We start from the raw sequence: 72,089 nt of genomic DNA on the forward strand, positions 1-72,089 counted from the left end.
GGAAGAACTTGCCCCCATCCTGCTACTGCCCTCACCCCACGGAAAATCGGTCCTCCTCTGCTTTTTGTCTGGACCAGCCTCAAATAGCTGCACCCTGTTGCTAGGCTACCCGGCTGCCTTCTGCTCATCCCCATAGTTGCTGGAAATCTCGCATCAAATTGCAGCTCACATGTTGGGCTATTTTTATCTTTTTGGGGGAGATGGTGGATGAATGAACGGTGGGGCGGAAGGAAGGAAGATATTCTTATTCAAGTGCTAGGATCCTCTGGTCATTTGGTTATTTGGTACGTGTCTGAAAAAGCTTGTGAATATGAACATGTGGGTTTCTGCTTCCTTAAATAGGTAGAAGATATGTGGGATCATAATGAAATATCTGGCTGACTAATGAAGATCAAGTCACACCTTTTGTGCTATTTTGAATCCTTGATAATTTGTCTTATGTTCTGCAACAGCCAGAAAAGAGCTGCAAACAGCTTCACAAAATGCACTCATGCACCAGAAAACCTGTGAAGGGCTGGCAAGTGTGGAATAAAAAGCTCTTGGCATTTACACAGCCACAAGATCCTTACACAATGCTTGGTATTGGATGTTCTCATCATCATGAAGAACACAAGAAGATGGGGTAGAAAGGTGAAAAATGGTTGCAGAGAAATGATCCCCATCCTCTCCAAGAACATAAGGACTGTATTCCCTCATCCTAAGCTGCCTGTGTTACCCAGACCTGAGCAATGCCGGGTGGTTCCTGGGCTGCTGCACTCCACAGACTCTGGGGGCTACGCTCTGTGGTGGAGGACCCAGCAGATGCCATAGGAAATGTGTGAGCATGCAGGATCTTACGCACCACCTTACATGTTAAAAGCACCTTACCTGTACTGCTGTTAATGCACAGCATTGTGTATTCTTCTCTGTTTTTTTTTCACAGATGGGGAAACTGGGGCTTGCAGAACCTGACTGACATCTGGCCATTAAGGTTAAGGAACCACGGCTGGATCCCGTAACTCACATCATGGTCCATTTCCCATTGAACTAAAAAAAGACCTATATAACCTATCACCTCATTTCTTCTCTGTTGCTTCTAGGATTGAGGGCTTTCTGTACAGACCAAGGATAGACTGCAAAAAAATTGAAGTTGATTTAGGGTCTTCTCTACCCTTTTTCTGCCCATAAAATGTGCTGCAGTCATATGAAGTAAAGACTCCACTGCAGCCCTGATCACCCTTGCTGCTGTGTGCTGAGTTACAGGAAAGGCTTTTTGAATCTGCTTTTAGGTCTTTGGAAAGCAGAGAAAGAAAAAGGCTTAAAAGGTGGCATTTTTAATCCTCTCTTTTCTCCTTATTTGCATTAACTGCGGTGCTCAGTTTGAAGGTGGATGCAAAACACCTCACCCTGACTGCAGATGAGCTGCCTACCTGGGACCAAAGCCTCCCAGGGCAAGAGGGACATAGAGGGACTGGGAAATAGCCATCTCCCAGGTAGCAAAATGATACCCACAGTTATTGAAGCTGTGAAGATGCTGCTGAAATGGGAAAAATGAGGGGAAAGCCCCCACAGTCTAGGATCCATTTAAACCTCCCCCTCTAAGAAACCGTTCCCAGTACTATTAGGAGAGACTGTTCTTTGCTTTCAGTCAGAGACGGATTCCCCCTTAAATCACAGCTACCAATTATATATGAAATAAATGCAAGCCGTAAAACTCAGCCCAAATCAGTTTTCCTGCCCTCATTCCCTCTGTTCTCCTGAACATCAAACAGCCACCCGGGGCTGAGACCTGGCACCTCCCCACGGCGCCGGCAGGAGACGTATTGTTGGCAGTCGCAATCACGGGCTCAATCAGTGACAAGGAGATTATTTCTATTTTCTCAGCAGCTGTTTGAAGGGAAATAATCCTGGAAGAGCCTAATGAATTAGCGTTACGAGAGTTATCTGAACTAATGAGAAGGAGTGGAAATGGGCTGAGGAAAAGGGGCTGCTTTTCAAAGAAATGCAGTGCCTTTATTGGCTCTCTTCTGCTTTGGATGTTCAAAGACCCTTTATGGTTTTTTTTCTACAGCAATTTATTTCCTGAGTGATTGAAGAACAAAAACAATTACAAACTGTACCAATATCTTTTTTCCTCTTAGCTTTCTCATTTTCACTTAGCGAGATTCTCAAACTTACGACATTCCCATCCTCCCTCTCCCTTCCCCCTTCTGCAAGACCAGAATAATTAGAGACTAGCTCGAAACAAAAACAATCCAGAGTAGCTCAGAGTAGTCTTCTGAGCTACGCGGGGTTAGGCATTGTGCCACAGCATGCTAGTGAAATTAAAATAAAAAAGGAAAAGGAAAGAAAAAAGAAAAACATCTTTCTAGTGCTTCCGAGATCAAAGGAGCAACCCTTGAAATTTGATGGTTGGGAACTTCTGAGAAAGGAGGCTGTTAAACCAGTCCTGACTTCTGTGTCTGTTTTATCAGCAGTGAGACAGTGACATTGTTTGAACTAGATACTGACTTTTCTGCACAGAGGGGGTGTGATGATTTCTGAGTGTGTTCCCCAAGGCTAAGGGTTTGCTATGGGAGTTCAGAAGCAGGGGCTATGCTTGCAGATAAAACACGTGCCTTCACAAGCGCAGCTGAGGACCTGGGTGCTTCCTGCATTGCCCATGTCCAGTGGCCTTTGCACAAGCAGCCAGATACAGCTGTGGACCTCACGCGTTAGTTTGTGGTTGGCTCTGCACAGTTATCACACCTTTTTCTTTGGACCTTTGGAAGAGGCTGGTGCTCACAGCTGAACGCAGCAGCTGCTTTCACATCACCCAGCCATGCTGTTGTGCACAGTTGGTTGCAGCACCAGGATCAAGGTCCAAAGAGGTGTGTGCCCATCCAGAGCTGCAGCTTCATTAACTCCAGGCTGACGGTTGCTGGCGCCCTGCCTGGCACACCCAATTTGGCTCTATGGCTCCTTCACCTTCTCTAGGGCTCACAATACAGCCTTTTCCTCCCTGAAAAATATAGCCCCCCCCCCTTCTCAGGGTTTTCCACTCTTCATCACACAAATTATTTCAGAGCAAGATGTTTGCTGTTTGTTTCTCTGCATAGTAACACTGAGAAAGCAGAGAAGGGTTGACCCATCAAGATATTAAGGGAAGGGTTTGAGTAAACGCAGCCCTGGATCTGAACCCCCTCTGAGTGGTTGGGACTGATGCTGTGGACACAGGTCTTCTTCTGCTGCCAACTGTGAAGGCTGGAAAAGAAAGCATCCCCACCATCTGCCAGCTGGTCCTCGCTGCCCTTCGGCTGTGGCTGAGCTTCTGGTGTGGTCACTCCTTAATGACCTTCAATCAAAACAAATTAAGCTAGCAGTGATCTACTATTTAAAGTAGCTCGGCTCCCTTTCCTGAAATAAGCTGAAGAGCAACCAGATGAACACTTGGCAGGCAGAGGTGAGAGGCTGGTTGGGATCTGCTGGTGTGGTAGCGTTTCTATGGCATAGTTGCAGCCAGATGGTTATGGACCTGAGCCTTATGCATCCGTCGTCCCTGGATATCTTACTGTTTGCACTACGTAATGATTACTTGTTCTTTTCCCATTGTTACTTTAGACACAAACCTTCTGCCCCACATACTCTTTATGTCACTCATGGGTATCTCTCTGTATGTTCAGGCTGAATTTTCCCTGTTTCAGCTGTTTTGGTGCATGGCCATGCTCCAGCCCAGGAGTCACACACGCACTGCGCCGAGGGCAGCAGGAACACAGGAGCGAACGTGCCCATGGGACTGAGACACCCTTGGTTTTGTTCCATATACAGAAGGAAGCAAATGGTCTGTGTGACATGGAAGCACCCCCGCCTCCCCGCACCTCTGCAATTTGGGGAGGGAGCTGCAAGTGGAAAAAGGGGTCAGTGGAACAGTGCGAAAGCTTTCTCACTGCTCATAAAGCGGCGTGCCCTGGTTTGTCCGTGTGTTGTGTCCTGGGATGGCACCGTCTCCCTGGTGTCCTACCCTTTTGCCCACAAGACCTGGAAAGCATCCAGAGCCGGTTCAGTGATAATTTTTCTGGCATGGCAGAGACTGGCAGGTGGTGCAGAACTAATATGTTCACCACTATCCACTTAACTCTGGAGCAGAGAGGTGTGTTGGGATGGGGAGAGACATGACCTGAACGCAGCGTGCTCTAAGTGCACGGAGCCCGTGGATGATCCAATAGGGGTCATGGCCAAACAGGGTAAATAAGAGCATCCCCAGGTAGCTGTAAAGCATGCAAGAGCTTTGTGGGATCCAGCTCCTCTATGAGGCACAGAAATCCCTAAAGATCATCCCATCTGCCTCCTTCACCTGACCTAATGATTAATAAAGTATTTCTCACTTGTCTGGGTAAATGTAAATTCTAGGAAGTAAAAAATGGCAGCAACTATACATATGGAAAAGGATTTGGCAAGGCCTCCTTTGAATACTTGTTCACTGCTTCTGCTTTGCTTTACTGATGAAAGAAAGTCTCATACTCCAGAAATGTAAAAATAATACACGAAAAAAAGAAAGTAGCTCAAATAGTTAGAAATAGGAGTGAAGCTGACTGATGGAAGTTCATCTCTCGAAATGTGTAAAGAAAACGTGAAGCAAAAGAAATGAAGAAAAGTTGAAATGTAAATTCAAGGTTTAAAATTCTTCCCTCATTTACAAATCTATGGTGGAGAATTTGTTTAGAAATAGATTAATTTTATGTTCTCTGTCTCTCTAAAATTACAGTTTTAAAATTACATGAAATATTCATGGAGGATGGGGAGGGAACTAACATCACCTTTGCTTTGCTGTTCAAATGAAATAAACTAAAGTGAAAAAGACAGTAAGTGACTGAAGAGCTTTTCATTCCGGGAGAGTATGAAAAAATAAAATTTTGCTTTCCTGTATTCAACGATTACAGTGATAATAGCTACATAAGAACCTAGACAGAGAAATTTCCAGCCTCTCTAAAATTCTCTGCAGCTTGCAATTACACATAGTCAAATTTATCACGGTTGCCAGATGGCACAGCCAGCATATTGGCAGGGATTTTTGAAATAAAAGAAAAATAGCTGGCCTGTTCTGTGCCTAGCTTGCCTTCCTTTCTCCCTCCCACCCCCAATAACCTTCTCCTACTTTCTTTCTAGATATAAATTTCCCCCCTTCTCTATAAACCAGCAATTTGGGGAAAGAAACAATCCAACACATTTGGGGTTAGGCCTTCATCTAAGATATCCGTAGGCTCCCTGAATTGAAAGGGGTGAAATCACTTAGTTCAAAGGCTTTTCCTGCAATTAGCCCTATTGTTTTCACTGGGATGAAGATGAGAAATGAGAGTAGGGGGTGATCTTGCAAGAAAAGACCCTTACACTGTAATTGGAAAGTAGAATGGTGACTGGACAGACAGACAGAGAGGTAGACATGGAGGCACTGATGTCAAAAACTTAGTGCAGCGAAGGTATTTCTCTGCATTAACAACTAGGTTTGCAAAAAAATCCAAATCAAAAGATGATGTAGATTGCATGCACTTCCAAATGCCTGATCCAGGTTTTTGCAAGGTCTTAGAATCACATTTCTAAGTGCTCGACAACCAGCTGCTTCTCTTGTGTCACTTGTGGCCAGATTTTCAAACCATCTCAATACCCTCCAGGAGCACTGTGACATGCAATCTGCTCCCTGTCTCACAGGAGACAAAATTCCTTTGAAAATCTGGCCCAGATGGCCAATGCCAATCAATTTTGGAAAAGCCTATAATGCCCAGCAAGTACGGAAATACACATCTCAGAACGATGAACGAAACGATGGCTCTGGGAGGGACCTGGACCTTATTATTTTTAACAGGACAAGGAATTAATGTCAAATCTCACTATAGTTCTTTATGTTGGTATAAATCTAGATCATCCAAGGTATTAATTTAAATTACTCCTTTTGGTTTCTTTGAGAGTTAATTGCCTAACTGCATCTGGAGATACAGACCCTTGTTTATCTATTTATCTGTGTCTGTACCTCCATCCATCTGCTTTATTTTACTTGATTATTCATATCCCATCATTTCAGGGTTGTTTTCACAGCTCATGACTGTGTTGTCAGGTGTAGCATTTCCGTATCATTTTTTCTGAGCAGTGTAGATAATTCTCACTATCAGGATATTATAGGTTAAAAGCTTTTGTCTTCCTGTGTGCGCACTTTCTCTGTATATGTTTAAATGAACATCTAGAGGTAAAAAGCAGACAGGAAGTGAATGATGCAATTAGTCTAACTGTCTTTAATCTCAGCCCTTGTTTGTAGCGCTGTTCAAAGAGAAAACACTAACCCTGCAGCTACAGACCTGTCGCACTGCTTCAGATTTTTTGATTTACATTCCCTGCCCTGCGTGGGTGGGTGTGCATGTATCAGGAGTAGGAAAGAGACTGCACAGGCAAGAAATGGCTGCTGCCTGCTTTCAGCAGCCTGTCTGAAACGTCTACAGGAGCACTCATTCTGCAGCATGTCCTGAGGTAGGTGTTCACTTTCCCTTTTGGCCAAGTCTGGCTGATGCATAGCACTCATGGGTGTCTGGAAGGTGGGTTCACATCGGTCCTGCCCTTCTTGCCCCCCCCAAGCCTTTTGCCCCTCAGAGGTTCACGTGCAGGTTTCAGCTCTTAATAATACAACAAAACCATTGACACAGCTAAGAGAGGTTATCCCTCTATGGAGTTAGGGTCACGTTGCTAGCATTCCCCCAAAAAACTAATTTCTCCTGGACACTTTTGTTAGAGACCATATCAGAGACTGCTACACTCAGGCTGATCTCCCCTCATGTGCTAATTTGCAGATCAGTGTTTGCTGGTTGCTGTGAGTGTGTCTCTGTAGGTATGCACCACCCCTCCACACAGTGAGAAATCACTAGTGGTTATGAAATAGTCTCCAGAGCACCATTTGATGGCAAATAAAGAAAAACTAAAGGAACAATTACCAAAATCAGAAAAAAGAAATAGCTAGAGGTAGAATGAGTCAGTTGTGGCTGTAGCGTGATTACGTATGCACGGTTCTTAGGGCATAAGTATAATCCAATTGAGATGATGTGTTCATCCCACATTTAAAACAAGAGAAAAATAATACCTCCTATCAAAAGTCTGTCTGCCCATTTCTCAATTACTCATGCAATCATGCTTCATTTCGATCTCAAAATTTACTCTGCAAAGCCAGGTGTGATTACCTAGATTGTTTCTTCTAGGGCCAGGTCCTGATGGCTCTATTCAGCTCCAACAATTGCCTCTTAAGCACCTACCAGGTGCTTCAGCTTCTTCGGAGCTGAAGAATGGGAATTAAGAAAACCAGTGTTTGTTCCTGGACAAAGCTCTTATTCTGTCCAATTATACAGTGGCCAGTGGACCTCAGGTTAGTGCCAACAGCATAATTTAGGACTGGGTGGTACAGATTTGCTTTTAACTGTATCAGTACCAATAAAGGGAGCTTTAGTGAAGACTTTTTCTCCTCCTAGATGGAAAAAACAGAATCTGGCCTTTACTTGATAATTGTGAATAGTCTGAGAGCTGCAAGAAATGCCATTTATGTGGCATCCTCTTAATGCCTTCTCCGACATCCGGGCTCCTTGTCATGAAGGTCTTGGTGACTGCCAGTAGCCTATTCCCTACTATGGGACCAAAGACACCTTTACTGTGGTCTAGAAAACTCTGCTCCATAGAAAAAATAATGAGAAGACTGAAGAACAAAGGATGGCATCTCCATACAGACCCTCCCACAACAGTTCTTGGAGGGAAGTTTCCACCAATACCCAAAAAGGACACTGCCAGAGCTGACCATAACAGATCTCTCCTGAGCTTTGAAGAGGCTGGTGTGTCCCAGCTCATGCAGATTTCTAGATCATTTCCCTAGGAATGATGGACCTTAAAAGCAACCCCCTTAGGAGGAACAGAGCTGCTGTGGAAACTAGCAGAGACAGAAAGTGTGTGAAACCTAGAGGTATGAGAGTCCTTCTGTCCACCTCCTGAGCCGGTGTGCTAAAGCCTTGGTACAGCCAAGACCCAGGTGATCAGCACTGGCACAGTGACGACAGATAACAAGACACATCTCTTAACCTTCTTTGAAATGTAGCAGGACATGGCTATGGCTGCCTCTGCCTGCAATAGCTTTTTGGGACTAAGAGGGAGTATCTGGTCCTTTTTTTGGCATTTGAAGTTCTGGATTTGCAAATTTTCACAAAGAGCTTGACTAGAGGAATTTCCTAATTGGTGTGAAGATCCTCCAGGAGCAACAAATGGAAGCTGAATTAGAAGTTGAATTAACAGATCTGAGTGTGCAAGGTCTCCCCGGGAGGCACTGACTGTTGACACAGCTCCAGCTCAGGTGTTTGCCAGTGGGGCAAGCAAGTCTGCTACTTCTCAGAAGTATTTAAAGCCAGCCTCAGAGCAATCCCTTCAGAAAAGGTCCATTTTGCTCTTTGTTGCTCACCTATTGGTACTAAACATGTCACCTCTAGTGCTTTTTTCTCAGCACCCTGCACTGAGTGCAGGGCCTGGAAAACTCATGGATGCACAATGCACTTTGCCATAACGCGGGGAGAGATAACAACAGATGGGCCTGCTTTGAAATTTCAAATTTCTCTGCCTGTTCTTCTTTTGCTTTGGTTTGAATCAAAGCATTACTGAGCAGTGGGGAGGCCCTCTTCTCCTCCCCGTTTTTGAGGTTGTTGTTATTTAATCGTGCAACTCTATTTATTAACTCCTGCCACTGTAAATGCGTTGGAAATGAGGAGTTTCCATGTGTGTGGGTGAACCCTTTGAGAAAAGGAAAGAAAGCGAGGGAAGAAAAAGTAATAATGCCACAAATAATTGTCTTGGCATTCTAGAGAAGAAAGGCAGAGGTTTATGCCTGGAAAACAGCTTGTCATTTGTCTTTAATAAGGAACGATTGCGAACAGATTTCCTACAGACACTGGCCACATATTGAACTGATTAAAAATCGTGCGCTTATTGATCGTTGCATTCTTTTCCCTGGCTGCCACACTTCATCCCCTCTCAGGAGGTTCAGACACAGCATCCCCACGCTCCCAGTGCATTACTGAGGGCGATGCTTTGTGCCAGCACTCAGCCTCAGACAGCAACCGGGGAATACCTCCCAGGCTGCACGGCTGTCTCAGGAGGAAAATGAGGGGACCCAGGTTCCCAGCTTTCTACTGGCCTGGCTTGGAGGGGTGCAAATGAGGCACTCGATTCCTCCATCCTCAGTTGCCTTCTCTGTTCAAACGGTCTTGGTAGATTTTTCCCTTCTATCAAAGGCTGTGAGATCTTTTAGGCTGAAAGAAATAGGTGCTTCTGATCCTGCATGTTTGTTTTTGCTTGTAAAGAAATACTGATACAGTTAACTCTGGATTAACAGGGCTGAAATATACCTCACCCAGCACAGGGCAACAGGGTGGCTGGGAGCCCCAGCCTTGAAGGGGATGAGTTAGAGCTGAAGGCTGCACTGACAAGTCCCAAAAGAGGGGTTACAGCCCCCCCTACCATCCAGCTAAATCTGTGCCTGTCTTAAAACATGAACAGATGTACAAACAAAACTGTAAATTAAACCACAGTGTCCTAGACCATATTTTAACATTCATGCTCTGCTCTCTTTTGCAGCCCTCGCAAATGACTGTTGGGTACCAGCGGTGAGTGGTCTCCTGCATCTGGCTTTTTCTTTCCACCCTCTTCTGTTTTCACCGTCCTACAGCTGGATCAATATCCCAGGACAGCATGAAGCACCTGCCCAGGCTCCATCCATTGGGGGTCATTCACCTTTCAGGGCTGAGGGACAACCAGAAAATCATAGTGGACATTGCAGGTCAGGATGGGACTCGGGCTCACTGGGTACAGAGAAGGTGGCTGAGGTCCCTGCCTGGTGGTGGAGCAATCCTGAATCTCTGGCCCTACAGAAAGCCCCAAGTGACCATTCTCCTGATGGTACTGTCACAGCTCTTATTTAATGTGAGACTGGCTGAACCCAAGATATGGCATGGAAGATACTTGAAACATGCTTCTGTGTCAAAGTTTCAATAAATCATTTCACTTTGAAGCCAAGGGTCTCACCAGAAATTGGAGCACACTTCTGAAGTACTTGAAAAAGGCCTGATTGCTAAAAAAAAACACTTGAGCAACCTCCTTCTGAAACCTGGACTCTGCCAAGCTAACCTGCAGGAGCCAAGGGACTCCAAATCACTAGTCATAGCTGAAAACCGCACTCTCAATTCAATACAGGGTATTTTAATGGGAGAAAAAACAATCAAAATCAGCAGCTCCTTAAACAGAATTCTGAACTGCAACAACGACTGACTGTGCCACTTTAGAGAGACAATATCTGAAGAAAGGGTTAATTCTGTTTTCATGCTTTTTAAAAATAATTATTTGTTGTCACCATGAAGAGTGACTGATAATAATAATTACAGCTCAAGTATACTGTTCAGTTGCTTTCCGTCAAAGGGGCTAAGTGCAAATCAGCTAGTCCAGGTTTTTTTGAGAGTGCTCATAATTAGGTTCCTACCATCATATTCCCTCTTTTCTTACAGAAAGCGGGCAAACTGCCTTCTGAAGTATCAGAGAGAGTTTTGTCTAATAATAGAAGCTTGCTCTTGAGTGGTGTTTAAAATCCATGGGGGAGGGGAGAGAATGAAGCAAACAAGGGCAAGATTTATCCAGCAGCATCTATGCATTGTCATCTCTTTCTCTATTTTTTTTTTCCTAGTTGCCTTATAATGTTTTAAGGAGAGCTATAAAATGGTTCTTAGCGTAATAGTGTTCAGCTGTTCAGAGCTCAGCTAAATCTCTTCTCTGATCATGTCACCTTTTCATTCAGTGTCTCCATTTCTCATCTGTGAAGTGGGGATGATATAACCTTTCCCTCAATCTCCATCTGTCTGGTCTACAGAGTCCTTGAGACATATAGTATTTCTCACCATTGTACCATGCTTAGTGTATGGAGACTGTTCTTAACTTGGTCTCAAATATATAATTACAACAAAAAGCAGGCTACAGAGATGTTGATAAGTGATGCTGATCCCTTCAAACGCACACAGCCAAGTGAAGTGAACATAAGAAATAGAAAAAGGTCACAAGCAGATGTCCGTGGACAAGGAAGAAGAGAAGATGTTTTGGTTAGAGAGCTACATGGTGAAATAGTAGCAGTGTGGGAGAAATTACCATGTCATAACTCAGTTTTCATGGTGTGGACAAGGAAGAAAAGATGTTTTGGTTAGAGAGCTACATGGTGACGTGGACAAGGAAGAAGAGAAGATGTTTTGGTTAGAGAGCTACATGGTGAAATAGTAGCAGTGTGGGAGAAATTACCATGTCATAACTCAGTTTTCATGGAAAAAGCCTATGAAATAATCTCTCTACTGATATTTTTAAAACTGTTTTGTAAAAGAAAATGCCAAAGCATGTGAAATGACCTGCTTTGGGTTTGGTTTTTTTTGTCCACTTGAAGTCTCTGCCTGCTTCCAATCAAAGGTTTTCAAACAGGGTTGGCAATGTGAGCATCAGACCCTTTAAGAATGCACGGAAATCCTACAGCATGAGCTTCCCCCCAGGAAGCTGGTGCAAGAGCGGGTGGTTTTATGGTAATCACATGAATGCAAGACTGGTCTTGAGAAGAGAATTTTGCAAAATGCCTGGTGGACATGCAGACAATAGGGAAGTGTCTGCAATGACAATGGCAGGCACTTTCCCTAATAGGAAACATCCTCATTATTCATACCATGTCCTTGTACTCTGTGGTTCTTTGAGTGGTGACATGTAGGGTGTATCCAAGACCCTGAGTATAGCTGATCTAAGTTATCTAATTGCTAATGTTTTTCTCCTTGGTGGGCACAGGAAACTTGTGTAATGAAAAGCAACATTAAAATAGCACTAGGATTCTGTCTTACGGCACCAAGAGAAAAGAGGCACTAGTCTTCCTGCATTAAGGATGCCAGCCACTCCAGCTCCCCAGCCAGCTCCCTTTGAACATTTTGTACAGTATCTGCAACAATACTAATGAATGCAATTAGGATGAATCACGTAACAAGGATGAATCAAGGGCACAAAGGGGATCTGCCTGCTCAATAAGGATCTGAAACTTAAACCACCCGCTGCATCCCTTTCAGAGCTGGAATGGTTTGACCAGAATACATTGCAATATAGTATTTTTCTGTTATATGCCCCAACGCTGTAGCTACGGCCATGGAAGCCTTTCTTATTTTTAATAAGGGCCATGCATAAGTTGTCTTAGAAAGGTTAATCACTCTGAGCATCTGAATGGTGCCAGCGATTTTTCACCAGCAACTTCTGTTTGAGGTAAATGGCAATGAGTATCCTTGTCACTAAACAAGAGGACATTCTCAGTTTAGTATGTTAGAATTTGCCTGGACAAGTAAGGTGCTTATTCCCTTGTGGGAGATTTGTCTGAGAACCTAAAGCCCACCTTTGGGCTTGCATCCAAAGCCTGTTTGCAGCTATTAGGGTCCATTTTGCAGACCAGACTCTAGTGATGATGATAGACCACCATGTCTATGCTAAGAGGCCCACATAGCTCGAGGAGTTTTGGAGCTCTACAGACTGGAACGTGCACTAGTGCCCAATGAAATCATACTTCAGCATGACATCCAGCACTCGTTCATTTGGCAGACGATCAGGACAGATCACTAGTCTGAGCACATACGCTGAAACTACCTTTGCACCATATTCATGCAACACAGGCAACGCTAAGGCCAGGCTGTCAGTCAGAAATATGGACAGACAATGTGCACAACCCCACTGCTTTATCCCCTCTTTCCCTGGTAGCAAACACACCTACCAGGTGCCTTCCTGCAGACTCTCAGAAGAGGAGAAAAGGAACATGGGAATTTATGACAAAAACTGGAAGCCAGACAAAGCTACCTGGATTTTGTTGTGGACATGAGAAAACATAAATCATCCAGAAGGACAGCTAAGAGACAAATGAAAAAGAAAATGCTAATGCATTCCCCCAGAACTCATCTCTGTACTGGTGGGCAAATTCTGAGCAAAGAATTGGTTTACCTCCGTCACTTTGCATTCTTCACTGATACAGTTGAATAAATACTGTTGTTCCCTTTTTGGAATATGCATTAGTTGATTTTTAAGTATCAGGCCAGTAGCCCCAAGGGTGTGCTGGAAAGAACCAACCAACCAATTTCACAGCAAATAATTTATTCCACAAATATTGCTTCCCTTTCCAGCTCCTGAATTGGTTCTGGATGCTTCACAAAAATCTCAGATTTATTTGTTATTCAGAATTGCTTATAAATTTCTTCCATGAATAATGAAATTGGGCTGGAGATTGTTCACTAACAGCCTTTTGTGAATAGTTGTAATTCACTATACAAAATTCATGTTGTGATTTGATATGTTAGCTATGTTTTGTGATACTGTCTCCGACTGGATGAATTATATAGCTCACCAGGGAGCGTGGAATGAATTGTGATTGTAAAAGTCTTGATTGGCCATTTCTAGGCAAAGTGGGGAAGATAATCTAAGCGTGGATGTTTGTTAGTGGCAGGTATGTTTCTCCATCCACTTACACTGACATAATTGGGAGATTGCTTCACTGATGTCAGCAGAAATGCTGACTGTAAAACTGAGGTGAAAAAGGCATTACAGTCAGTATTTCTGCAATAATACAGTCTCTGGGGGCTTCCTAGCTGGCATCTGGTCGCGGATAAAAATGACATGAGAAGCAGAACACTCTTTTAACCATTGTTTCATATAATTTATATGGGATTTTTCCCAGTGAATCTGGTCTACTTGTGTATTCGTGAGTCAACAGAGAGGATTCATAAAAGGCTTCTCTGGCTGCTGTTTGCTTTACAGACTATAGGATGTAACAGAGTATTTTGTTCCAATTGCAGTGTTAACTCCAGGTGAACAGGATGAACAAACATTGGATTAAAACACATCCTCCCTGCCCCAAAATCCTTCCTCAAGTTCACAGCCTGGCCTCCTTTGCCTGTGCCCCCTCCCCTCTGCCATGAGCTGATGCTTCCCCCAGCCTGTCAATTCCCATCCCCGTCCCCTCCAGCACGGCTGGGCTGCTGCCTCTGCAGACATGGGACCAGCAACCAGAAATAACAGAAATAACATCTTTTCTACACTGCACACAGGGCTGCAGGCTCTCTGCCTCTCCCTGCACTGTGGCACCAGAGCATCCAGGGTAAAAGCTGAGACTCTGATGCTCGCTGTATTAAAGGTAACAATTTTTAACCTCTGAAGTGGGGCCAAAGCCAAATTCCCCAAATTGAGGAGTGCAACAGCTCTGCAGTCCCTCCTTCTATTGCTTATAGGTGGTAATAAAGCCACTCAGAGTTGAGGGTTGTGGGACAATGTAAGCACCAACCTATTGTACACAGCAGAGGCTGTGCATGGCTTTATCCGTCTTTGTGTGTGCACATGGCTTTTTTTGTTTTTTCTAAAACAATTTGATTCAATTGACTTGTTAAATTGCATTTATTTTATTTGTCACAAGGGTATAGGGCAGCCCAAGGTGAGAGGTGGAGAAAGCACAGCCACGCTTTCTAAATCCAAACTCAATTCCTGTGTCAGGAATATCGAACGCTGAGGCTCTGTAAGCAGAAGTCACACGTACACAAATGGATAAAGCTCCATTATAACTTCCCAAATGTCGCCTAGTCCTTCCATAGTGCTTATATATGACCTGGCACCTCCACTATAATCACACCAATAGGTCTCTCATTCCCAGCTTTCTCTCCCATTTCCAAATGTCAGGAAAAGAGCCAGAGCTGAGCCCTGTGTGATTATATGCAAAGGGGCTCATCTGAATGCTGAATGCGCTGCAACAGCCACGGTGGCTCCTCCAGTGCATCTCCAGTTTGCATGTTTATGATCCCTCCCTCTCCGATTTGGATGTACATTCGCTGTTTTGTTAGGGATGGATTTTTTGTCTAAGACAATGATATGAATTAAAAAAAATACCTTTACAAATTAGAAAAAATCCAGCAGACTTTTCCTAAAAAATAAGGTGGGGGAGGGAGATGCTGCTCTTAATTTGACAAATCTTTTTTGATTTAGGGTGTGATATTTTTTTTTTGTTTCATTTCCCTCTCCTGCTAATGAAATTCCTAAAGATGAGATGGGTTGTTGTTGCCATAGAAACTTAGCACTGGCAGAAACTAAGACTGCAGATTTATTCATGCGGCTTGTTAGTCAAACTTGATGCAATAACAAAGAATTAATATTTCGGTCTCATCGAGATCTTGCAGCTTTTGCCTTTCTGCAGAACATGTGAGCAGAAGGAAATGCTAAACTCTGCACTGCTGGGCTAAATTCCTCAGTCCTCTCTGGGCACTGCACCAAGGGCAGCCCTGCTTTGTGCAGAGGGAGAGCCAAATCCCCTTGCTGCTGGCTGCAACAGGGGTGCTATCGCTGCTAGACACGGCAGGAGCAGGCCTGAACAGTGACTGCAGGAAATCTGTCCTGGTTTTCTTTTCAAAGCTTCTAGGAAGAGTCTGGCAGAGAACGGATTCTTTCACTCAAAGGCATCTTAATGAACAAAAAGGTCTTAGCGCGCTGGTAACATGTACAATATATTTTGTGTTCTCAGTAACATGTATTTTGCAACTACTGATGGATGCATCCCTGCCCTGTTGGATAAATAAGCATTTATCCTCCTGGTGACAAACAGAGAAGCTGAGGTAGGGAGGACAGATGAATGTGCTATGTGTATGGCAACTCCAAATCCATCCAGGAGAGCAGAATTGGGGTGGAACTTAAGACCACTCCTCTGAGTCCTTGTGCATGTTACTCCTGTCTGCATTTGTCTTCCTTGAGCTTGATGGGAACTGGCTCCGATCACAAGACGTGTACATTGTGGTTCTATTAATTTTCCCACAAATATCAGGCTTACTGTTATGTAGCTCTTCCAAACTAACACGTGACACTACAAATAGGGTTGTAACTGCAGAAAGGGCAATAGGCAGCAGTGGCAAAGTCCTAAGGGGTTAGAAAGAGGAAATATTTTGGTCATGAAGTCTGCTGTTACAGCTTAGGCTGCTTATGGTTCTTGGGCAGAAAGTCCAAGAGACACTATGGGTCTCAAACAACATTTTTTCTGCCTCCCAGACATGAATGAACCAGTCAGCATAAATCTGTGACCAGAACGGCTCAACTGTCGGAAATTCTGCACCACTATGAGCCAACACAGAGACTTGCTTGGCCAAATCGTGAAGCAGTTGAGCCTTCGGAGGATGAAGGCTTTTCTACTGATAGCATCCCATAGACTGCATGAAAGGAATCACAATATTTTGAAATGTTCTCCCTGTTTCAAGCCTGATAATCTCAAATTCGTTTTTTATTTGATGAAATAGGAACATTTTTTTAGATTGACCCCCCACTCCTGCCCCTTTGTGCACATTCCAGAAACACACCAGGCAGCTAGACAACACATGGACACACAAAACAAGGGCAAGGGAGGGAGCAGAGCAAAGCAATGCCGTCTATCCAGTACACTGATTCAGCTTATGGTTTTCATTCAGAATAAAAACTAGCCAAAGTCACTACTCCTGTATCAAGTCCATCCAGACACACCTTTACTGCAGATATCTCAACTATTCAGTAAGTTCTGGAAGAAACTAGAAATGGTAAGGGTCATAACAAGGACATGGAGAAAAGGCACCCTCTAATGTTGCCAGCAGCACCCAAATATGACTATATATGCATTTATTTGCTTACACAGGCACCTATTTGTTGTACCTAGATAGATTATTTTGCCCTTTCACAAAAGGCAAACTGTAGCTACAGTGTCTGGTGTATCCCTAGAACAAAGAGGGAAAAGAGCACGCTGAAGGGACTAGGCTGAACTGGCTTTGAATCATAAAAGGTGGAGAATATTAATGCTCAGCTGAGATTTTAATTGTGGAAGATTACGCTGATATAACTGGACCTGTATTTTAATAAAAAATATACTTATTTCTGGCACAGGATTAACAGTTTAAGCCCCTCACCAGCCTCTCCTCATTATCATTCTTCTCAAGGAAGCTAAGTTTTTCCTCTCTGAGATGAGTGGGTGCCCTGATTTAAAGGTGCAGAACGAACTGGGGGGTTATTTTTTTTATGGAGAACTGAAAGCAAGTAGGTGCAAGCCGTCCCCACCTTCAAGGGCCATCAGCGCCATTCTGAGAGGGGCTCCACACCAACCATCCCTCTCCCAGAAACATTTCAGTACCAAGCAGATATACCTACTTCACAGCAATTGATAGAGGTTAGTGAATTAAAATCTGAAATCAATAAACCTCTGAAAGGAAAGTCTTATTTATTACTGTTTGGCCCTCAAATTACTCAGGATACTTCAGGATTAGGCATACTGGGCAAGATTTTCTGCTTCTCTATTTCACTGGAGTTCCTAGAGGTGCAAATCTGTGCAGCATCTGCCCTATAATCATTAGTAAAATAAATTAGAATGCTTGAAGGAGCAGCCTGATTAGGAAGTGAAGTGATCACTAGCAACTATTGTCAATGTTGTGTGCTTTGTTCCACTTACAAGGCTAATTACTGTAACAAAGTGGATCATTTTAAATGGAAATTCTGGATGACTCTCAATGCAAATGTTCGTGATTTTTTCCTGGATGCATCACAACTGCATACAGGAAACAAAGGACAATGGAAATAATCAAAACACAACTAAATTGAACAAACTATTCAATAGAGTTTTCTTAGAGCTCATTAAAAATGTGCATTTGTCCTCATTCTGTATGGGTTCTTTGTTTGAGGTCTCCTATCAAACCCTACCATCTCTACATCTCTTTGCAAAACAGCATTGTCCACCCAATGAGCCTATTATACTTTTCAAGGAACCCAGTCCACCTCCAGGGGAATCATCAGCTGAATTCCTGTTAATCTCAGTGTCATGGGATTGAGTACAAATTCCTCCGTCAGTCACATTCTGAACTTGTAACACATGTCTACTCTTACTCAGCAGTGCTCTTTGGTGCTGAAGGTGGCTTTAAGCTGTGAGTTAATCGCACGTTTGACTGTTTGGCACACTGAGGCTAAAGCTTATACTGCCTGATGGCTGGGCAATGTCCTTCTCCCATTTGTGTCACCTGAACTAGTTGCTCAGTGATGTGACATCTGGGTATGTGAGAGTCTGTGGGACTGAGCGAAATGTTGCCTAGTTTTCTGGAACCATAGATTATTTTTGAGGCAGAAAAGAATTCTAATAGGAAGGATTAGGGAGAAATACATTTTCAAGAGGAGAAGACATTCTGAACATACGTTAATCTCCTTGAATGGTCTTCAGTATACTGTAGTCCTCACCCATTCGCTACAAAACCCCAGGCTGCTTATAACAATGTGTATGCTTTGAGAAAACTCTTTTTCATTTGCACATATAGTTCCTAGCCTACTCATTCATTTCTAGAGGGGAAATGGGAGAGAAAACTTGTCTGTACATTTAGACAATGTATGAGAAAGCTGCGAAATCATTCCCTGCCAAGGCAAAATCAGATTTTGACATTCCCCTTTTCCTCCACTGTGTTTACTCCTGATTTGAGATGTAATGTTTACTCATGGGAAAAGTACCTTGGAATAACTGCAGAAGTATTACCCCGCATAGGAAATTTTGGCAAGCTTGGACTGACAGCTGTTTATTCTTTCAGTGAATACCACATGTCTGGAGGGAGTACTGAGTTGTAACAGCCACAGCAAAGCAACCACCTAGAACCAGTCCTCTTCTAAGTGGGGTTCAAAGCACGCAGACCAGACATGCGTCCATATTCCCACAGTTAATTTCTCTGGATTTTAAAATAACACTGTAGGTTTCCTTTCATAACCTTTCTGAATTGATAGATTATTTTTTTTGTGAGAACCAAGGGCAGCCAAGAGGCTCACAATTAGTCTCACCACTCTGCCCCTGACAAAAGTCTTCCTTTGTGCAACACTCACATCCATTGCCATTGCTGGGAAAGTGGCAACCAACAGGCCTGACTGGAAACCAAATAGCAGCAAAAATATGTACATATTTCTTCTAGAGGGTGCCTGCAGACATCCCAACTCTATTGCTTTAGATGGTCCACTACTGCTTTTAGAAATAATCTGCACATACACACAGGGTTCAATCCATCCTCAGTACATCATATGTGCTGCAAATGCTTAGATCGATTGTGCCTCACAGCAAATCTGCCTGAAACCTATTGGTCCTACCCCTTTTTAGAACATGCCAACTTGGTTTGTCCACATATAATTGGATAGAACTGAAAAAAATAGCTGACTTAAAGGGAAAAAAATGGAGGGGAAAATATTAAACTTTATGTACAATGTCAAACACTTTTCAGGCCACCAGTGTAGTGGTTTCAATGGTATTTTACTCGTCTGAGTATTATGTCAAGCAAGTAAATGAGGAACAGTTATTGTGATCGCTGTCATTATGTACTGTAAAACTAGTGTAAGTGGGATGAGAGTCAGTCTGACTGTGCTAGCAGGAAAGAAAACAAATGTTTGTAATAAAGTGCAGCCTCAACTGATGTGGCTTTCAGTGATGTAACTTATACACCACGGGCAGAAGTGTGTAGCAAACAAAGCAAGGGCGTGAAGGGCAATCACTACAATGTGTGATTTCATAGTTTTTCATAGTTTTTTGACATGTGTGCAAATCCACTGACTTGAATAGAGTTACCTAAGGCAACTGAGGATGGAAAGAGAAAATATTTTTATGACTTGAGAACCAGGAAATAAAAATTATTAGAATAAAGAACTAAACAGATTAATCCAAGAGAAGTCAAACTCCTAGTCTTTCATAGAGGAGCTCAGTATGACACTGGTTTCAATTGTGTCTCCCCTATACACCACAAGACTCATTAGTAGCATATGGTCTCACTGGGATGAATTAATTTCTGATTTTTCCAAATGAGTTGCTTCTAAAGAGACTGAGGGCAAAAAAAGGTAGGGAGTGTTGAACCCAGAAAAAAAAGATAAATATGCTTTTGTCCTAAGCCTAAAATTTGTTATTCTCAATAAAATATTAGTCTGCCACCTGCGAGAAGAAGATAAACTACTTGTCCTGGTTAAAATTGTAGTAGTCACTGGGACACCAGCTGACAGCAAAATGCTTTTTTTTTCCCCATTTGTAGGAACATGTTGAACTGAGTGCCTGCTCTGCCGGCCTCTGCCTATTGCACCAAGGGAGACAAGCTCTAGCCCAAATCAATCAATAAAAATATGGATTTGGAACCTATTGACATTTGGTCTAATTTTGGCCCACAAGGTTTTACAAATAATCTGAGCTCTTGACTCCCAGTGAAATCAGTTGGGGTATCCCTGAAAGTTTCACCAGCATAGCAGAGACATCTCTTTCCATTTTGAATTGAGTGCCACTCTATTAAGTTGACAGAACTGCATGGCTGCAAGCCTGTGGCAGTTTTGGACCCAGAAGTACATTCTTGATGAGCCTAGTTGGGAAATCTAGCAGCCCAGACAAGCAAATACAGACCAAGGACTATCTTTGCAAATGTATGGGGAAAGAGTGATAATTAAGCCCATGTACTGTAATTGGACACCCCTGCAATGTTCAGCAGCTGCTGTCAAGGCATTTTCCAGTTGACAAACCACTTGTCTACAGTCCTATCACAACAAATATGTCCCTCTTGAGAAAGCTTCAGCCCTGTGAAGGTTAGAGCCAGCTTTGGAGCACACTCAAGTTCGTGTCTGCCTGGACCTGATTTTTGGTTGTCTATATTTACAGTGAGTTTAGTGGCTGGGGTTTTGCCACACCTTTTGTCAGATTCATCCACTTGCATTTCTTCAAGTAGAACATCACAGAAAACAATGCAATACCTGAGTCATCTTTAATCTGTTTTTGGACGGTCCCTTTTCCCTATTCATCATTTCAGCCATCATTTACAGCTCGGTACAATGATCCTACCAATATGGCACAGAGACTTCCCTCATATCTTCTGGTCCTCTAGAATTGCTAGCTATAAGACACCTAAGGCTACACACTACATAGAGAGCTAGTACATATATCTTGATGCTGTTTTTTAAAGAGAGAAAGAGTTCGTGTAATTTGCTGCTGCTCTTTGGCCACATCGTTCATAGCCCTCTAGACTTCACAGCAGGAAACTCAGGAGACTAAAATTATACAGAGCTCAGGTTAGCCTCCTCCCAGACTATCCGCAAGCAAACACGCTCCTGGGTTCCACCAGTGAGCAGAAGAAATCTCTGCCAGACACAAATAAAACATTTTGGTAGCGTGACCGATGCAGTGGATAACTCAAAGTCACCATCACCTCAGATAGATCCCTCTGGGATCCGTGCCCATATTGTTGCTGTGGGTAATTAGCTCACATATTTTAGCAGCGGTCCAAATAACATTTCCTGCTCATGGTGCTGACTTAGTAGCTCAGGGAAGCTTGTTTTGTCACAAACTGTTCTGCCATGACCTGCAAGGATGCTTGTTACACGGAAATGAAAAGGTCACAAATTTTCCCCTTACATCACCAAGGAGACATGAAAAGCAAGTCCTATTATTTAACAGAGCAAAGTGGGGTGGGCAGCTCTGCACACATGAGAACATTATCAGCAGGGCTGAGGAAGGAAATGGGTGGACAGGTGAGCCCTGGGGTGGGAACCTGCCATCTTCTCACTTAATCTTTAGACTTCATGTCCCTTTTAGTCAACATGCAGCAGACGGGGGCTCAGCCATTTCAGAAAGCTAATTATTCTGGAAGGCACCTCTCTAATCATTTGACAAAAAGCCTGTGATGTATGTTGAGGATAATTATCACTTGCTCTGTGTCCTTAAATGTCTCTCACAAATGTCAGCTCCATCAGATGAAGAAGAGGCGTTGAGAATCCCAGTTTCAAAATGCATGGGGAAAGCAGCAGCCATTTCCACGTCTGTTAGAATAGCGCATATTAATGCATTTCGTTTGTGCAGGGGTATTTTTAGGTTCCTGAATTATGTAAATTGTTCTCCAAATTACACACAGCCCTGAGATAGCAGCTAGTAGCAGTTGCAGCTGTCAGTGTCATATGGTATTCAGCACCCAGCAAGTTGCAAGAGCGAGCATGGAAATGGTTCTGGACATCACTGCAGCCCTAGATACCTGCTAATGGATAGGCAAATCACATACGGTGCTGATGGGCCTGATATAAGAAGGGAGACAGCACTGAAAATGGGCTTCTCCACTAATGTCTTTCCATGGAACTTCTCACTGGTGGCATTATTAGACTTGCCACTTCCCTGTGACTCAGGGGGTATTGGATGCCATTACCAATACAGAATAGAGTGGACAGTTTTATTATCAAGGTCAACAGTGCCATTAAAATACTTCCAGGCATCAATCTTCCACTCCTAATGGAAAGCAACACAAAATAAATTAGCTGACCACTTAGCCAGCTGGTAGAGAGGCAGGAGGAGGGCTGGACGGGATGGCAGGTTTATTTCCTCTGTTTGTTTTTTAGGAGGCAAATCTTTGGAGGGTATAAATCTCTCTGTCCTACAGGCAGTGCACCGGGAACCCTACGTGCTAAAGGAACTCTTGCAGAATTTTTTTGAGAGATTGTCTGAAATGGCTTTTTCATGGGCCTGATGGGGACTGCACTCTTGAAGGAATTGCCTGGTGATGGCCTTCAAAGCTGATATCCTTGTACGTAGCTGTAGCACAACCATTAATGGGACTCTGCCTTGCTCCATTACCTGGAGCTGGAAACTGAGGCATGTGGTGATGGTTCCTCACAATCGACTTGCTCAGGAAGTTTGTGGCTGAACTCAGCCAAAAACTCAGGCTTCCCAAGTACCAGTCTAGTGTTTAAGAGCTGATGATAAAGGGGGAAGTTGCTTCCAATTAACCACACTTCCCCAGCTTTCACTGTATTTTCTATCTATAAAATCTTCTATACAGCCGATCCCTATTGCAGAAGACCACAATGAAAGAAAAAACAGATGCAAGTCCCTGATAGAAGATTAGCATTAGAGGTGGTTCTTGGTGGAGGTTTAATTCCACTGAGCTCACATTTATGATTCCTTGTATGCTGCTTTTTTATCCGCTTTTTTTTTTTTTTAAAGAAAAATGAGTTCTCTCCTCTTATTAAAACAGCTTGATTGTGCAGTAGGTTCATGTAAAACCTTTAAAATCTTTCACTTTGAGAGACCTGAGGTCAGCCTGACTTTTGTAAGAATGCTCTTCAGACTTACCCTTGCTCTTCTCCTTGAATAGCAGCCTAATAATCACTAGACTTCACAGGACTCCTGGGCTCAGAATCCCGTTAAGCAGGCAGTGAGCTCTGGCCAGGGCTGAGCCATGCTCACTGTGCAGGGAAGCAGGAGCTGGAGCACTGAAGGTCAGGAGAAGCAGTAGGAGAGCACAGGAATGACACCCCATGAGCTCAGCAGGGCTGTTGGCTGAGGAAGGCATCCCTTATTCATGGTTTTATCTGATCATGGCCATTTGTACAGGGCCACACATTTTTATCTAGTTCTTAGTCATGAGCAATGAAAATCAATTACCATCTTTTTCTTTTTTCTTTCTCTTTACAAAAAGAAAAACAGAAAATCCGGCAGCCAAAACCAGACAATGAAAGAGAAATGGATGTAAATCAACAGGAAATATTTTAAGGCTGCAGAGAGAGTACTATAACTGGATAAATATGGGCTGGAGGGTCAGCAGCAGCAGATGTTAGGAATGAATGGGATAGAAATACAATGGTTCAGGAGGGATAGGCAGGTTGTCATGATAAGTCTTGTGGATCGTTTACTAAATTCTGTTTAGAGTGCAAACATTTTGTTCAAGGGCTGCTAAAAAGATTTAAGAGAACCATGTAAAAATGTTCTCTGCTCTATAAAATGCTACTGCTTTGCCTTTCTTGTCTGGATAGGAGAATAAATGAGAGCTACAAAAATACTGTTGCAACTAACACCGCACATCATTTTTCAATTGCTGAAACAACTGATCTGTATATTTATCTTCTTTGTGACGGAGAGAAATTAAAGGGGGGGAATACATAACACTACGGAGGGTCCTGAAGCGCCCTGACAAAGGGTGGCACTTGGGATCTGCTTGCCTAGTTCTGTGGTTTAATTGTATGAAGATTTCTAAGTGCATCATGTGGTTGCAAAGCTCATTAGCAAAATTAATTCACTGTGCTCTATTCATTTTTTACAATCCTGACATACAGCCATGGAGCATTTCGCATCTGGAGCTATTTGAAAACAAAGTCACTCTTGAAACATCTTTTCTGGTTGATTTTAGTAGAATATAAATCGGATGTTTATGGAAACCACAGATTTTTTCAATATGGGATCTCCCACAAAACACCCTTCATACTGAACAGACAAATAGTACTATACCAAAAGAATGAGGATGACAGAGGCAAAATGGAAGCTTTATTAACTTACACTTTAGTTCAAATAAATAAATGACTTTGCTATGATAACTGATGTGCACAGGGACATTAGATCATCCACTGGCTAGGAGGTGAACAGAAGTGTGAAGCCCTCACTTCCCATAATCGTTTGTTTTGTAACCATACAAAAAGCACACTTGCTTGTTCTCTGCTGAACCAGAAGACATGGTGCCTAGCTGGAAGGAAGTTGCCTGAAAAATCACAGATGGATCCAGACTTTCTTCTCTCAACACAAAAACATGTACCTCTGAGGTGGCAAAACCACAGGGCTATCATATCTTGTGGGACTCAAAAGAAAGATTTACCTAATCAACATGTGCAAACAATAAGAAACTCCTCCACAAAGAGTTGGGCATAACTACAGTTTTGCTATTGGTGTGAGAGATAACAAGAATAAGGGTGGAGATTAATAAAACATCCCCTGCCATGCAAAGCAGAAATACAGTCACAGCAATTCAGAAGCCTTCTAACCTCAAAGTGGCTCTTTTTTTGTTTGCAACCTAAGATTTGAGTCAAACGTTTCACTGCCAGGGATTAGATTTTAGATTGGAACCTCAAATTCATCCAATCAAGCCTGCCATAAAAGCAGGCACTGAGCACTCATGTATGGTGCTTCATAGACATATTGCTTCAGGATGGACTATTCTAAACTGTTAATTGGTTGAGATCTCACCCTGTGAAATTCAACAGGGCATTTACTCCAAAAGCATTAATGTGCTCTTACACAAGACACTCCTCCTGCACTTAATTAGCTATTTGTGTGGGCATTTATTTATCTAGAGACACGAAGCCATGGCCAGACCCTCAGATGACGTAAATGAATCCAACTCACTTTTTAGCAGTGAATGACCAAGCCCAGAAGTCGAACATGCAGACATCAAACTCCCAACTCGTGGGTGGTTCCCAGCCCTTTGCTGTCATTTTCCTGCTTGATACAGTTTTGTGATCTAATTGCTTTTTCAGGCACTTGTGTTTTAGGGATATTTCTTTTTTTCCTTCTAACAACCCAAATTGCTCCGGGAAGAGTCAGTTGTCATGACTCCCTGCTTTTAAGGCTGCTGCTGGCACCGTTGCCTGACAATAAGAGGAACGGGGGACTAAAGGAGACAGGGGAAAAAAAACCCTAATTATAGCCCAGACTGCCTTTCTCTCTCTAAGGTGGAAGGGAATGTAAATTATCATTCCTGGATACAAAATCAAATAGAATTACTTATCTCTTGAAATCCCTGCTGATCTGGCCACCGCACAGTTAAGCAACATGCTGCCTCATTATTCCAATGACATACTGCTGCAGGAGAAGAAACCCCCAGGCAGCGCAATAAACCAGCAAAAATATAGGAGAGGGCTCACAATTTTCCTCCACTCTTTTTTCCAGGTAGATTTCCATATTTCTCTTTCAAATTAGAACGTATCTATTGTACCTTTCCCTTGGATCCTGAACAAGTCTGTACAGGGGAGAAATATGAGCAAATGACCCTCAGAGCAGCAAACAACTGAGAAAGGAGGGCATGGTCAGACTGCAGGTGGGAAAGCCTGCAACAGGATCACCAGTTCCTCAGTTGGGTTATTTTCTACAGAGATCTGGAGCCTTCCAGTTCTCTTGCTGCCTTTCAGACAAAGAAATCTCTCTAATCTTGATGGAGTCTGTTTTGCAGTGTGGAGAAGGAGGGTCATTATTGTATGTTCACATGACAGAATAAATTCATTGCTAATTCAAGTCTTTCACTGCATTATCAATTTATACATTTATAAAGGTTATTTATAAAGGTATTTGCATAGCCAAAGGAACAGGCAAGTACCTATGGGGATGTGGAAAACTACGATGTTCTCCTTATTTCTCTTTAAGCCAGTAGGGATTAGGAACGACTGAAAGGACTAGGACATTCCAGCATGGAAAAGGCAACTGAGGGGTGATGCAACATGCTCATGAGGGGTCTGGAGAGACTGAACAGGGAATGCACATTAACCAAAACCCATGCCTTTGCCCTTGCTGATGTGTGCTGCTGGGAGCACAAGCTTTGGTGGGACCCAACGCAAAAGCTGACGTTAGGGCAGCTTGGTGTGAGGGAGACAAACCTACAGCCACGTATGACAGAGAGACAGCACTCCCCAGGGAGCTGCTGCTGCACTCCCCAGCTGCTATTGAAAGCATTAGCAACTGGTGGGAAAAATCAGAAGGCGGCACACACTGCAATGGATTTCGTGACATTTCTATTGCAGGGTTGAGAACAAGGCACCAAAGGATTCAGTGTATCATAAACTGTAAACATGAAATACAGCAGGGGAGCTGCAGCCTCAAAACACAAAACAACCCTCCCTATGAGTATTCAGTCACACTTTCAAACCCACAGAAAATAAATCTCCTCTTCAGCCAGGGCTTACAAATTCAAGGAGAGATCAGGGAGCTCGCACCCGGGTTATTCTCAGCCTCTCTGGTGGAAGCAGGTTACCGCACACTTGCAGGCTGACATTTCCAGGCTGCAGCCCTGCCTGCCTCCTCCCGCAACAGCCCATGCAGAATGCTTAACAAAACACCCTCTGCAGCACAGCCCACGCCGAGACCCAGGCTCTGAGGATACCTCCCCCTGGTACTGCAATGCACCCCCTCTAGACCCTCTGTACTCGTTAATAGTGACGGAAGTGATCTGCGTGAATTGAGCCAGTGTATTCACCTTACTGATCTCCGTGCACCTAGCACTACAGCTCTTTCTACGGAAGCAGGTGCAGGGATTTAGGAGTAAACAAGCTTTCTCCTTTCACCCTTTACAGGATGTACTTTGGAGCCTCTGTTCAAGGCAATGAAAAGATGAGACCTTGAGAAAAAAAGTTCATCAGAGCAGATGGCAATGGCGGGTATCCCTCCCCCAGACTGCAAAGAATTGTTTTGCATTCTGCTCCTGAGGCACCTCTGGTCATCTATAAAAAAAGAAATAAAAGGTTTTGCTGCCCTTACTTGTGCTGGGAAGATGCTCTGAATATTGTGATTGTTTCTGGCCCGTGGGACACACGGTCACATCTGTGAGGGAGTGAAACAAACACACACCTGCCCTTGGCAACCAGTCTGCACCTCTACCAGCCGTAAGCTTTTAAATACGGAACGATTAAACATACAGCACACACGGATAGAGACACGTATGCATGGTCACACAAATACATGTGCACTTAAGCAAAACAGACTTACTGGAAAAATAATAGTAGTAAATATCTAGCCATGGAGCACCTGTGTTTCTCCCTGACTTCTTACCTCCTCCTTTATTGCATAATACAGTCTTTCACAGTAGCATTAACTGTTCCTCAGACGTCACCTCTGCATTTTAAACGTGACGTGGTTCTAATATATTCTGCAAAGAGGCTGTTCTCCTTCAGAGCAGACTCACAGAGGAAGATCTGATAGAACCTATTTTTTTCCCTTCTATCAGTCTCAGTCCTTTTATTTCCAGTTGACACCTCAAAGAAAACTCAAGAATGAAATTAATTAGCTTCTGGTAATGGGGATTATCACTTTATCTGTGAAACAGAATTCTATCCATACAAATGAGATGCTGCTCCAAAACACTTTGGCCATAGCTTGGATAGTTGCAGCAGAGCTTGAGGGGTAAAAATGACCACTGGTGCTCTGCCCATCAAAGGGACAGAGACACTGAATATACTCCTTGGGACAGCCTTGCTGTGTAAGCCATCCATTCAGCTTGAGGCATCAGGAAGTCACACAACATCTGCAAATTCCCTTACAAAAGATCAGAATGAAGGAAGAGGGTCTAACGAATTGATGCTGTGGAACAACAAATGTTTCCATGGAGACTTTCCAGCCACTTGCAAAGGAAGACAGAAATGCTGTTTCTTTCCTGCTACTAAGCAAACTGTATATGGAGTTTGTGGGGGCTGACACCTCTCGCATTATCTCAGAGGTGGAGCAGCCATGGTAACACAGTGTTTCTGAGGGAAACAATGACATGCAACACCACATCTCTCCCCTCAAAGAAAAACAGGAAACCCACTCATGTTAATGCAGAGCAGACACAAGTCAAAGGAGTTTGGGGACCTGGCAGGGAGAAGACTGGCTTCTGGGTTAATTCATTTGCAACACACAACAAATACAGGCCAGGTTAAGTTTGACCAGGACCTCATCTCCTTTTGCATGTTGCATGATCTTCCTTTACTAGGAGCAAAACTCTACAGTTTGATGCATCTGTGGTTGTGTGTGGATATAAAGCTCCTAAACTGCTTGAAATGCTATTTCACAGCTCCCAAAGCAAAGCAGTTGAGCAACTGGAGCACAGCTGCTACAATCACAACATGCTTGCAGAAGATCTTCCTGCATATAGTGTGGTCACCTTGCATTGGGCACATGTCATTACATGGATTCTTACTCCCTCTGGCCATTTGATTGAGATAACACTGAGCAGTATGTGTGTATTTGTGTATATTTGTGCATGGACTGTGTATGGATGAGGGCCTATAAACATGTAACACCATTAAACATTAAAAAAGGGCAGGTCAGGAAGAAAGAGAAGGACAAAACCATCTGGAGAACAGGGCTGTTTACCCTAAGGCCTCCTTTTGAAAGGCTAGAGTCAGTCCCACCCAGTGCATTACAATACAACCTAACATGCAGAAGCTCGTAAATCTCCAGGAACCTCCAGATGCTGCAGAAGAAGAGGAGAGAGCAAGGAGGGATCTGCTCAACCCAGGCAGAGGGGTGTGAGCCTCCTATGAATGGAGGCTAGAAATCTACAAGGGCAGAGGATAGACTTCAGTGCAAAGGGCTACTAGAGCCCTTTGGGAAAGGATGTTCACATGCACATTTAGCTGACAGGGCACAAAGAGAGAGCAACAACTCTGACTCATGAAGAGCAAAAGACATTGAAAGTCCCTGGCAGGTAAGTTCACACGTTCCTACACCTCACTGCCACCTTTCCAGTACAGACAAGAGCTTGGCTTTCAAAGGCAAGTTTGAGCTTGCCCAGCTCCATACAATTAAATGCATTAAGACACAGGTAACCCTGCTGGATATCAAACCCCAAGTTTTAAAAAGCCACAAATAAAAATAAATATATCAAATATATCAGAAAAAAAACTTTCCTACTACTGAACCTCCCGTGAATAACATTTCTTCAGTCCTGAAGTTCAGCGCATTATTCTATTTTGTCTTGGCCATAGAAATAAGTCCACCTACTCAGCCAATTTCTTACTTATTCCATGCTGCTAGAACACTTCATCTTAAAGACAATTGTAGTTTCTCTATGTGTCATCATACATTTATGTACATTAACCTTGTGCTAAATTCCAAAGGCTAAGAGCAACCACCTAAATCATTCTAATTAAGACAAATTACTGGAATGCTTTGAAGAACACTGGGAAATGCTTTTTGCTGCATACCACAATAATGAAAACAAAGCTCAATTCCATAGCACTTACTAGCTTTCTTATTTCAGCCCTTTATTTTCTCTGGTCTTTTCTGTTTTCCAAAATGATACAATTTAAATTCTTAATTTAAATATAATACAATTGTATTTAATTGTAAATAAAATACAATTCCCTCAACAAGACCTGAAAGCAAATACATCCTCACTAGGATCTGACCATTCAGGAAACATTAATGGACCAAATTCATCCCCAGGTATAATACCCAAGTTCTACAGAGCTACATCATGATGAATACAGCCCAGGATTGAGATGTATGCTCCTTAATTTTCTGTCCTCTGTCCTTTACTGGCATCACAAGTAGACTACAGAGAAACAGGACCCAGCCCACTGAGATGAACACCACCCCCGACTGTCAGATTAGTTTCAGCTGGATTCTTCATGACCTCTCTGTGAGGGGATTTGGTGGTGGGAAGAAGGCAAAAATACAGGAATGGTGCAATACCAGAACAAACAAGGAGCTTAAACGATGCACAATTCATTTCCTTAACTTTCAGACCCCACAGGTCCATTACCTCTGCTTCAGGGATTTATAAAAAATGAAGTTAACTCCGAATTTGCATGTGCAAATGTCCTCAGTAACAAGGCTATAACAATAGGACCTTAGAAACATACATGGAGATGGGACGCACATCAATTCCATCTCTTCACCTTTTTAAGTAAAAGGAAACAATCTCCCTCCCCCAGCCTGCCTGAGCAGCCCAACACTCCAAAAACCTTAAATGAGGGGAAAAAAGTAGCATGAAGGGGAGGCAACACCTTTCTATGCTTTACAGAGAGATTTAGAAACAGTATGGATTGAAGGAAATAAAGAGGTTCTGCAAGGAATCAGTATGGGACTACCCATACCATGCTAAGCATGTAGCAGAAATTAATGTTCTCCTGGCTTAGACCTGTATGTTCCTTGTTCTCTTTACCACATAATCATACTTGAAGCTTCTGCTCTAGAAGTGAACTCTTCCCAGGGCCTCTTTCTCAAATGAAAGGAGAAACATCTATAAATTATCATCAGAAAGAATATAATGGATGCTGACTGCTCCCTAAAAGCCATTTTTGAGTTTTCTTTTCTGAGCAGAAGCTAAACAGTGTCTACTGATATTCATTAAGCAGTCAGCATCCTCCTCTGAAGAGCTGACGTCAGTCTGCAGCCTAGGACCTGCAATTATCATCCCTTACCATTGAAGTGGATGGCTGCTTAGTTACAGCACGATGTGAAGTCTGAAAGGATCTGGCTGACACCAGCTGCCCTCCCTCAAAAAGTTTAAAGTGGGAGGTGAAAAATGAGAGCTAGTCAAATCTAATGATTTTTGACCTTGGGAAAACTTTTACCAGGTCGTGTGATTTCCCCCTCCTCGCCCTCCTGCACTGTGCGTGTCTCTTCGTTGCTTGCAGGAAGGAAAGTGAGTAATACAGTCAATTTAAAGTCAGTTCAGATAAGCATCTGAACTTCTGGATATGTATCTAAACTCTAGACCTTAGGAGTATTTCAAAGCTGTGCTCATCAACACAAAATGAAAAAGCAAAGCTATTCCCCTGGCTTCGTATATCACCAGGAAAATCCCAGGCAAACTTCTTTGCTGTTATGAACAGGGTCAGAATGGAGCTCCCAGGACTGGTCTGGTGGTGAAACAGCAAACAGGACAAGGTGTGTTGGTAGGAAAGCTGAGGCATCTTGTTCTGGGAGAGAGAAAGAATACCCAGTGTCGGACCCCAAAAGCACTGTAGAGAGCAGCAACCATCCTGTGTTGTTAGCTGTGCTGCACTTCACCTGGTCCTATAAACCTGGCTAGACCCATATATTTTCCAGATTTCGGAGCTGGAAGGTGCAAGGGGAAGTTTAGCTGTGCTCAGCTGAGTACAGAAAAACCATACCCCAAAAGAACACTGACCCTAAAACCTCCACTTCACTAAGTGCTGATATTTATTAGCTTTTCCCCCCAGTCTACAGAAGACTCTACAGGCTTGACCTGCCAAGGCTGACACCCCTGTAGAGACCTACATGAACCTGAACCTCATACAGTGAGACAAGAAATGGCACGAGCTCATCACTGCAGGCAGGTGGTGCATGTGCAACCTGAGTCAGAGCACAGAGGGACAGGTGATTCTGGAGAAGGAACAAATTGAGGACTGTGAAGGTGACCATGTAAATACCATTTTCCCAAAGTTTCTGCCATTACACAACCACAGCCAGGAGCCTTAATCACTTTTGGCACAGGATGAAAAAGTCACCCTCCATTTGTATGTGGATGGTATTCAGCCTGGCCTGTGAAATGAAACCACCAAAAAAGGCTGTAGGACGTAGCACTGAAAGATGACAAAATATATTGGTTTATAACTGCCAGGGGATGAGGGCTGGTGCTTTGCATGAGTACTAAATCAGAGGCTGATGATGACTTTTACCTTACACCTTGCGTGGTATCACCCATTCTTCTTTTGTGACACTTTCCACTAACGACTCACATTTGTTTGATGAATATCTAAACTCTATCAGACATTCCTACTCTTGTTCTTTTCCAGCCATCCTACTAACATTTGGTTGCTATTAACTTCAATACATAATAGCCTGGTATTTGTATTCATTGTACTGAACCATTCATCATGTATGCTTATTTTTTTGCTTTGTTTTTGAGACAAGTACAATTATCCAACTGCTGCAAGGACATCATTACCTACCCATTCTACATTTTTCACTATTAGGTCGGCATGTATTTTAACTGAAGTATTGCTCAGTGCAGAGGAATGGTCTTTTTTTTTTTTTTCCTCTGGATGCTGGAACCCCACAAAGAGCAATAAGAGCATCAGAAAATGCTGGAAGCTTTCAAGGTAGAAATGAAGAAAAACAGTGATTGGTACCCACAAAGAAACAGAGATCCAACTTCTAAATTGTTTATATGCCTAATGCTGCAGGATTGCTTGCTAGGATGACCAAAGATACCCAAGAAATGGAGGTGCCAAAAGATGTCTAATGCTTAGGAAATCCCTCTGGACATCTTACCCATGATCCACAGTTTGATAGCGTTGTGTCAGATAGACACCCCAGTGTTTTATACTCAGTAGAGATGACATGAATCACTTAATTCTCCATTGAAATTCAGTATTTGCTGGATGGATGACAGGATACAGATTTTCTTTTGAGGGCATTTCATGAAAAGAAATAAAGAAAAACTCCACAAACCCCTGAAACTACAGGTAGAATGTAACTCTGCAGAATGTAGACTGACTAGGACAACTTCATTGCCAGGAGCTATGCTATGGGACACTTAGTGGCTCTGCTTTGACAGAACCTTAGCTTCATAAGCAGACCCATGGAGAATAGTAGAAGCATGTAAGGAGATGCTGATTTTCCAGTACTGTGGGAACCAGGTCAGTTTTTATCTAGATCAGTTTGAGAACTGACATTAGTGAGAGTAGGGATGAGTCATCCTCTCACATCCTGTTGAGCTTCAGAAGGTCATTTAATTAACCACGCAGTGACAGAAAGGTTGGGATTGCTGCACACTAAGCAGTGGCTGCTCAGAGAGCAGTTGCACGGGAGGCTCACTTTGGTAACAAGCAGGCCTAAAAAGCTCTTCTCCTGCTTGGCCTACCCTCTCAAGAAGTTACTTTCTTAGGAGACCACATTGCTGAAAACGATCCGAGGAAGAGCAATTTCTTCTTTTTCTTGGCAGGTTATTTTTAGCCTGGATCATCTCAATGACCTGCTTCACAACACAACCCTATGTGACATTATGCTGCCAAAAGCAAGGTGACAGTGAGCCGCAGCACCGAAGTGGGAACAGGCAAGCATTCTGCTGATCTGCAGCCTCATTTTCTGCACACAGGTATGTGTCCTTCCTTTAGACACGGGTCACTTGCAGTTCTGCGTAGAGAGACTTGGCACAATGAAAAGCAGTGGGAAGATGACAACCAGGTTGTGTTAATTCAGGTGTTCAGGCTGCTCCTCTGAATCAGAGATGGGCACATGACTAAGCTTCCTGGGATGATTTATGCTGTCTCTAAGGGTATTCTATGGAGACAGGATATATAATAGAGTAGGAGGAGGTTGAGTTCAGTGTTTTGTAAAGAGATCTCCTGTGTCACAATTTGTATTGTGCTTGAACGCTGCTAAGGCATCTGAAAATAATTCAGGGAGTTGGGGAACTGCTGTGTCTGTCAGCTCCTTCAGACTTGAGTCATGTAGCAGATCCAATCTCTAACTCATATCAACAGTCTAAACAGATGAATTAGGCCAAGCTGATACTGAACAGTTCCTGACAGGGCATCCAACCTGAAGATAACGTGCTCATGAGAGCAGAGACATTTATGCAGTTGCTTACTCCTGTATTTCTTGCACAGATCCCAGTGCAATACAGCTTCTTTTTCAGGCTGCATTACACACAAATAGTCCACAAAGGGACAAGAGAGATGGAGCAGCTCGCAATGATGTGCGGTGTCATCTGATCACAGAGACGGCAGTCAGGCAGGAGACCATCCCGAAAGGCTGTGTTGTCTTCCTCAATTTACCCCAACCACTCAAGAGGCCACAGATATATATGAGCTTTATGACTTACAAGTGAGCCAAAGGGCTCCCTTTTTGTAAGACACTTCTGTTTCACCCCAGCAGCTTGCTGTAATGCTCTGCACAGGAGAAAGATGAGCTCCAGTTACACTTTATTCCATTTCCTGGTACCTGGGAAATGCCGTAAATCGTTTCCAATACACTTGGGAAGTGCAAGCACAAACAGTTGGCTGCAAATTCACAAAACAAGAGGCTCAAAATCTTCTCATGGGAAAATTCTGCAGAAGAACAATCGAGGTCCTTGTGTGTCCCAACACCACCAGTACAATACCAACAGCACATCCACAGATGCTAGTATAATAGCTTGGTAAGTCAAGTTGACCAGCCAGGAGCCTTGAAGGAAAACTGATGACACTTGGCCTGTTGGTCTTGCCAGTAGCCTTTTGCTGGCAGAATAAGGCTGAAAATGGCTGAGCAATGTGAAGGCCAGAGGGTGGCCCCAAGTTGTGCTTCCTATCCCAGGGAGGTTTACAATCCCTCCATGCCTCTTTGAGGCAAAAGACTTTCCAAGTATTGTCCTAAACCTCTAGGTTTTCAGATTTTAGAGCTCCTCTTCTCCCTTGCCACTGGAGTTCACAAAAACACTAAAGTTATTGTAATCTTTCAATTGCTATTCTTCCCCATTTATCCTTTAATTTACAGCTTTCTCCACTTACATTCTTATTTCACTTTTTTTTTAATCCTTCCAGCTTCAGAATGTTTTGTAGATTTTAAATCTTTTCCTTTTATTTGATCAGCATCTTCCTGTTCTATATTTGTGCTTGCAAACACAGACACCTGCATGCACACCCACACCGGCTGACTCAATCTTTGTTTTGTTTTCTAGGTTCATTTCACACTTTCATTTGTCTCTTGCCCTTCTTCAGTCCCTTTTCATTTATCCTCTTTATTGCTGGAGACTTAATTTTGTTGCTCATTTAGTATGTGGCTCCTATCTGTTTGGTATCTCAGACTCTCCTATCTCTCAAAGGCTTGTTTATCTCTACACATTTCACTTCGTTCCTTCTTTCCCCCTCTCTGTGATGCAAGTACAGTGACTTCTCCAGCATTTTCTCTCTGTTTCTGTATTGTTTCATGTTTCTGAGGACACACCACATTGATGTCCCTTCTTGCAAGAATAAGCACAGAACAGCCTGTCCTAACAACACATTAGAAATTTCATGAAAGCAATCATTTTGTTGATATTGACACTGATTTATCTATGTCTTTCTGTGATGCACTAGGATGCAGAAAGATGGGACATCAAGCTGTGATACTGGCATTCATTTTCAGTAGTCCTTGCAGGATATAAGAGCAGTTGATATTAAAACATCCCATTCACTTATACTTGCCATTCAGCTGCATAGCAACCGCAGACTACCTTTTGCAGACTTATTGAACTATTTTTAGTTCAATTACTTGTTCTCCTGACTCAGACTGCAGGGTAAGTCTAAGCTACCTTTCATGCAGTATGTGCAAATGAACCTCATAGCCTGCACTCATCCTGACCCAAACAGTATACAGCTTTTTAGTGGAAAATTACTTTAGTTACTGATACAAACATGTATACTTGCACCTTGTGTTAGAGTGTCAGACTAATTTAGTTTCTATCTTGCTTTCATATCCCAAGGCTTTATCATATGCGTAATCTTTGTCCCCTAACTTCAGTGACATAAGCTACCTACAGGTTGATTTATCAACATGAGGAATGTTTTCTAGCAGGGAAGGCACAGGCCTCTCTAATGATGATTTCCCAATATACCAGCAAAATAAATCTTCCACAAGTGAGAGGGAAGGACAGCAAGAGCTTTTCTTTTTTTTTTTTTAATCATTTTTTGGGGCTAAAGAAACTTGTTCCTCAAACCCTGCAGTGGAAACTCCAAATGTGGTTAAGGGAAGGTTTGGGATACAATTGCTTGTGAACACTGTCAAGAACAGGATCTGCTCCTTATTGCTGGATGGCTGTACTGAAGAGACAATACATATCTGTGCACATGTATTGTTTATGTTTATTCACTGTGTTCTCATTTCACCGAATATAAGGGCATTTAAACTGACATCTCAGAATAGCTGGCATCCAGACTCGACATCAGTAGACATCGCTGCAGGTTTATTTGTGGTATGTTTGCTCTCTAACCTCAAATACTGCCTGTATGGTTAATTTCAAACTTCAACAGGGTGAGATGAGAGCATAGATTAGTGATAAAACAGAGGCTGAAAAATATTTGCATGTAATTTTGACTTGTGAAGACTCTGCATGGATATTCCAGAATACAAAGACAAGGATGAAACCCAAAACTGATTTGGAAACACTGACATGAATATTAATTCTTAGCTCACACAAATGGCTTCCATTAAAGACTACTTCCCATACTGAAATGTGAATCTACTATCAGAGAAAAATCCTAGATTGCTCAGGTCTCCCTCAGAGAACAAGTGTCCACCCCAGACAACAATGGTTTGTACTTGATCAGTGTCTAGAAACCTGAACCACCCACTCTTTGTGGATGCTGTAAAGGAAACTGAACATCCTTCCACCTGTGCAGCTAAATCATTAAAATGATATATAATGATTTACATGTGACACTGAGTATAATGTCACTTCTGTTTTGCATTGCCAATTTGAAGGCAGCATAATTAGACTGTTCGTCCTAGTAAGTGACCACTATATTAGAAAAGTGCTAAAGATAACCAGAGCCTTTACCATGTCGAAGTCCACCAGGAGGTATGAGGGGCTCGTGAAACACTGCCCGTGTTGCAGGACACACTGTGGGGCAACTTACATGTTTCTTACATGGGTTCAGATCCCAGTGAAATGGTTTAAGGAGCATATGCTACACACACTTGCTTTATTTTGCATTTCTACCTTTGTATCAAGCAACTGCACAGGTTATTTACAAAATGGTTGTCTTTTTTTAATGACAGCTGGGTAAATATTTGTAAGTGTATTAAACGTTTCCACCTCCATTTTGCTGTCAGTTAGGTTTCTCATCTCTTAGGTAAGATACCTTTTTCCTGGTTAGATGTTCTTTTCCTGGTTATCCTCTTATCTCTAATAACCTTAATCAATTGTGTTCTCTCTCTTTTCTTTGATTAATGGACTGAATTGTGGTTTTGCCTCTTTACTGCTGTCCCTTTCTGTTTGCACCATTCTTCTATATTTAGTCCTCCAGCCAAATTCCCATTTCTTCTTCCAAGTTCGGCAACTGATGAAACTAAGATCTAGTTAATGTAGGTCACATCCTGTCCTCCTCCTCTGAGAGGCCGTGGAACTACAGAATTTCTTTTGAATCGGGCTGTGCTCCACAGCTGCCCTTACCAGCTGCTGGTTTAAGCCACTAAGCTCTAATAATCCCACCGATACTAGAACTTCACATGTCCTTGCATTTCTCCTAAGGAGCTCACTGAACCACAAAGAAGTTTAGCTCCACCAGGATCAAATAGTTTTTGTCCACCTGTTTTCAGAGCGGAAACAGCGGTGATCTGAGCAGAGAGAAAGGCTTTTATTTATGCCCGATTTCAGGCACATCTGGAACCAGGGGGGAGAGGTAGAAGGATGGGAACAGAAATAACGCTGCACTGGGTATGGATGAATGGAACAGAGACTGAGAGGCAGTCTGTTCTTGCTTCTGCCACTGTCCTGCTGGAAGCCGAGCCTTGGGCTCCCTCCCTCTGGCTTTGCAGAAGAGAATCTTTTCTTGAGTTTGTGTAATAGCCACTCAAGCATTAGCAAAATACATATAATTAAAAGGTCTCCCTATTCTCCCTTTCACAGCACAGAGATCCTCTCTCCCAGCTTTCAGAAATGTAAAAATTAGCGTGGCTCATCTCATAAAGGTGGATATTCAAACAAGTGCCTCCAGAAGGTCATTCCCTCATTTGGCTCCACTAACCACAGAGGGAAGATAAAGCATTGTATTACAATAGGTGCCAAATTATTAAATGGCTAAAATTAAGTGAGAGAAATCTCAGTCAGTGCAATGGTTGCAGTGCAAGCACCAGAGCGAAGTTGGAAGAAGAATGATGCAGAGTCAAAGCGGTGCTGGATGAAAGTCTGTGCAGATATTGTTAAACAGTCATTTTGCCTCTATATCTGGATTTACTAAGAGGTGCTGTTTTTTATATGCATATACTATATTAAGATTTAATTTTTAAGCAGATTCTGTTCACACAAACATTGTACAAGGAGTCTTTGCTTGGCATTAACGCTTTTGCAGTGTGGACTCTGATTTTCTTATGATTACTTTTTTTGATCTAATTTTTATTTAACAATCTGTTACATGAGCATTGCATGTGGAAACGGTAGTGCACGGATTTTGATAGTAGATCTCATTTTCTTGGGTATCCTTCCTTAGTCTCCTCACTCTTCAAAATTTTCTTTTGGGGAGGAACAGAGAAAGACCAGTCCTCTTGCTGAAAAGAATCCTCTCTTTTAATCTCTAAATCACAAGATGTTCTTTGATTCTTTTGTTAATGCTAATGACCAATAGTGACTTCTTAATTGCAATAACAGCAATAATCTAGAAACTTTTAGATTTGGACTGCTGCTAATTTTACATTGTATCTAAGAGGAAAAAAAGAAAATCTGTTCCTAAATGAAAATATATTCTTTTCTCTGTGCCAAGAAAAAAATTATTTCTTTCTTTAGCAGGAAGATTCAGTGCATTTTGCAGCTCACAAGCATTGTATCAGCCTATGAAACAAACCAGCTGATCAGATGAGGTGACTGACCCATATCTCTCCAAGTATTGACTCAGCTGTCCTGAGAGCAATGAACTCTTCTGGATGAGGACACTGAAGCGTCATTACTGCCAGTTAATGTTCTGCCCAGCATTACGTTCACCAGCATGCCTGATCTGGATGACCTAGACAACAAAGAGGCCTCTTTCTTATTCAGCCTCTCCCTAGTGAGAGGCATCCTGGGCTGTATCTGCTGGCATGGGTGCAGCTTGGGGAACAATGTTTGTTGGTTTATTGCTTACTACAATGCAGCAGGGAGAAGTTAGATTTTGAGTCAGATTCCCTGTAAATCCGCTGTGTTTTATTGCTGGCATAAAATGCAAATAGCCCCAAGTACAATATGGAACAGGGCTGGTTTTTTGTAGTAAGTACAGTATTTCCTGTCTTACCAGGGACCTGCTTCAAATGTGATTCTGGCCATAAAATTGTATCTGAGAACAGTTCCTCAGTGTACATGTTGTGCGTGTCTCCTCAGCAGCTCCATTTTCTCACTTTAATGGGAAAGTTAGTTCTTAAGGCCATCTGATAGAGCTGCAAAGCTATATTCCAGTCTGTCTCATATAAACATTAGTGAGCCCTGCCAGGCAGGGTCTGATTCCCAGGTCTTTCCTGTTGAAGATGAACAACACAAATCTGAGACCACAGCTTGAATTCCCTGCTCCAGGGTGCAAAATGCATCCCCGGCCACGTGAGAACCTTTTCTTGCCCGTCAGCCAGGTAAACAGTGTGAAAGATGCTGAGAGAGATCCCAACCCAAGATCTCCTTTTGCAGGAGAACTATGTTTTTGGGAAAACATTTCTGAAAGCCAAGGGTGCTCAGTTTTTAATCTTTAGTTCATTTATTCTTTACATCTTAGTGACTGCTTCACATTGCAGAGAACAGGAGTCCCCTGTGATCAACACAGGAAAACAAGGTGCACCAAGGTTTTGTACAGTTCACACTCACTTTTGCTCTACTCATATCTGAACAGAAATTAAATAATTTTTATAGAAAACCAGATTGTCTACAAGACCTGCTTGGAAAAACAACAAGAAACAACATTACATTTTGGAACCCCTATATAGTTTAAGAATTTTGAATTCAGGGTCAAGCCATTCTGGCACTGGTTCCCATTTGGGGGCCCAGGACATACCTCCACCTATTTGGACTTTCTCAGAGTTTGAAACAATTCAGATTTGCTAGTCTTCTTTAAGCCGCTTTCCACTTCAAACCTGAAAGCTTAACTTTCCAAGAAGAGTTCTGCAGAACGAGATTCTAAAGCCAACACACAGATAAGCTTTGGGTACTCACATAGGGCAGCATTCATTTTTATCTATATGACACCTAGTATCTCATTCATCTAAGCTATGATACAGATCCCTCATAGTGGTTATGAGGAGAGGCAGGCACTTCCAGAGGGTTAATCACCCTTGGACACATATTTTAGCCTGGAAAAAACCATTTTCCCCAGGTACTTCTAGTGCCCACAGAAAGCATCTCTATGACAAGTGCAGACCCAATGCCTCAAGTTTTGCTCCTGCCAGTGAAAGATTGGGCTGAAGTTAAGTAAACAAAGCTCACTATAAGGCCATTATTGAAAACTGCAGGCGTCTAAAAATGCAGACACATCATAAGGCTTTTCTTAAGTGGTAATTTATTTTTTTTCCTCCTTAGAAAAAGCTGCTTAGGGATTTCTACAGTTCCCAGTTGTGTCTGAGCATCCTTACACTCACGGCTGTCTTCTCAAATCTAGCCCTTAAGCTTTCCAAGTGCTCTTATTTTTATACCAGAAATAAGAGAAAGAGGGAGATTTACTGGGTTAAACCTTTAATACCTAGATAAAGGACTCCTTTCCCCCTTTCTTTCTTAACCCTTAATACTTCCTACACATTAGCCTCTCATTCTGCTCCTCAGACCAAGCAGCAGGCATTTAATCCTGCCTCTGCTTCCTTTATGGGGTGAGCTGTTTTTGGCCTTTTACCTTCACGAGCATCTTTGTTTTCCAGGAGTTGTGGTATTTGTTTTTAATGTAGTTTTCTGCAGACATCAAACGTGATGTGAATTCTGTGCCGTCCAATTACTGTACCTTTCATTTCAGGTGGGGAAAGGTCTGAGCCATCAGCCCACCCAGGACTGCTCAGAGAAAGCCCTGTGGCTGGGGAGCCAGGAAGCCTTGCAGCACTGCCTATCCACGTGTGTGCACACTCACAGAGCATCCTTCAGCACTGTGTCTGTGGCACAGCCATCATTCCCCCCTATTTCAGAAAAGACAGGAGAAAGCCACAGAATAAATTGCCAACATTTAAGTGAAAAATGTTTGAGGCAGCTAATAGGTCCAAGTCCACACTTAAACATTCACTACCTCCGTGCTGTGCATCTGTTTGCTCTCAGACAGTTATTCCTAATAACGCTTTGCCCATTACTTCTTGAAGGCAATCTTTTTAACCAAATCAACATCAGGACTATATATTTTGTGTGCCTGTGCTGCAGACAGGAGGAGAGGGCTGAAATAAAGCAATGAAATCACTGGATATATGGGGTGCTGCTACTCTGGCTGTGGAAAGCAGCTTCTGGCTGGCAGAGCTCCCTGTGCACAGAAGGGCACCAGGAAGAGACAAACAGGACAAACATACCCACTTTGAGGATCTCTGGGGGCTTAAGCTGGACAAGACCCTTAGAAATATGATGCAGGGGATTTTGTGTGTGCCTCAGTTCCATGCTTAGACAAGCATGTCCCTATAGCAGTCAGGCCCTAGATTAAAGATGTTTCTTTGCCATGATAGAAATCCCTTGATCAGCTTTGCTGTGAACATAAAACAAATCTGAGAGGGAAACAGGATGATGCTGTGACTGGCAAGGCTAAATCTTAGCTACATAATGAGGCAGTGGTGTAGGATGGTACCTACACCCAATCCATCAACATCACAGGAGGAGCCCAGCAGGTGATGCAGAGGCAGCCACAGCTGGACATGAAGCCTCCAGTGAGCTCTGGAGTTCAGCTGAAATCTAGCCCAGCTGTATGTTAGCATGACAAAACTGGGAAGAAAAGCTACATTTAAGAGTGGGGTTAGACCTATCCTTACCTACACTTGCACTTTTGAGGCAGAAACTTCTACCATGCATTTGCAGAGAAAGAAGAACAGCAATATAAGTAGGGGCAGAGAAATGCCATGGAAATCAACAGCAAAAATCTGTCAGAGCTCTGTGCCAGCAAAGCAAGTACCAGGTTCCCTAAAGGCAGCCTGATCCCAAAGGAGAAACTGGCTGTCTAGGACCTATTGCTTTTTTTTTTTTTTTTTTTTTACAAGCCTTTACCTTTTTTTTTTTTCTCTAATTTTTTTGGAATATAGTGCTAACCTTGCTTTAGCATTATTGGATGTACGCTGTAATTTACTACTAGAACTGACATGTTGCTTCCGGGGATTTCTGTGTACAAAAGAAAAAAAAAGGTCTTCATTAACTAGGCAACTAAAATGGCCTCACTGAGAAAAGTGGCAAGCAAACTAAACCATCAAATAGCTAAGGGAGTTAACTGGAGCATCTTGCTTTTTTTTTTTTTTTTTTTTTTACAACTGCACTGCTTTTATCCCTCTTCTCATTTTATTTTTAAATAGCTGCTGCCTCTGCTTGGTGCTGTCAAAGCTTAATGGTTATTTAAAGAGCTCCATGAAAATAATCACCAAAAAAAAGTGTGCTAATGTGCTGAACTATTCCTCTGAACACCTGTGAACTGTTACATTTTACAGGGCTAACAAGTCAGTCTCAAAATAAGATTAGGCATTTATGTGTCTTAGATTAGCACGTGCACCAAGCCACTGACAAGGATAAAGCAGCAGCTCTTGACCTTCATGCTTTGGGCCAGAGAGAGATGAGCACCTGCACACCTGCAGTGGAAAAGGAATAGGGACAAGCAAAAGCAAAACATTACTCCCTTAGTGCAGCAGAGACCAAGCAATGCACTGTGTGAGGCTTTCCCCTCCAGAAGCTTCTGCATATGAACCAGGCGCTGATATGGGGGGTGAGGCTGAACACAGATCCATTTCACCTTGGTGAGCAGTATGCATGGCCACATGCTCCTGGATTTATTGTCCCAGGCACTTCAGACATTTTAGTAACTTGGGTTCCATCCCACTGCAGCACATACTCACAGGAATGGCTTTAATTGCCTCCTACTGGGATAACAGCTACCACCACAAAACTCAGCTAATCAGTGGATGGCCCATTTCTTAGCTTTAAAGTAGTTATGTATTTCTCATAGAACTTGTTTAAATTAGTCACTAGAGATATTACGAGTGATACTGTAAAAGTCTGATGGAAGAGGACTCTATGCTTTACAGAAAAACGTGCCTGTAGACCCAAATCAGATATTTCACCCTTACCACTTAGTGACAAGATGTGTATTTCTCTCTTCCCAGAGCACACTGCAGGCCAGAGCATTGCTCCACTGGGAAAGAATTGGGGAGCAAGGGCAGATCACAACAAAACAATAATGTTTCACCATGGTAAGACAGACCAACCTCAAACAGGGACACACAGATCAAAACAGTCTGTGAGAACTATTTCTGTTCATTCCTGGAAAAGCTGCGGTGGAAGTCACCTGTGCTTGCACAGTTTTGGATGCTAGACTTAAGATAAAAGGAACAGATCAAGTGGAGAGAGCGCAGAGGCAAACATGTACAGCCTAAAGTCTAGAAAAAACCAATTTCTCCAAAAAGATTCATGTGCATAAAGGAGAAAATTGAGAGCATATTACAGACTTCAAATATTGAAGAGAGCTGCAATGACAAAGGAATAGTCTATTTGCGCTAAGACAAGAATTGGCTCAAATTACCACAAAATGTTTTAGGTTAGGCATTAAGAAAAGCTTTCAATAGGTAGTAAAGTGGCAGCGAAGTCTTCCTGCAGGAGTTGTGAAGGATTCATCACTGAATGACCTTCAGCAACAGGCAAACAGAAATCTGCCAGGAGTGACAGAGGTAAAGCTGATCCTGCTTTGAGACAGGAGGATGGATTATGGAGTACTTTCAGAGTCTTTTCAGACCTAACTGGGTCATTATCAGATTCAGCAATGCAAATTTTAGGTGAATAAATGCTTCCATTGTCTATCTGTGTTTTTCTTCCCCTTCTGAGGTGTTTGCATCCTTACAGACCTCTTAATCTTTTTTTATCCCTGACGTTTCTTCTTTCTTTTTAAAATTCTCTGCCCAAGCTAACTGGTTGATCACTGTCCTCTCCTCCTAGAAAAACTGGGCTTCTTTAACATGGTTCAGGTCTAAATTGCAGTTAGGACCCTATAATTAGTCACAGTTATTCTTCCACTCTCTGCAAGCAAAGCCTTACTCAACCTCACACCAGCTCCCTGCCTTGCAGTCTAGCCAAGAAAGGGCTCCATCTCTTCGTGTTTGCCTCCCACACGGTCACCCACGCAGAGCTGCTTTTAACGTTGGGAGATAGGAGAAGCAACTATCGGCTGAAACCCTGGCAAGCCTGCTCTTGTCTCTGAACTGTATATATCTGAGCAACCCTTCCCTTCCTCCGCCACTCCGCTGTGATTAACTGACCTTGTCCTGCTGCCTGTCAATTGTGAGATAGGATTTAGATAATTTTATGTATCTGAATAGCAGAAATTGAGCCTGAAGCCCAGACAACATTGCTTTTACTCATGTGTTTGTGCAAGTCTCTCTGCTGTACCCTGGAAGCAATCTCAGCCTGCTTCATAGTGCAAAGATGATACACATTTAACCTTGTAGCTTATTACATTTTCACTAGAAAGAGTGCTGTTGCTATCAACAGATGCTGTTATAGTATTTTTAAAAAATATATTTTCATCCTTAAGTGTTTATCCCCCTTTATTATGTGGCCCAGAAGGTCAAATTTGTTTTCTTCAGCTCTTGCCAGACTCAATGCGGGGGCAAATCACATTTTTCCCAGGCAGGAATGTCCTCCTCCCCGTAACCACACAACTTCCTCAATTACCTTGGGTAACAAGGCTGCCTGGGATGCCCACAGAATACCTCATATCCATCCCTAAATTGCCCCTACTTTTAGTTTACTGTCCACACTGCATCCGAATCCAATTCTAACCATTGCCCTTTCTGGAGTAGTTGTCATCACCAAATTTGCCATGTGCTTGGTTGCCCAAGTAGTGACCAGCTCTCATTCAATACTGTGTGTGCGATCAGTCAGTAAGACATTTAATGTTGTCTTTGCTTCCCAGCATTTAATAGTAGGTAAAAGTTGTCTTCCTCAGTTACCTGCCAATGAAAATGACCAAGTCTACTAGATAAAAATTAAAAGCATGAATATCATTCCAAACTGTATGCAGCCAGTAAACACTTCTGTAAATGATACATCTACTACTTGTGCAGACACTTATGATTTAAGTCCATCGATATAGGCAGAATGGCTCATCTTGAATCAAGTCCTCAATGTGAAGGCTCACAGACTACCACATTTTATATGCTCAGATACATACACTTTTAAGGCATGTTTTCCCAATCCTTCATAGTAATGTGTCTCAGATACTGTGTACTCAGTATATTTTAGAGGAGCTCAGGCATATTGGGCTGCATCTGCTGGTTTATTTTTAGGAAGATGAGCTCTGATAGATTTGCTTAGAAACAGCACACAAAGAATTATGTGAACTTTGCAAACAGCAGAATATTTCAAATTCTGGGTCTATGAACCCTGACAGCACTCTTTCAAATAAATTACGTTTTGTAAAACTCATGTTGACCTCTTCTCCCTGAAGGCTGAAATCCAAAAGTCTTCCCAGTGGTGTGAAAGGTCTATCTTAAACCAATTTAAGCCTCCAGGAAATACAGAATTAAGGCTGACATCAACTTTTCTTTCCATCTTTGCCTCTGACAGTACAGCGATGATATCTGCACCTAGCAGAAGAACAGAGTGGCTATAATAATAAGAATGACTCAACTGCTCTGAATGCAACAAACATGTACATCATGAAAGAAACAGCTCAGTGCAAATATATCTTGCTATCAGTTTTGTCTCAGCAGGCTAATAGAGAATACAGAAGCTGATAGGATTTTGAAAGTAGCTTAAGTAGTAGGTACCCAATTCCCACCACAACTGGAGCTGGAGGCCTAACTCTTAAACTCTGATCTTGCAAGGGCTTACGTATGTGTTTGCTTTTAAGGGCTGCATCTAGAGCCACAACTTCACAATGTATTAGAGCATATATCATAGCTGGAGAGCCCTGAAAATTCAAGCTGGTAGCTTTACAAGTTTGTTATAATACAGCCTGCCCATAAAACATTTGGCTACAAGCCTGTGAACTAAGATGAACCACACTTGTTTGGAACTTAACTTTGCTTATTCAGAGATTAAGCCCTGTTGTCAACTTGTAAGATCTATACTGCAAAAGCATTGACAGAGAAAGCTTCCCTCTTCAACAGAAGAGTTTTGTCAATCCATCTCTACTTTGGCCAGATAAATCATGTTACACAGGGAGCAGGCAAATCTACCCAACTTCAGAACAAATCCAGCTAGATTTCAAGATTGCCAAAGTACTTTGAAGATGGAGGAGCTGGGCTGTGACAAGTAAGATTTATTCCCCTCTGAAAAAAAAATAAAAAAAAAAACAGCTGAAAATTCAAGCTGGTAGCTTTACAAGTTTGTTATAATACAGCCTGCCCATAAAACATTTGGCTACAAGCCTGTGAACTAAGATGAACCACACTTGTTTGGAACTTAACTTTGCTTATTCAGAGATTAAGCCCTGTTGTCAACTTGTAAGATCTATACTGCAAAAGCATTGACAGAGAAAGCTTCCCTCTTCAACAGAAGAGTTTTGTCAATCCATCTCTACTTTGGCCAGATAAATCATGTTACACAGGGAGCAGGCAAATCTACCCAACTTCAGAACAAATCCAGCTAGATTTCAAGATTGCCAAAGTACTTTGAAGATGGAGGAGCTGGGCTGTGACAAGTAAGATTTATTCCCCTCTGAAAAAAAAATAAAAAAAAAAATCAACAGTATGCAAGGGTCCTTGTCCTCACATACATCCCTGAATGCATCTTAAACTACATTCATCTTATAACATGTAAGAGCTGTAAAGGACCTCAGAGGAGACACCTGCCTTTGGGCATCTGTGGGACTAATCAAGAAAATATTGTTTGGCAGCAATATGGGTTTAATTGTACAGGGTGATTTCTAGTAGCATGTTTTCATCTAGCATAATAAACTAGTTTTTACTTTAATAGCTGAGCTGCTAGCAAATTACAGTTCCTCTTCAGGCTGAACTGACCTAATTAGTTTTTGTTTTGTGCTGCTACTGAATAAGCAGACACAAAGGATGCATTCTCCTCCTGCTTGAATAAATCAGAACATATATATCCAGGAGGCCCAATATGTCTTGTCCCGTCTTGCTGAAGTAAATACAATAGCTCTACAGTTGCCACATTTGCCTTTTAACGGAATAGCTCCTTGAAGCCTGGCAGCTTGGAAATGTGAAGCTTTCCAGCACTATCTATTGGTAAACAGGACTCCGGAGCCACTTGAGGGCTCAGAAGCAGGTACCCAGGATGCCAGCTGGGCAGCATCTTTCTTGGGGAAGGAGGTCTCTAGCCCCATCTTTTGGCAATCTTGAATTTCACATCATCTTTCTCCCTCCCAATCAATCCAGTGGGAATTTGGGACCCACCCAGCAAAGCTGCATGGGAGAACTGAAGGAGGCTCTCCTGTTGCACCAGGTGGCATTTTCCAGAGGAAGGAATGGCCTCAAGCCTTTCTTTCTACTTCATTAGGGAAGTGTATCCCAGAGACAGCTCTTTGCTGTTGCTTTCTGGAAATTCAGTGAGGCCTTTCCTAGCCAGCAACTCCCTATAGCTTAAGATGTCTGTGTTTTGTGTAGCTTATTTACCGACATACCAGTACAAAACCTGGTGTTTAGCTGCAATCAAGGATGTTCTTGTACCAGTATAACAAGTTTCAGCAATAAAACAATTTTGGTTTATGGCATATTTTTGCATGTATCACTTTCTTATACCAGCACTGTCAGTGGGACAAATTGTGTGAGAAGATGCAGTTTAGTGTCCAGATGGTGTCATTATTAAGTTCTCATTAGCTGTGCTTCAAAGCACTCCAGATTGAGGGAAAGGTGCATTGTGGAGAGCAGCAGGTACAATATTGGTTCCCTTGTGCTGAGGACTAAAAACTGAATTTAGTGATTTGTGGCAGGGAGGATCAGGAGGTTGCAGTAAGTGCAGAGAGGCTGGTGCTTAGCTGGTATCAGGGGAAAGAGAGAGCTAAGAATATATTCAGAGCAGGTTCAGCTCTGGCACAGGGAAGGGCATGATGGAGGCAGGGATATATGGCCAGCCCTGCTTCTAGGAGGAGGTGGGTATATATTAATGTCCCTGTTTGCAGGAGGGAGATAATGTGGACAGACCAAACTGGCTACAAGAGCAGGAGGAAAGATTATTGCTCACCCACATCTCCCATCTCTGTGTGAGTCTGCTGAGGACAAGCTTGTGAAGGATTAAAGTAATACAAAGAAAAGACAGAAGAGGTGTGGAAAGACCATCTCTCACAGCACCTGAAGCCATCACCAAGATCCAGTTCTGCCAGGCAAGCAGGGGATTAGCTTATCTGGGCTGGGGCGGGGGCAATCTCGTCTCAGACACGGCCGCCAAACAGTTGGCTGGGGAGGAAAAAAAAATTGCTGATGCTCAGAATGAGTGCCCAGGACAACTTTCCCAGCCAGGCTTGAAATGGAGCCAGTGTGTGAGATAAAGTGACCAGCTGGGAAGAAAAACAAGGAAAAAATAAGGAAGCTATCCCTATCAGGAGAGAGAACAGTAGGCAACTCTTGTTGCCGCTGCTTTTAATAATGCATGGAGATTGCTAACAAATCTGCCATTTTCACACCACTAATTGCAGAAATGTTTGCCACCTCCCTAGGGTATTTCTCACACTATCCTGACACTTTATTATTTTTCCTTCCCCACGCCCCTTCTCTTTTCCCTCTCCTATTCCATAAGGGCTTTTTAAATAACACTCGCTGAATCAAAGACTGAAGGATTAACCTGTTCAAAGGTTTTAAATACTGAAATGGTGCACACTGTCCACCAGTGTAACCTAATGGTATGAAAAAGTTTTATGTAATTATTCAATGAGGACTTGCATGTCCTCAAATAAAAATAAAATATCTATTAAGTTGAATAGATATTCAGAAAAAAAACTCTTGGCTCCACTCTAAGATCTTGAATCTCAAATATTGCTTGACAGAAAGAAATCATCTCAGGGTATTCAGGATTGCCTTTCCCTCAAGAACATGTACCACCTTATCAAAACTCCTAAGCGTCATTGAATACAACATCTCTGCAGCATCAGTCTGCTTATCACCTGGAAATAACACTTTGCTGTAAAGGCTTATTGATTTTGGGAGGAAAGCCAGGAAGTAGGTAAAATATAGTTCCAGAAAACTATGGCACTGATTTAATTTTTTTAGGAGCAGAAGTGAAAGATGCTGCTGACACACAAAAAGAGGTTTTTGCTTTGTGATCTGTAAATACATAACATGATAAAGAAGAAATCACGAGAAAAATCTGCATGCAGCCACTTTCATTGATCAGGCAGGCAAATATGAAGTCCAGTACAGGTTTCATCCTCTCAATTTGTTAATCTACATGTCCTATGACTAATATAACCAGGTAGAATTTCTGCATTCAGCAGATAAAAGCAGAAGAAAACCATCAGAACTACACACGGTCACTGTTCGCTTGCTGTAAGAGAGGAAATGGCCTCACCCAGGCCAGAGGAGACTAAAATAGCTGAAACATTACATTTTCTGCATGGTGTTGCTTGGATCTTGAGGAATCTAGATGTGGTGATCTGAAAGCATGATTAAATTATCATGTATATCTAACAATGTGTATGTGTAGCTGGTTTAGGAAATGAGCTAGTAAATCAATTAAGTGCTGATATAAAGCCCCATCAGAATCAATAGGAAAATTGCCATTGACTCTGCACCAGATCTTAGAAGAAAAGCTGAATGGAGAGCCACAAAGGAAGAATAAGCAGCAATAGAATCATCTCTGAAACAAGCAGCAGGGGTTCAGAGTAAAAACTGCAGGTTTTGGAAACAGCTTTTTTTCCCCAGCCCAAACAATTTTCTCTTAGGGCTCCTGAGACATCACCCAACCTGACACACCCCAGCTGTTTGGCTCTGCTGGGCATAAATGAGATAATACCCGTCAGAGATTCTACCACTCCAGATGATGCTCTTCACTATTATGCCAACACAACAGAACACTTCCAAAAACAATGTCCCTCCAACCATGCCAGGGTACGACACTGCTTTGAGAGGCAATATTCCCACTATTTATGACCCCAAGCTGCTTTGAGCTCTTCCCCCAAGGAGCTAAAAGACACTTGGGGTCTGAAAGTGTCCAGCAGCTGAACAAGTCTATTCTGTGGACTCTTAACTCCAGTCTCTCCTCCAGCAAGTAGATATAACATGAGCAACCTCAAGCTGCTCCTGACGTTGCTCTGTACCTCCTGGACCCCAGGGTAAGTGGGCACATCAAGTCCAAAAGAGTTTTAATATACATTTATATCCCTTGATGCAGCTCCAGGAGTGTGAACATTCAAGTCTGAGGGTCCTTGGGATGTCACTGAATGTCCATCCTGACTTGTTCTGCTCGCATTTCTGATGCCCTTGACATCCATCTCTCCCTGCAAGTGACACCTGAAGAGGGCTCCCTCAGGGAAGTGCCAGAATAGCCCATACTTTATTTAAAACATTTGATTTAATCAGGGCTATGTCAGTGATGCAGCAAGCGCTTTACATTAACATCAGGCTGATACAAGTAAAGAATCAGGCCTCGTGACACTCGACAAGTTTAGTGGTCTTCTGTTGTAAAAAATGCTTAAAAATAAGAAGCTGTCTTTATTTCTTGAATCAAATTTAAGCAGCAAAGCAGCAGTGATTTGAAGTCTGCTCACTACAAAACTCTATCCAATGAATTTCAAACACTGAGCTGGATATCCAGACTGAGGAGTAGTTAACAGGTGGGAAACCACAGATAGTGGATTTATCAGTGCTACACACTGGTCCTCTGGAAGTTCAGTCTTTTTAAGGTAACCTGGAGAAAATAGTTCTTGTGCAGCCTGAGAGCAGAAAACCAGTAATTCTTACCGACTGGAAGATAAAATGTTCTGTTTTCAACAGCATGAGTCCAACAGGCAGCTGCAAAGAGCAATGTGTAGCAAGATAAAAGGCATTTGTATGGCAGCTCTGCCTAATCTGCTTGTTGCTGGAGGCAGTAGTGAGGGAAACTGAGGCTAATTAATTCTTGGGAAAAAACCCCACAATTTTTCAATTTGTTCTGAAATGTGGTGTTTTACTTAAGTGGTTATGCAAGGAGTCTTTCAACTTGTGAACATAATTGATATTTTTCAGATTTGATGGAGGAAAAGAAAATGAAACAAGTAGCTTATTTTCCTCTCCTTGCTGCCCTTGAAACAGAAGAAACTAGCCAAAGTTCAGGAACATGGCTAGGCAACACCTGTAAGTACACAGTCCTCATGGCCAATCCCTTCATATAGTTTGGCCTACATGCTGGCAGGAGAGCATCAGCCATCATCCTATGTGAGATGGCACCTTACATGTTGATTTCAGACACTGAAATGTCTACAGTGTGCATTAGAAAGGAAGATAAAATAACAGCCACCTGTTTTCTTTGCCTAGAGCAATGCACTCAGAGCATATGCTCTGCAAGCAGAAATACATGATGCTAAAAATTTGCATTAAAATGTTTGTTTATGGCTATATTCCTTCTTCTCAACTGGGAAACTAAAGGTCATTGGTATTCCCCCTTGATTTTCTGCCCTCCCTGTCATTCCCTAATCTATCCTGGCATCCTGCAGCTTGCACATCAAAGAGAGGTTACTGGGCAAAGAATGGTTGTCCAAACTGTGATTGCCAAATCATAGTTTATGCTGAGGTCAATGCAGTATAAATTCTTCACCTGATCACTCAAGTCAAACAAGCTGGAGAGTACAGACTCATGCAGGCATTTTTCCTCCCACAACACATACTTGGAAGAGTGGTTATATTAGCTCCATGCTTTAAGCCCAAATGATTGTATACTGCATTTGTCAAGCTGCCTGAATCGTACTCCCTCCAGTTCCCTGTGCAGTTTCTGCCTGTGGGGAACAGCCTGTGAAGCTCTACTCTTCAGACTTTTCATATGGTCTGTTCTTTCAGGGTGATGTTGGCACTCTTCCCTACCAGGGTAAAAAAAGCGCATATGTTTTGGGGATCCCAAAGCAATTCTGTTTACTGCAGTGCACTGGGAACTTCACCTCCTGGGTAGCAGCAAAGAAAGAACCAATTGTTCCCAGGCCAGCTGCAGAAGGGGTGCTAACTAAAAAAAGTCACGAAGTGCAGACCCGATGTCTCACTGTGCCTGCTATTATGGTTATTTACTATTGCCTTCTTTCAGTCACCATAAATCTCGACAGAAAAGGCTTAGTTAAGATATGATTAGATTGGGATTATTGCATATGAGATTCTTGCTAAGGCTTATAAATGTGACAAACTCTGAAATATGGTTTCCACAAAAAAGGAGAGGGAAGGGAGGGAAGTAGTGCTTTTACTGAAATATACCACAATTCCCTAATTACTCCTCTACACTAGTGACTCCGAGTGGTGGATAATAACAATTAAAGAAACATTCTCTGTTCTGCCCTCTTATGCCTCCAAACTTATATTCTCTTCAGGGACTCAATTTAACAGCAGCTGCAGAGTAAGACTTGAATGAAATTAGGCTGATTTAAGAGCCTGTGTGGAGCACTGTAACAAAGGGAGATGGCATTGTACAATTTTAGAGATTAATTCCCACTGCTTGCACTTTACCACCAGGAATCATTAAGAAGCTAGCACTGACCAACCATTTCTTAGTGAAATATCTTTGGACACAGAAAACATCCAGCACAAGAGCCTTCCAGATGCAACAAAGGCATTCTCTCTTCAAAGCCACTAAGGACCAGGCTCATCTCTTCCATACTCCTTCAAGGCATGCTTTAAGGTCTGTAGACAAGTAAATTTATTCTTCTACTAAACGTTATTGTTACTTCAGCTTGGAAAGCAGCAACTGTTACTCCAGCTCATCTGGACAACACTTAAATGTTTTAACATGGCAAGAACATTTATTTAATCCACTTGTAGACAGCTAAAGTGACTCATCTTGTACTGTTTAGCATCAACAGATACGCCTCTTAAATCCTAGCTTGGCTTAAATCATCATGAAAAAACTTCACTTCTATATTGGGATTCTGTAAGAATGTATGTTAATCTAAAGAGAATGGCAAACCAATAACATATTGGTGCATTGAAGGAAATTATTTTCTTTTCTCCTGGAGTTGAGACAGAGCCAACTGATAGCCAGCTCTTCCTATACCTTCTCTGTAGTTTTTTTAAATTATTTTTAACAGTAAAATAACATCATAAGTAGGTATTTAAGATGCATGGTTTTGTCTGCACTAGCTCCTTTTGATCACAGTGACCTCAGTTCTCTATGTTACATTTCACACCCCACCCCCTTAACCCCCTGTTGTTTTGAAATATTAGCCACTGGGGTCCTGGGACAAAAACATAGAAAGTTTTCTGCTTTGACTTCTTGCCAAAACCATTAAAATATTCTCTGCACTGTCACAGCTTGTGCCACCTCCCAGGGGAGTTGATTTAACAGTAAATTACATGTAAGTGTCGGATGAAAAGAGCTTCATTATCTAATTCTTCCTACACCAGCATTTCTTTAAATTGCTTACTAGGGACAGGAGACAATTAGTCCTGTGTTTGAAATGAGAAGTAATAAGTATCTGTCATTCCCATTAACCATAATTATTTTTTTGATATGCAAATACAATTCCTTTCTAAAGAAGTTAGATGGGGCAGGCACGTCTACATGGGCCCAGGTGCCAAGTGTACTTTGGCCAGCTCTGAGTACATTCAGCCACCTTGGGTTTCAGAGGCTGTTGACTGGACTAAGTGTCTCACAGCACAGGCTGCTGACTGAATCAGCACTGCAATAACAAAAGAAAATTTGGAAGTCCTTCATCCCTTTGCTATAGCTGCAAGTATATAAATGTTTCCATGGCACCAACTAGCTTCCAAGCAGATTTCAGAAACACCAGTGAGGGCCCTGAAGTCAGGAGGAGACTTTGTCAGCGAAACTGGAATTGGCATAGCTCTTCCAGGCAGCCATCAGGACCAGGGAGCTGCTGCCAACAATACATCACTACCAGAGACTGACCAAAAGCCCACTTTCCTCAGTCCCTGCTGTGAAATCCCCCTCTGCCCATCATTCAGGCTCCCAGCATGGTTCCCTTTTCTGAAGGGCTCTCACTTGACCTTTCGCACCAGGTTTAAATTAAACCTGTACATTATCTAAGACATTCCCATTCTTATCCATTGCTTACAGGTGAAATTGTCATCACACCACGTCAGGATCAAAGAGGAGATTGAACTAACACAAGCACAGACAGTCTTGTCCAGTTCATGTCCACCCCAAATCTCATTGCAAGGGCTCTTAGCCTTTGAATCATATCACCCATACTCTTTCTATCACTTTGTTTGCTTCCTCCTCCTCCCAGATCTGCCTGCCTTTCACATAAAGTAACTTTGAACTACTGACAAGATAAAGAGATGCTTCCCTGGGGTACCAGACAAGTGCAGTGCAGAAGTTAACAGACTTGTTCTCTTTTGCAGGGGAGCCAAGATGTTCCTCAAGTTCCAGAGCTTGAGTACGGTATTTTCTCTACAGGGCTGACTGTGTGGTAATCCCTCAGCTGGTCTGTACAAGACATTTTTCTCAAGTTTGTAAACTCTGTCATGCCTATATATGACCTTTCCACACTAAGCATTTAAAATGTAATGGAGTGTCTCTGGGACAGATCTTGGAACTGAGGTCAAGTCTGGGCACCTGAGGGACACCTGGTTCTCAGGAGCAGCTCATGCACATCTCAGCAACAAGGGCATATAGTTGCAGGGCTGTTTTAGTCACATTTCACTGCCTCTCTGCTTCCTTTGCTTTCTTCAGTATTCAGGGTTACAATATTACTACTTCCATACAAATCATTCTGCATAAAATACTTTAAACAAGAGGCTAGTATTTTATGGGCTGGAGCACAGACTTCGCTCAAGTGATGACATCTAATTCTATAGTCAGTTATTAAACATGCACGCTCTAAAACTAGCAGAGTCAATAGCAAGAAAGAGAGTGGTTTCAAAGCAAACTGAAGAAAAGGCAGTATCTGCTGGGAGATGCAGTTAAGAATCCAGACACATTGGATTTATTTTTGGCTCACACAAATATATACAGGAAGCTTTGGCAAAGTGATTAGGGCTCATTAAACAAAACACTTAAGAATGAACTTAAGTGATTTGTCTAATGGGGATAAACTTGTTAGTGCTTACAGTTACTTTGCCAGAACACTGTGACAGAATTATATCTACCTTCATCTTTAAGTCAAGAAAATTAATATTTAAGAATCACAAGATCAAGTTCAGTGTCAATGCGACTCTTTGAGACACAGCAAAGGTCAGTGCTATGGAGGAGACCTGTGAACAGAGCAGGATGGGTAAGGAAAGCAGCAGTTTGCATTTGATAGCTTTGCCACTGCACAGTACTTTCCTCGAAGATGAACCTTCCCTTCCTCATCCAAGCTGGCTTAGTACCAGGATGTAGACCTACACACAAATCTCTGCTATGCACTCACTGTCGATGTCTGTTTTGTAGGTAAAATGAAAGTAGGGAGGGAGAACGACTGTGGTTATTTTACATGAAAGCCACTTGTAAATTCTAAAGCTTCCAAGTACAATGAGTAAAAGCCTCAGTCATGACAACTATTCTTAACATGGGCACTGATGTTGGAATTACCTCTGTTCCAATACAGAAATTTTGATGTCAAGTGGAAAAGTAATATTCAGTAGTCAGTTTTCATTTCCTTTAATGCACCTTGTATAACCTTTAGAAATGCATTTCCCACTCCTATTTTGGGCATTATATTTACCTAGTAAGCTTATTTCCTTTGGTTTTTAACAGATTTCTCTAAAAAGAAGGCTTATGCCACTATGCTCTGATAAAGTCTCCAAAAGAAAAGGAGGTCTTGAAGATATTAAGGTCTTTCAAGTTGCATGAGAAAAGGGCTAAAGGAAGAGTGCAGTAGTAGCCTACAAAAGCAAGCAATAGAAAACTACTTATTCATGTCAAGGGTCTATCAGCAAGTAAACAGCACTCGCTCTGCCAGTGTATTAGCAAACCTTATCATGCCTGCCCTAATTCTGCCCTACCTCATTGCAGGCACAAGGGTTGCTTGAACAGACTGCAAGTCGTCTGCTGTTTTTATGAAGCACACATGGGTACTAGGATAACATGAACAAGATTTTTTAATTTGTGATTTGAAGCTAAGATTTGAACAGATGTCTCTGGAGATGAGCATCCATTGTGCTACTCCTCTGCATATTACGTAGGTCTCACAGGAGGGTGCATCTTGGGGGGGAGGAGAGGGAATTCAAACCACTTTTTTCTTTAATATGTTTTAGAGATAGGACAGAGAACTGTATTGCTTCCCTCTCCCCAGTCCTTCCCCCAAGAAAAACCTCTATAAACATGCCTCCCTGTCCCTCAGCTTCACTGCCTGGATAAAATTAACCAAAAATACTAGACTTCATATTCCAGATTCAGACCTGAACTTGACTCCTGTGTTTCACAGTTAAAACTGGGCCACTTCTGCACACAATTGTGTGTATATTTTGTAGTTCACACCATTCATCTGTGTGGGAATGTGTAAAACTTGGGTGTCAAACTCCTACCTCATGCACACAAGCATCCAGTATGGGAGAACATTCAGGAGTGAATGTTCTTTTAATAAATGACAGTTTTCATCACAAGCTCTTGAAAAATTGGGGAAAAAAAATTGTGGCTTTACACACTCAGGTTAATTGACATTTTTGCCTATAAAATAGTTAACATAGTTCAGTAGCTATTTTAGAGAACTGCTACAGCCAGTTGACAAAGGACACGCATAAGTAAAGTCTTTGAAGAAATTGCATTTGGGAAACCACTCAGGGGAAAGAATCCAAGCAGCGGCAAAGCTGGCTGGATAACCCTGTCTATTATGGGCAGGGGGCACGTTCACCAAGGGAGCACCTCTCCTGACATCCCATCATGGAGAACCAGCACACTCCATCCCTGCATGCTACAAATTTCCTACGATGAGTTTGCTCAACTGTTATCTCTGGTTTCCACAAAAGCTTGAAAGGAGACTGTTGAAAGCTTGGTTCTGTTATCTGTGCTTTACACAGCCTGGTTGCTCAGCCTGCTTACCTATTCCTTCCCCTCTCTCAAAATAGAGCTCAGTTGATATGAAAACAGCATACCGTTTTTGAGAGGGGGTGCAGGATTGGTAAGGAATAAGGAAAGCTGAAATTACAGTGAACTGGCTGTGTATTTGTGTTTGAAAGGCTTCAAGTACAGACTAATTAATCCCATTGTTGATGTTAATACAGTTCTTTTTCAAGATTCACAATTCAGTGCTCCAAGCAAATTTACCTTTGATCTTTAGCTCAGAGAAGATGATTGAAGTTTTTATCAAATGCATTTGTCTGCCCTTTGGCTCATGTATGGACTGTGGGAGGGCAAGTGGACATGCAAAGTGCCACTGTGGCAGAAGGGAAAAGGAAACAAGAGGGTTTGGCTGTCAATGAGAGCAGAGCTCAATATAACTCCTGTGACCCTTTTGCTTTGCTCCAAAATAGTTCCGTAGAGACCTGGAAGGTGGAGGGTCCAATCAACCTTGCAATGTGCAGATTTGCAGTTGTCAGCCTTTGAAGGGTGCTCCCATTGCCATGGTCACTTTGCTCCTCTACCTCTGATTAAAAGATTCTTCCTCCCTCACTTACCCCCTCCAAATAGGATTAACCCTATGTGCAAGATGTGAAAGCTCCCATTTAACAGGCCTTCTTGATCCACCAGCTGGCAAAAAAATAAGTGACTAAGCATCTGCCTGAACCTCTACAGGTATCTTTTCACCTTTAGGCAACCCAAACCTTGAGCAGCCCTTGCTCATGCATTCCCTGTAAAAGGGCACAGACACTATGAATCCAGAAATCAGCCTTGGTCTGGTGACATCCTCTAAATCAGTAAGTATGCTTTTTAATTGCAAGGTGGCAAGTGACATCTTCCCCTGCCATTCAAGAAGCAGCTTTGGCACTCTGGACAGCCTGGTGTGGGAGCACTAGGCTTATGTGTTTGAGTGTACACTTCAAAGCTATCACCTGCTTTGAAGGAGGCAACAGTCAGAGTTAGCCAGAACAGGTCTTGCTGTAGCCATATTTACTTGCTTGGGCTTTCCGAACACTAGTACTCTCCCCATTTAGGTTTAATGGCTACATTAAGGAGGAGGAGCATTTTAGGGAGCTTTGAAGAAGGCAATCCATTCATACCACCCACTGTCCTGCAGCATTGATCACACTAATCACCATTCATTTATGTATGCAAAAAGTCACAAATAGATATCTGAACTACTGGCTGGCAACAGACATTGGGCACAATTTATGATGGAGCAAAGCAATGGGTTTATTATACTGTATTGGGCATCCAGATCTATGGTAGAGAGACCCCATTGCTGGAGTTTCAGATGTTTTAAGAAAGCTCTTAAACTGTGAGACTACAGATTATCTGATATGCCTAAATTCAAACCTGTGTAAAGTACGTTTGTGAGATTAATCAGTGTACAAAGATGAGCCTAAACTGCCAGAAAGCAGAATCTGAATTGTGACATCTGAGGTTTTTGAGATCCTGCATTTCACAGTCTAAGGTCTGAAAAATGCAAGTAATTCGTGAATTACCACCTGTATGGCAAACTGTCATACAGGTGCAAAACTGTCACCCTGTGCAGAAAGCCAACAGTTTAAGGCACAGCTACAAAGAGAAATCATACGCTTGCTAGTATTTTAGACAGGACCAACATTTGGCTCAAGGTACAATATGGCCCATGTTTCTAGTCACCTTCAGCAGCCATAAGTCAGCCTCTGTGGCATTTACAGCCAGTTTCTTACACTCCTGTGGTGCCAAGAAGCTATAACACATCAGATGATTTAGCTTAAAGGTTATCTCAGCAAGATCTTGATCAAAGTCAGCTTCTAAAAATCTAGAAAATTCTTTCCTACTTGCTGTATGACATAGCCACAAACACGTCATGTGAGATCACTCAGCTTCTTGTGATATCAACATTGCTTTCACAGGTCACATCCCACCCACTGTGCTACAAAGAAAGGGTTCTCCACCTCTTGTCTTCACAAGCCTGAAGCAACTAGTTCTAGTTACTCGCTCCAACACAAGACATTTACTGAGCATTTATCTAGCCCAAAAGACTAAGTCATTGGTCTCCATTGGCTGTACCTGATGGCTGGACTAGTTTTGCCCTTACATTTTTGAGTACTGTCTATAGGTAGATAACTCCTCTCATTGCAGCAGATACTCAGCTCTGGGCTTTCAAGTCCATGGGCTCCTCTTGCTGGTAAAGCTTGAGAATTTTTCTGTCTGGCCCTACTGTACCCAGCACTGAGTGACTGGACCCACAGCTTGTGACACACGACTTGTTCAGTTTACTTCAGTTGCACTTACTCTACCAAAACTGTCTTGTATTTAGATGTTATCACTGTTTTAATCTTTCCCTAACTCTACCCCACCAGAACCTGGCCTTCACCTTTTTTTGCTCCTTACAAGGGTCCCACACAAAGCAGGGAGCCCTAATAAGGCAGGATGATCAGTGTTAGTTTTCTGTCAGAGCCACTTTTTAGTTTAGCATAAATTCTGGCACAAAAAACATGCTGTACTCAGGGTGGTTGCTCCTGCAAACTGATTAGGGCAGTCTCACATGGCTTGGGTCTAGTTCAAGCAAGGGTTTAAGGTCACCAACAGGATCTGGGAACATGACAGACATTTCAGCTAGTTTCACAGCCACATTCCCTGCCCTCAAGTGTTGATTTTTGTGAAAACATAGGTTTGCCAACAGTCTTTGAAGGCTTCTGACATTTGAAGTATGCATGACCCTAGACAATTGCACTGTGACCAGGCTGGCATATGGCACAGAAAAGAAAACTTTGTCAAAATGATTGCATTGACTGCAGAGTCCCAGAAAAGCACTTGTCCATCCACAACTCCTCTAGATTTGTCCTGCTCTTTTATGGGGGAAGAGGTCCGTGCTTATTTTCTGGCAAAAAGGCAGGACAAGGCAGAGACGAAAGGTGAAGCTTCTTTGCAGAAATAAATCAGTCAATTGGGGTCAAGCTAGAGGAGATGCAGAGATGATTATGGATTATTTTATTGAAGTGCAAAGGGCTGGCAAGTAAAAAACATCCAGGATGTCAAAAAACTGTCACAGAACTTATACTGTAGATGGGGTAATCTTGGGGTGATTAATGTAGGAGTAATCTGCTGCCAGGCTTGCAAATTTTCTTCTGCTTTATAGACTCAGTCACTTATAGCCTCTGCCAGACCTTGGTTCCATATAAGCACTTTCAGATGCATTAGAAGACATTACAGCACTGTAGATTTGCCCAGAGTTAGACCTTAAGCTGTGATCCCAACTCTGGGGAAATTGCATTTTGAGCCAAGCTGAATAAACACAGCATGAAGAATATAGCACTTTGGAAATGGATTTATTGGTGGTGAGGAAACGGGACTGCTTTAAAAGATTGGATTGAAAGAAGGATAGATACACAGGACAGCGCTTAGTAGTTGAGATCTTTCGCTAGTCTGGTTCTCAAGTGCACCACTGCTACAGGTCATGCTTTTATATTCCCTGGAAGCTTATACCTAAAGCTGCAAAGGCTTTAAAATCCAGATGAAAATTCAGTCAAACTCACAAAAAAAAACCCAGCTATAAGTCAATATAATAAGCAAGTCCCTTGCAGCTTTTAGCTCAGCTACAATGCCACTGCCCCTGGATATCTGTGCACTCTACAAAAGCACAGTCTCGTGGCTGGGATACAGCAAGTTGTTCTGCTGATGCTTTGGTAGGGAGGGATTTGGATTAATTCGGTACTGCCTTGCCAACCTTATAGAAAGTGGGCACTTTCAGGGAGATGAAATGCAGAGCAGCCTTCATCTAAAAAGGGCTTTTACAAGTGGCCTATGCACTAAATCCTGCAGGATACCAGGATTTCCCTGCAACAGCCTGCATTTCTTGGTAAAAATCGTGAACTAAGATACAGTAATTTTGAAGATGACTAATTTTTCAGAGCTGAAGACAGAACTACATCCTGCTCCTGTTTAATCAGGAGGTGGGGGCTTGCCATTGCCTTCACCAGAACACAGTTCAAATCCTCAGCCCTTGATGTCTTTGATTTTTCACTACCTGCCTTGAGCACACTTTGGAAGCACAATGATTAAGTGATACTCTTATCTGTGGTGCAGACTGACGAAGAGAAGGCATCTAAGGATCTAAGTCCTATTGATGTGAACACCTAAATCCTTCAGACAGCTTTAAAAAGAAACTGAAGCCTAAATACCTAGTTATTCAGTCCTGCAGTACAGGCTGAAATCACAAGGGGATCCATTCCCATCCTCATGGTCTTTCTGCTAGACCACACTGCCTCCCAGTTAATTAATTCTATTGATTTGTTTGTTTTTATCAGCCTTTCCACACTCAGCAATTATTTGGGACTTGCATGGGTAATGCATTTTCCAGTTAAATTGATCCTACTTTTTATATCCTTTCAATGCACTTATTTGAAATTTCCCTGCCAAATGTTTTAATGTTTTCAAGCTGAATGTTGATTCATATTATTTCCCCTCTTGCACAGGGTATTTTAAAATCTGTGTAGCAGAGTAACTAATAAAATGGGCTCTTTAAACCTGATTAATGGCCAGTGAGGGTAAAGCACTTCCCTCCAGCAAAATAAACAAAACAACCCAGACCATTACATCTAGTGTTACCTGCTGAGATTGAATTCAATTTGCTTCCACAGGGCCATAATAAAACCCTTATCTGCCTTCCTGCTCCTTTTCCGAAGCTACTCAATTTGGTATCTAACCAATTTAGGTCAATGAATTTATATTTTGAGTGGTATGTCATGGTGGCTGTTCCAGAAACCACTGTACCTTGCCAATATGGGGCCAAGTCAATTCTAGTAGCCAGGCTGAAAGCAAGTAGCTCTGTGCGCCGCAGTGGCATCAGCCAGTAGCTGAATCATTATGGGCTTCAAATAATGAATACTGTCTCCATTAGCAATAACTTACTCCTGATGGCAGCTGTTGTGAGAAGTCTCCACACATACTTAGCAGGGAAGTATTCAAGGGCCTTGAAATATCAGGGAAGCTTAGTCTGGGTGATTTGGTTTGGTGGGTTTCATTAGCTAAACTACAGCTATTGCTAGCAGATATGTTATAAACCTTGGGGGGAGAGGGAAATCAAAGGAGAGATGGGAGTTTAATCTCATATTTATACTAATAGCAAAATGAAGACATTAAGATGTCGTCATGCTTCAGGGGGAGGCCTTTCTACAACTCATGTTTATTCTCACATATGAGGATGGATACAAATGTTATGTATTTATGGGACATTGAGCAAAGGTCAAGCTCTTAATGAGGAAGTCACTTGATTGTAGATTAGCCAGAAAATCCCTTTTACTTTACACCCAAAGCATCCCTTCTCACAGAATAGGACTTTCCTTTAGTCAGAGACTTTATGCCCAATAGCCTTCTCTGGCAGATTGCTCATCTGTTTAGCAGCTAAGCAGCCCCAGCCAGTCCTGTCTATAGACAGCCACACAAGTTCTGGATGGGACTAAAAAGTTTTGGAATTAACTGTGGCTGGGTGCCATTCACAAGGATTTTTAAAAGGCAGATCATCCTGTCATTCAGTGATGCTCCTCTGTAGACAGTAAGATGGGAAATAACTTACAAGACGTAGTTTGAAGTCAAACCATTTCAAAAACATTACTCTCTGCTCAGTGGGAGGGTCTTCCAGGGACTTGCCCTTGTTTGGTTTATTTATGCTCCCTCTAGTTTCCTGGTCCTCTGCTATTTTTTAAATCCAGTGATCCTGAAACAAGGTGTCAGGCTGATGTTAACTCCTTCTAGCTTCTGACTCCTGGCTTCTGATGGCCAACTTGAAATGGCACCAGGTTTTCGAACAACATTAGGTCAGTGGCTACAACAACTTTTGCTGGGAAGTGGTCACCTCTTCACTTCAAGAGACCACAGTGCAGCAAATATACATACATACTAGCATAGCTCCCTGGCTGTACCTTGTACAGAGCTAATTCAGGAGAGGAATATTCAAGATGACAAGATGGACAGCATGTCAGAGCATTGCAGTCCACAACAGCACCTTCCTCTGAACAGCACTGACATCTGTCTCCGAGAAAGTAGCATTAGAAGAAGCCTGTCCCCAGACTGCACATACCAGCGTGCATAAATAAATCCCATGAATACAAGCTTTGTCAATCTTCTTGACAAAGATCACAGCCTTTAGATAAGGAGCCCAGCCAAAAGCACATTTCTATTCCTTTCTTCATCATTAAACTTGATAGCTCAGTGATAGGCAGCTATTCAATAAGATTAAGGCTTGAAGCAAAAAGAAAACTCACACAATGACCACAATACTTTCCTTCCCCCATTTCTTTATATAAACATTTTTTGGTTCAGTTTATGGTAAGCGAACAGCAGTGATGCACAGAAGTGTGATCTCCAATGGAGAAAAATCTCTAGTCCATTTACAATGAAATCTATTATCTCAAGTTGTTCAGGCTCAGGAAAGATTCTTGCCAGCAAGACCTAAGAACAAAAAGCAGGTATTCATGACAGTTTATCAGGTGGGATATCTTTTAAACCTAAATGAGTTTCCAGAGACTTTCATGACTGCATGTCCCTGGATCTTATGCAGAATGTGGGACTGGATGCAACTGCTCTCATTCTGGCCAGGACTCAAACTAAGCCTGACATTTTGATGAGCTTCCTAAGCAGTAGACAATTGGCAAGTCTTAGAGAAACATTTACTGGTCATGGATAAGAAATCAGTTCAAACCTCAGATAACTAGCTTAATCAATGGTTTAGAGTCACTGACACACCAAATATTTATTTATAAATGCAGAATAAGTAGGATGAAGGGCACCTTGCTGTCAAGTTATTAACAGCAGCAACTGCGAGGCAGTACAGATACACATAGTGCAGGGACTCATTTGTCTAATTTTAGACATCTACAAAGTTGACTGGGGAGGGCAGATACATCTGGTCTACTTTGGAGATCTGTGTTTGATTAAGCTGAATTGTTCCATAGGAGAGTCTTCTCCAGTGACAGCTATAAGGAAGCCCAATATTAGATCTAATGAGCTGTCAATCCAGATGAATCCACATCCGCAAATTAAAAGCTCCCTCCAAAAGGATCTTCCAGTACATAGCTTAATATTTTTAGACTGATCTATGATGTGCACCAGCAAGTACACTCCTGTTAGTGTTCCTTTATGAAAACATACATTTTTGTAAGGTGAAAACAATTCCCTTGCAGTACAGTCAGTTGTAGGTTGCCTTCTCACCCACTTCAGGGAAGCTTAACTGACTGCATCTCTCATTAAAAAGCTTCTACTTCACTCAGAGCAGCCAATGCAATACAACTGTGCAATGGCATTCGCAGCACTGGATGAAAGAGGATGTTCAAACGACGTCATTGCAAATTCCCTAGGGCCTGATAGTGCACGTCAGCAACCATCTTGCTGCATATATACCCTAGAAGGGTCAAATGCATTAGGTACCTCGACTAGAGTCCCAACCACATGGAAGCCAGCTGCTTAGTACAGGACAAATTTATCCTGTTGTCATTTCCTCCAAATGTATTACCTCCAAATTGTATTGAAACATCAGTCAGTGCAAGCAGACCTCTCTGGAATCACATTACCTCCTGCGAAGAGCCTTCTCATCTGAAGCCTCAATGGGCATAATTAGTAAATAGAGTTGCTTGCTCTGCAGATCTATAACTTGTTTTTTTTTCGTAAAATTTTAGCATGGCTTTCACTGCAATATTTTAAGTGCTAGTGGAATTTTCCTGTGCTGGATGTACTGCTCCCAATAAAGATACAGCAAAAGGTGGGACATTGTACACCATGCATGCATGAATTCATGGGTAGAGGATGTGCACTCACAAAGCAGTAGAGCACAGCTCTCAGCTACTGATTAACTCAAAATCAGAAGTCAAAACTGAAAGTTTAGCTTTGAGCAAAAGAGCTGTCTTCTCTCTGCACCTCAGTCATTTAAGATACACCTTGTATCTGCACATACAAGTATCTAGTAGAGGGAAGATTTAATCTTCAGCACTGTTTGCATTATTACTCCAAAGTGCTGTGATACATTACATTTAATATATTCCAAATGAGGTACTGTTGTGCCCATGCCTGAGAGAAAAAAGCAGGCAGGAGGAAAAGCCAGTGGTGAATCTGGCATAACCCTGGCTTGCTCTGGCCTTGCAGCATGCAGCAGCTGATGCAATATTTCAAAGACATGCTGGTTTCCAAATACATTCTAGCCTACATCCAACAGCACCGAGCTAGCTGCAAGCAGTCACTGCTATTTATATTCTGACATTAAGTCAAAGCATCATTTGCTTACTTAGTTCGCCAGTGACACTGATCCCTTCCAGCCAGTTTAATTTCCTTGGGACTCCTGAGATGAGTGGTCTGCCCACTATTGATTATGGGTACAATTAAAGGGACTAGCCCCAAAACTGCACAGTGTCTAAATCAGATGTAGTTTACTTCTGCACAATCCTTTCAAATGTGTCCTAGAATGGCTCATGGAAAGTTGAAAATCCTGTTTTAATAACCAGTAACCAAGAGACCCATCCATTTCAGTGCTGTGACCTAGTTTTTTTTGTTTTTGTTTTTTTGTTTTGACACATGCAGCTCCTCACATCTCTGCTATGTTTTGACACATGCAGCTCCTCACATCTCTGGAGTTACACCACACCAGCAAGCCTATGCAAATGGACAAATATCTTCAGAACTAAAACCTGGGCTAGACCCAGGCCCACTGGAAGATATGGAACAGTAATTAGAATTTCAAAACCAGCTGAAGAGGCCTGTTCTCATCTGAAAAGAATCTCAGCACTTCTCACTGGAGCTTGAGAATTCAGAAAGAGAAGCTTATTTTCTGTGCAGTACTTTGGACTTTATTTGCTCGTAGCTTTTGCCACAGCCCTGCAGTTTAAGCTTCTCTGCACATCTCCAAGCTCCTGAAACGCTGTTCAAGTTGATGCTTATTAATACTCCTTATTAAAGTCTTCTAGAATAAAATCTTTCCTAATTAGTAATGTTGGAGTGGCTTTTCCATTATTCATTAGAAAGAAGAAATGGGTTAGCCCTTTGCAGCATCTTCCAGAGCAGAGTTATTGAGGTTACTCTGATACAGTTCAAGTGTCTCCAGCTGCAGCTGTAAATTTCCACTCAGATGTTCTGTCATTCCTCTTCCTCAGAGCTCATGTGCTCTGGCTGCTAATCTTCCCTGCACATTTCCTCTTGTGCACTGCCCTCTGAGTACACAGGCACAGCACATGCTTCCAGATGCACATACATGAAACAAAGCACAAGTCCCTCTACACATGCAACATACTGCAACATACCACTACACACTCAAATACAAATATTTTCACACCAGTGCATGACCTGTCAGATACTTGCATTTTCCCTTTGGAAATAATTTGAAGGGAGACACAGTAAACACCAATTTGTGCATGTAGAATTAGCATCCCTATACTCAACATATCTAAAGACAGTACTCTATTTTCTGGAAGCCTTTTCTCAGGTAACAGGTGTTTTATCATGGGACAAAGCATTAGAAAAGAATTAAGGATGGCAACAAGAAACACCAGACTTCAACAGGCAAAAATAAAGTTTTTAGGCTAATTCCCTAAATTCCCATTCTTAATTCCTACTTAGGCAATTACCTAATTCCCATTCCATCCATAGCTAAAGAGGACAGAAGTATCATGCTTCTTTGTGCTAAAAAAACTAATTGATTTGAGAAGTGTTCAGTGGTCTTGACACGCAGAGAATATGGTGGGGAGGAAAAGATGCTTTTTCTCTCAGCTCACGTATTACATATTCAGACAAGTGAGGTGAAGAGAGGTAAGAGAAAAGATGGGAGAGGGGGGCAGGATTAGCAATTCAGGAAAATTCCTGTCCTAGCAGAGGTGAATAAATTGGTTTGATATATTCTGTCTTCTGATTCTAACCTATTGGTAGAAGCAATCTACAGGAATAAGAAATATAGTATACTTGTGCTCACAGCCACTGCCTATCTGCCTATTAAGTCAAATGTGATTTAAGGTAAGCTTTTGACACACAGAAAAGAAGCACTGAGGGGAAAAGAATATTTAAAAGGCATTGTAGTTTTTTGCCTCAAATACAGGGGAATCTTCTGCTATTTACCATTTCATCAATTGCATCACAGGGCAATCCTGCCCAGATCCAAGATCTAGCAGCTCTCAAGCAATATTTACTTGAAGGACCTCAAGAGCCTTTCACTGCAAAATTCATCCTTTTTAACCAAAGAAACAGCCTCTTGGAAGGCATTGAACATTAGCAAATCCTGGAAGATGTAAAGACAAGGAAGAGTTTCCTCCTGAAGCACTAAAGCACAGCAAGTGAAGTGTATGCTCTGATCTTCCCAACTACTCCAACAGCCTCCCAATGCCTCCTTTTCATTGGTTTCCATTGTAGTGGTCAGCCCTTGGGCTCCTAGGGTCTTGCCAGAAAAACAGCTGGGTCAACTGAACTGATCAGGAATTCATAGTGTTTTTTTCCTCCTTAGAAAGTGGTAGTTTGTTACAATGAAGAGAGATGTCCACATCGCACCTATTTCTGACAGCTCCTTGTGCTAGGATTGTGGGGAAGTTTGTGGTTTGATGCTAAGCATCTAAGTACACTCGCTCTTCACCTCTAAGGAGCCTGAGCACTTGACACTGGCTGCTTTTGTACCCAATGCAGATACCGAAAATAGCCTGCAGTCAACTGCTTGAAGTCCTTCAGCATGTCCCTTGAGCAAAGGGCCCAGTCAGTCACTAGCATCTTCTGCTTGTCATGTAATTATCAAAGAACTTCTCCCCTTAGGCTTCCTTATTTTCCACAAACATGTGGTATTTCATGTAATCATGGAAGTAGGGCAGTTTCTTGACCTTGCCTCAACACCTGGGGGGATTTACAGAGCTACACAGTAAAAAAGCCTCTTTTGCAGTCCTCAGTTACTCCTTGGTTCAACAAAACTCATTGAAATCCATATATGTTTTGACTGAGCAAGAACAAAGGAGTGCAGAATACATTTAGAAGAAATTAAAATTGTTTCTCTGCCACAGGCTAAAAAAGAAGTCTGCCTTCCCTTGGGCTTTGAGTTCGATTTGTATTTCAATAAAAATAAATCAAAGTGGACAGATTAGTGTGTTTTGAAATGCAAATACTTTGAAAACATTAAAGGACAAATAACAAGGTGGCATGTTCTCAGTTTATTTTTGGTTATTTTTTTTTTATTTACCCTTTGTTCTTAAATGATCATGTGTATCCTATGTGCCTGATGGAAAATTTTGCTCTATGCAGTAAACCAGCTGTAAGGAACAGCAAGAGTTTCTTCTGCAGTATTTCCCTACTAGTGAACAATGCAAAGCAGCTATTTGAAACTGCTGTGTAATTTAAATCTTGATCCCAAGGCACATCCCAAAGCCTCAGAAAGCTACTGGGTTGTTCTGGCTGAACCTGAATACACATAAATAGCAAGCTCTTTCTCAAGTGATACTTAGACACTGGGTTTTCAGGGCTTGTTTCTAATCTCACTTAAACAAGCAAAAGATAAGAGATGCATTTGAGTCAGTGGTGGAGTTACCTCAATGCAGAAGGGAAAAGCAAGACTTGAACCAGACCCAGACATGGTTCTAAAAGGCAGGGTGCCAATTCATAATTAATATGGCAGCACTGTGGTTCCAAGTTAATGGACAGTGAATACACAGTACACTAAATACTTAGAGACTGCTTAGGACACACAAACCTAAGCTCAGCAGAAGTACAGGACAATAGATATGACCTTTGCAAGTTATCTAGGTAAAACTGTTTTGTGACTAAACATTTCCTGTTTTAGTTACATTTGTCTGATGCAACTACAGCCCTGAACACCCTTCTTATGCTGCTACCAGAAGCCTATTAACACCCAAATAGAGGTCTTCCCACATTGGGCATCCAATTCAGGAAGTGTCAGCTTTGCACTGACACCAGCCTCCAACCTACAGCAAATGTTCTCCAGTGCAAAGGTCTCAACACATGCATGAAGCAAATCCCCTACATCTACTTGACCACAATTGAGCCAAACATGATGGATTTTTTTTAATGTAGAAAACTGAGCAGAGGAAACTTTTAAGCTGTTCACTTTTATTTCTTCAAATAGCTTTTTTTAAAGGACTGAAGGAGTACTTTCTCTTTGCAATGGATCATAAGATCTTATGAAAGTCAAGCAAAGAGAAGGAAGAGAGCCAAAAAGGCTTTCAATGTTCCTAAGTGCTGAGAAACAGAGATCCTTCTAAATTCCTCAGACCACTCTTTGTTCCTCCCAAGATAATTTCACATCAGTATTAGAGGGAGAGCTTTAAGGAAAAGTATAGCTCCAGCTTCAAATTCTTCCAAACCTCAGATATTTAGAGCCTGGCTTTGGGATCCAGTCTCACTTGGAAGACGGATATTTCACAAATTGCAGATTAAGTGTTAAATTCAGCTTGAGGCTGTCTAGCAATAGAGATTTGTCTGGTATAATCAGCAGATAACACCAAAGAAACTGACAAACTTCAGTGAGCTGCTCTGAGACAATTAACTTATTTCACTGAATGTTTGAAATGCTTCAGAGAGAATAGCAGTCATTTGTGTAGAGATTAAAGTTATGAATTCAGATCTAAGAAGGAAGCAACAAGGAAATGACTTTGGGGTAACCAGTTTCCCAAACTTGGGATATTCTGTCCTGGGAAGTGGTGTAAATTCCAAGTGAACATGTCTTATGCATTACTGTGTTGATCTAATAAGGTATATTATATTCCCCTTTGAAGCGTGCCTTGGGGTTGATAAAAAACCATCACTTTTCCTACTGCTATTTACTGTTGCCAGAGAAGCACAGAAAGCAATGTGCTTCCATTGCTATATCAAGAAGGAATTCAGCCCACTACAAATGTGCCATCTACACGCCCACTAGCTTCATTTGTTCCTAAAGAGAAAGGACAGTCATCAGATTCACAATGTATAGTCACCATCATTGCAGCTTCCATTCACGAGGCAGAAGAGTGGCAGAAGGCATTTTTAGTATTCCAGTCTGCCTTCCAGGAATTACCTTCCATGAGACTGAGCAACAAAGTCCTCTATTAGGAGGACACTATACCACCTTCAGACCTATGGCCAACTTCAGTCTGATAGCAAATAGCCATTTAGGCAGTTCTTATCTTTTAAGACCCCATTTGCATACTCAGAATACATAATATCTGCACATCTGAAGTGTGCTATGCAGTACAGATTTTTCTAACATAAATGAAATTTATGTAGAATTTGAGAACATTAAACTTGTCATTGCAGCTATATGGCATTTCTTAACTATCTTAAGTGACATGGAAGGGCCAAAAGAGCACCCTTTCCATGTTATAGCTCCAAGCAACATTAAAAGACACTGCTTCACAATGCACAGTGCTCACCATCCAGGTGCTCAGATGTGCCCACTATGCAAATCCACAGCCACTAAAAACTTGAGTACCCATGAAGATCCAAGTCCTTATTAGGTAGAAACAGACTGGCATTTGTAGGTGCCAAGACCCTTGCTTCAAGTAACCACATGCATTACAGTCACAATAGCACCACTGAAATAATAAAGTTGCTGTTCAAAATCTGAAAGCCATGAATTTCACATCTATAAATGCTCTCCTAACAAAGGACATGTAAAGTACAAGTACCTAGTACAAGTACTATGTAAAAATTCAGAAATATGCTGTTTACTACACTTTCTAGGAGGCATGTCACCTTGCATTTAGACAGAGAATTTAGAAATGCAGCTACAAAACGCAACTTAAAGGCTAAATCAGGGCTTTGCTCTGTACAACAGCACATTGAGAAGCCAGCCTCTGCCAGTACTCCCAGCTCTTAAAGCCCTTGGTGCTGCACCAGAGCAAGGCCCTTTAACTTCACCTGGAGGATGCACCAAAGAGTCATTTTTAACAAGCAAAGCTCATTTTAAAAGTTGTTCTGGTACACTATGGACTCAATTCTCTTCCTTTTCTTTTACATATCTTTAAGTGGTGTTTAACACAACTATGCTAGGCTGGGCACAATCCACCTATCAAAAACAACACACTGACATTGAACTGCAGCCCTCAAGAATTAAATGCACACATCATGACAGCTTGGGCTGGAGAATAAGAATGAGCTGGAATTAGAGGAGCCTCTATCCTCTGCAACTGGAGCAGAACAGGGACTGTGTAACACTGAAGTACAATTGCATTTTATAATCTCTTTTCACAGATGTAAATACCAGACTGGCATGAAATTTGGTCAGTAGTTTAATATACCAACAAGGTCGATATGATTAATACGTTTTGTAAAGTTCATGTTTAATCCACTACCTTTTTAGGATAATGCAGCACCACAAGAAGCAGCAGTTATTACGGTACAAAAGATACTTTTTGAACACTAAAACTTTTGGGAGGCTGCTTCAGTAGCTTCTTTCCAAATGTATTTTCTCTTTGTGAATTCAGCAGCGAGTATCACTTGCCCAGTTTCAGCAAAACCGCAGCCAGATGTCAGCTTTGATCTCATCACCACATAACGAGGACAGATAAAGGACAAATAGGTTACACCACACTTCAGCAATAGGAAGAATTAACTTCCCTGTTCCTTGCAGCACCATCTGGGTTTGGCAAAGTTAATTCTCATCCATGTCAAGAGTTCATTCAAGGAAATAATTTTGTTTTCCAAATGCTATTCCTTCCTGTTTCTTCTGGATATGTA

Source organism: Calidris pugnax, unplaced genomic scaffold (genome assembly GCF_001431845.1).
Source record: "Calidris pugnax isolate Ruff unplaced genomic scaffold, ASM143184v1 scaffold27, whole genome shotgun sequence".
Lineage (NCBI taxonomy): Eukaryota > Metazoa > Chordata > Aves > Charadriiformes > Scolopacidae > Calidris > Calidris pugnax.